Source organism: Macaca fascicularis, chromosome 1 (assembly GCF_037993035.2).
Source record: "Macaca fascicularis isolate 582-1 chromosome 1, T2T-MFA8v1.1".
NCBI classification, from domain to species: Eukaryota; Metazoa; Chordata; class Mammalia; order Primates; family Cercopithecidae; genus Macaca; species Macaca fascicularis.
The window spans coordinates 166,144,102-166,210,282 of NC_088375.1; the positions used below are offsets into that span (position 1 = coordinate 166,144,102).

At 35.5% G+C, this 66,181-nt stretch overlaps 1 protein-coding gene across 5 annotated transcripts; it reads left to right on the plus strand.

Moving 5' to 3' along the window:
* Nucleotides 1–33,410: 33,410 nt before the first annotated feature.
* On the plus strand, nt 33,411–55,831 carry DEPDC1 (DEP domain containing 1). Of its 5 annotated transcripts, none has more exons than XM_005543055.5 (12): nt 33,411–33,541; nt 36,224–36,489; nt 41,259–41,415; nt 41,832–41,950; nt 42,367–42,497; nt 43,888–43,935; nt 46,788–46,928; nt 47,982–48,833; nt 49,267–49,439; nt 51,834–52,010; nt 53,174–53,359; nt 54,078–55,004. In XM_005543055.5, the coding sequence occupies exons 1-12, from the start codon at nt 33,494–33,496 to the stop codon at nt 54,216–54,218; spliced, it is 2,439 nt and encodes an 812-aa protein (XP_005543112.3). In that variant the 5' UTR covers nt 33,411–33,493; the 3' UTR covers nt 54,219–55,004. The 5 variants fall into 5 exon arrangements, with proteins under 5 accessions (XP_005543112.3, XP_045224993.2, XP_073883865.1 ...); XM_045369058.3 differs by having other exon boundaries at nt 33,411–33,697; nt 54,078–54,352; XM_074027764.1 differs by lacking the exon at nt 47,982–48,833 and having other exon boundaries at nt 33,411–33,697; nt 54,078–55,831.
* Nucleotides 55,832–66,181: the final 10,350 nt, after the last annotated feature.

Here is a 66,181-nt window from a genome sequence, read left to right on the forward strand (position 1 = left end):
AAAAACACTTAAAGCAGAGAAGCCAGAAAGATGGGTGGAAAATCAAGAGGGGTTAATTTAGATATTTTGTAAGATGAGGCTAGCATGATGATTACAGAGATATAAAAGGCTTCTTTTTTATCTTAACTATTGCTGAGAGCCCAATTTAGGCTGAAAATAATGAATTTATAATATCACATTCCTTTGCTGGTGGTTCATATGTTTTCACAGGTAAAATGCTTGTTTTCTTTACAAAATAACACTTCATTTAACAGCTCTATTATTTGATAACAGCTGCATAAAGAAAAGTACATAATTGATAATTTCATCAGATGTATATAACTATATGGAAAAGGTACTACATTTTGTAGAACACATTCTCTAAACATGATTATTTTCATGGATTGAAGAACATTCTCTGTTTACAGTTTGATACAGAAACTGAACTAAGACTGTTGTGGTTCATTTTGTAACTAAATATCCAAAGCTATTGTATTCACTATCCCTCTTATTTTATATAGCCACACTTCATTTCACTGACATTGCTTAGGAATAAGATACTCAACATCGATCAATTTTTCAGGTAGCTGAAGCTTATCCACTATATGAGTGAACTGACTTTATTTTAATGAATTTGGTGGAAATCTAAAATATATCATACACTTTCAGTCCTTCTTACAGAAAGTATATTATATAAAATTTATCTTTTTCCTGATAGTCTTGAATCGTTGTTATAAACTTCAGTGTTTGCATTGCGCTACATGTAGCAACGCCCTGAGGGGCAAGTCGTGTGGAGTTGTTACCTTTAGACATAGATCACATCATGATTGGCATAATTATTCTGAATAAAACAAAGCAAAACTAAGAATGCCATGTGCTTTGAATCCAGCCATATGCGGTTTAAAATATTGGGTCGCTCATTTAAGGTCAGGATTACTCTTTAGGTAAGTTAGTAACCACTAATAATTCTTTGTTTTCCTATTAGTAACATGGGTATAGAATTAAAAGATAATATTTAATGTGTACTAATTGTCAGATACTGTACTACAGCATTGACTCCACAATGTTGAGAAATAATATAGTGAGATTAAAACTCAGACTTTGGAGTCAGACCACTTCCTATTTCTTTGTCCATATACAGATTATTTAACTTTCCATTTTCCTCATTGGTAAAAATGAGATCATAAAAATACCTTTCTTATGGAGTTATTGTTAGAGTTGATATATTAGTTAACACTTAGAGGAGTACCAAGATTGCAGTAAGCATTGAGTAAGTGATGATGATGATGATCTCATTTTATCCTCATGGCAGTCCTGAGAGTTCATTAATATTATGACCTCCTTACCTAGAAATAAGGAAACTAAGGCTTAGAGATATTAAGCAACTTTTGAAGATCACAGCACTAGTAACAAAGTACTGATTCCAGACCCAAGGACTCATAGGCCACTAAGAGGACAATCCAAGACGTATTGCTCACACTGTCCGAGATGGCTTTGTTGTTCTTCAGGGTACAACCTGCACGGCTCTGTGAAACAGCCCTGCCACTAAGATTGGCTGCCTCCTTAATTCATGCAACATTTTTTGAAGGCTAACTGAAACAAAGTGTATAGAGGCAGCCAACACAGTTTCTTGTATACAGACTTAATAAATGGCAGGTGCTTTTCACCCTTTCATGCTTCAGTTTTGTTTAACCCTTTTGACTGCATCCAATCTGGTACATTCTTCACCTAACCAGAAATGAGATAATTTGTCAATTCAATAATTAACTATAAGCTACTTTTAGGCCTGAAAAATATACTCTTATCTTCTTTTAGAAAAATTTTAAGGATATTTTGAAAGATGTTTTATTCTGGGTGTCATAGGCAGCTTCCAAAACAGCCCCCACTGATCCTTACCTCCTGTTATTTATTCCCTTGGGTGATGTCTTTTTTTTTTTTTTTTTTTTTTTTTTTTTAGTATAGGCTGAACCTAGTGACTTGCTTCTGACAAATATAATATGGCAAAAGTGATGGATGACACTTCTGAGATTGTTATAAAACTATGACTCCTTGCTTGCTTGCACTATCTCTTGCATACTTTTACTTGCTTACCTGGGTGAAGCCAACTGCCCTGTTGTGGGCTGTCCTACAGAGAGGCACACCTGATAAAAACTGAAGGTGGTCTCCAAACAATAGCGGCAAAAAACTACGGCCTTCAGTCCAAGAACTTGCAAGGAACTGAATCTTGCCAACAACTACCTGAGTGTGCCTGGGAGCAGATGCAACCCAGACAAACCTTGTGATGACTACAGCCTCAAGGTTGATGAAAGCATTGTTAGTCAGAGGACCCAGCTAATCCAGGCCCAAATTCCTGGCCCATAGAAAATGCCAACTAATAAATGGTTTTTTAGGTCACTGAATTCTGGGGTAATTTGTTATGTAGTACTAGAAAAGTAATACATTAGGGCTTTTTCCACTTAGTCTCAAATCTCTGCTTGTCTTTTATATGGTTAACCAGGATCACACTACTAAAAGGAGACATAGTACCAGCAATAATTTCTAACATAACTTTTGCCACACAATATTGTCATTTTCTGATTCCTTTCTTGCCAGTCATGCTAGGCGGTGAGCTCCTCGATGGCTGAAACTGTATGTTTTATCTCTATTTTCTAAAACTATGACACTTGTTATCTACTAATTGAAATATCTGGAGCCAGAGATGAAGTACAAACTCAAAAGAAGCCAAAATGTGGGAGGATATGGGGAGAAAGAAGAAAAGACTATAATTCAAGAAGGGATTTCTAATTTTTAAATCCTAAAGAAAACAAACCAGAAGGAGAATAAAGTGTGAAATGTGACAGTAATTTTGCTTGGCACACAAGCCATTTTTAATTAGCCTGGGAGTAGTACCTTATGATAGGCAATAACCACATGTGGAACAATTAGTGGTGGGCAAAGCTCCCTCCTTGCTTTTGAGAAACATCTAGAGTTAATTGCTAACAACCTAACCCCTCTCTAACACTTCCTGGCCTCAGAAATGAGAGCCCAGGACCAGAGCATCACATCTAGTTCTATTTCCAGACACATCATGGCAAAAGGATGGGGAAAACACCTCGACACATCACTTAGATCTGGCTGCTGGTCAACAAAACAAATTGTCTATATGGAGTCTCATGAGGAGAACTTTAAAAAGCTAATATTGCATTGCCTTAAGAAAAGCCACTTGCAGGCCAGGTGTTGTGGCTCACTTCTGTAATCACAGCACTTTGGGAGGCTGAGACAGGTGGATCACTTGAGGTCAGGGGTTCAAGAACAGACTGGCCAACATGGTGAAATGCCCATCTTTACTAAAAACACAAAAATTAGCCAGGTATGGTGGTTTGCACCTGTGGTCCCAGCTACTCAGGAGGCTGAGGCAGGAGAATCGCTTGAGCCCAGGAAGCCAAGATTGCAGTGAGCCAAGATCATACCACTGTACCACTCCAGCCTGGGCGACAGAGTGAGACTCTGTCTTTAAAAAAAAAAAAAGGCCGGGCGCAGTGGCTCAAGCCTGTAATCCCAGCACTTTGGGAGGCCGAGACGGGCGGATCCCGAGGTCAGGAGATCGAGACCATCCTGGCTAACACGGTGAAACCCCGTCTTTACTAAAAAATACAAAAAAACTAGCCGGTCGAGGTGGCGGGCGCCTGTAGTCCCAGCTACTCGGGAGGCTGAGGCAGGAGAATGGCGTAAACCCGGGAGGCGGAGCTTGCAATGAGCTGAGATCCGGCCACTGCACTCCAGCCGGGGCGACAGAGCGAGATTCCGTCTCAAAAAAAAAAAAAAAAAAAGAATACTTGCTTAGTATACTTTATCTGACCAAGTTGACCTGATCTTTGATAAGAATTTATTTTTCCCTAATTTCTTGGGATTTGGTCATAATTGGGTTTTGTATAATTACTCTAATAGCTTAACTAGTTTGTGCTTTTAAATTAATAGTAAAATTATTAGAATTATCCATATTTTTCTAGTCTATTCCTTGTTACTTATATTATCAGGGACAAAATAGGAAAGAGAAGACATCCCCAACACAGGGGATTTGGCCTCAAGTCCCAGATATCCAGCTAATCAAATGTATCCTTAGATGATATTTAACTTCTTTATGGCTTAGTTTCTTTATTAATCCAATTATTATGGAAACTGCTATAGAAATTTTGTTGGGATAAAGTGAGATGCTCAAGGTGAAAAGCCTTTGACAAGGTTAAATGAGTTGGTCAATACAAATTAAAATATAGATGTCAATCTGTATCTATTACCTCCCTCCAGAAAGAACTAACCTTCTATACGAAATTTTCTTTAATTCTAGCTTCATCAGCAATCTCCTTTCCCTAGAGTTCTTCTGTACTTTTCGCATGTTTTATATTATCATGTGCTTATTTCTAATTATAATAATTTTCATTCAAGATGACAGTACGAAAGTCAAAAATATTGTAAGATAAATATCAAAGTGAACTTCCACTTGCCCATTAGCACCAAACCAAACTAAACATGTGCCCTTGTGTAATTTTTTAACATCTCCAACATCTAGAATATTCCACAACACCTACTTCCACCACCAGCAACAGTTGGCCAATGCCTTCAGAATCACATTTTTCAGGATGCCTTATACTATTATTCTAGGATATACAAAGTATTATTTCCAGGAAGTTGGAGTTTATAGAGAACCAAACCTCCCAGTTTTAGGAAAACCCATGCCTGAGACAAGGCCCCTTAAAATTTTTTTTTTTTTTAATTTTCATTTTGGTCCTAAGAAGCCCAGGTTACTCTCTCCAACTTTACCTGATATCTGATTGGAACCAGGTCGTGGTACACCCTTTCAACATGCAATTCCAGTACTTGTGCCTATAATTCTAGGTAAACATCAAGATAGACACTTTGCTTGCTACCCCCAGGCCAGTGAGGTAAGCCTTGCTGGATTAGAAAGCCCAATACCAGCATGCCTTGTTCTGCTGCTGCTGTAAGAGGAGCTCCTCTCCTCACCATTTCTCCAAAACTCATCTCCCTGGCATCTAGGGAGTTCCTCCACATTTGGCACAGGTAAACTGGTTATACACATGTCATAACATAATTCTTAGTTGATTAATATATCATCTCTATTTTTTCTTAGGTTCTCTACTCTCACTGCTCCATTGTACCAGATTCACTTTTCCTTGTCTTTGGGAGACTGGAGTAATGGGAAGGAAGGTGAAGAGGAGGCGTTCACTGTCTCCACAAGAGAACCTATCTGAGCGTCCTACCTGAACAAGAACATTATAGAGATGCTCAATCACCATGTCACCATGGGGTTGGTTAGCATTGCAGTCCCTCAATTATAATCATGGTGCCCTATTCTGGAGTTATTTCTGTGGCATGAAGGGATCTGCCAATGCCTTCAAAACCACCCAAACTACCAGGGTAAGCATTCTTATTTCCCAGGGTACACCAGTTATTCCTCACCATTATTCTGAATTTTAGAGAGTATATAGTCAAGAGCCCTAAACTGTGCTCTTTTATAAGCAGGAAGCTAGTCCTAGACCAAACATCACTTTCCATCCAGCTAATGTTAAGTTTCCTCTTATGTGCATGCTGTGCATGCCATTATCAAAGCACCAAACACAGCATTGTATTGAAGTTATCCCACTTTTTTGTTAAAGTGTACATTCTTTACAGAAAACCATCAGATCACAGCATTTTTTTTAGAGCTATATGTCTGCATATGTCTTTTGAATTGAATTGCATTAAGTCAGGGATGTGATCCTAGGAAATTCTGAATCTGAGTTCTCTTTGCTATATTTTATATTATCAACATAGAAAATGTTCCTAAAAACCTCATAATAAAAATTTTAAGCAATTTTCAACATGAATTTTCTAGAACATTGAACTTATAATTGTAAAAGTTATTTCTTATTTTTTAGTGTTGCTGTCATTAAATTTTTCAAAAATATATATGTCTCAATATCAATGTATATTCATATTCTAATTCTATGACTTAAGTCAATGTTGCTTTATTCGACTACCACAATAAGATTCTGTCACTATAACAAAAAATCCAATACTTTTCATTTTAAAATAAATATGGTAGTACAAAATAGTGTTATAAAAGATTGTGGATGCTTGGATAAGCAGTGGTTAGGAAGTAGAAAAGCATCATATTTCCTATATTGATCATGATTTAAAGACATAATAAAGTCTTAAAATTAAGCGACTGAGTAATTGAGTAACAGAATAGAAATTGCTTTCAGTGAAAAAGCTAGTCCATCATTTTCAGCTTTAGATCACTAATTATAGAGTATTCTTACTTACTGCTTTCTATTAGTAATAGATGGTTTCATGGTAATAAAGGCAACGTAAATTTAGCTCTTTATGATTCCTTATGACCTCTTGATTTTAAAGTTGACAAATCTCCTTAGATTATAATGTTCTGTAAAATATTCCATGTATATAGGAGTCAAATGCTATCCAATGTATTTATCTCTCCAAAATTGCCCCAAACTACCCACTCCATCACAAATACCACAAAGAACGTATAGGGGTATGATCTTTATTTTCTTTTGTATGATAGTACAATCTCACTCTCTCTAAAGTGGCAGATAATGTTGCCTTTTGTGAAAAAGCACAATATTGCAGTTCATATCATGTTTCTTCACTTATTCTACAGCATTTATTGATAGACACAATATGGCCTTTCATGGAAAATACAGTCCAATGGGCATATATTAACACTCGAGCACATTGTATTCTTGAGACTGTGTCCATTCAAGCACAATCTGGGCAATGTGAGTAGTTCTTCTTTAAGTACTCCATTTAATATAAGCCCACCGACTCATACATTTTGTAGTACCCAGGTTCTCCATCAGAGCATCTAGGACCCCATGTGCTGTCACTCACAGAAGTCTGAAGTTCAACTGCAAATAACCTGAAGTAAATTATCATGATCTGAAATACTCTTGTCCATGATTACAAAAATATTTAGTTATACCACCACCTTTCATTCTTGCTCTTTCTCTCTTGAAGACTTTGGACCCTACAGTCTGGTCTACACTCCATTCATCACCATTGGCCAGCCAAATAAGATTGTTTTTCTCTTACTATGCTATAGAAGAATATTCAGAAATTAACTTGAAGGCATGCACTCAGAAATGTAACTTCCAGTGATGAAAGGAGGAAAAGAAAACAGAAGTTATCTGAGAGCAAGCTATCAGAGGAATTAAAATAATATATTATACACTTCAAAGACATGGTGATTTGTCTGGAAAAGTGAGGATAAAATGGGTAATTAATCTAACAGAAATGGTGTTTATATTTCACAAGGGCAGAATGATCACTGAAGAATAAGAAATGTGGAAGGAACCTGGAAATAAAATGGTAAGACAAGCAAATATGTAAATGGATCTGCTGTCAGACAAGATAACAGCGAAGGTAAGCTGTTAACAGATGCCATCAAGAAGCATTGTAATATGCTTGGCCTAGGAGACAATATACATATAAAATTATTTATTAGTAGTTGACAGTGATGTATGAGAACATTAACGTTTCTTTATGATTGATCACTGTTTTTATTCATTCGTATCTGATCAGAATTGTGTATTAATTAGAACTTCAGCATTATTTAACGTAGAGAAAAAGTGTAAATTTTGCTGGGCACTCACTCTTTAGAAGAGACAAAATAACCTTGAAGTGGGACCATAAAGCATCACGATTTACAGGCTACAAGTCTCAGGCGAGCCTCTTATACAGAGTTTCTCACAAGGCAAAAAGCGTTTCTAACACCTCTTCACTTGGTTGATTCCTACTTGGTGTTGAGTATTATTCTAGGCCTTCTTTGAGCTAAATGTCCCTCCAGTATACCTCCACAAATTGTATACCTCTCTTATCAGAGCAACAATTAAACCTTATTTTATTGGCTTGTATTTCCTGCTAGACTGTAACTTGGAGTGAAACTGTATTTTGCTGACTAATACAGATCCAGATCTAACAAAGTTACCAGAATATAGTAGGCAGTCAACAAATATTTATTGAAGTAATGAAAGAACACTTAGATAGGAGTGATGACTTACAAAAGAGTCAAAAATATCTAGTTTTTACACTAGATTTATTTTAAGAAATTTGTCATTTCTTGATAGGCACTCCTAAAGAATCTTAAAGAGGGTTGATGTTATGGCCCCTAGGAAATGTATGCCTGTTAGAAGCTTAGGCTTCTAAGAAGTAGACATCCAACCTAATTACATTTTCATTATGGTGACAAAGGAAGGCAAATATGCTAGACTCATTTCTATCCAAGCCTGATTCTCAGAGTCTAGCAGTTCATTTTATAGTGTCCATGATACCATGTTTCCTATATTTAGAATTACTTCTAATAACTGAAACCCAATAAGACAAAATTCTGCAGTGAAGATAAAATTACATTGAAAGTTCATGAGCTTTAAAGTGCCAACTGCAATACAACCCCATTGCAATTGCTTGTGACTGTACCATAACCATGTTTTATGAAGAGACAACCTATAAATAAGTTAGCATTTTGATCATTATTTGGTACGTATGAACACTTTATTTTTCCCCTCTATTTTTTAATAGTTAACATATGCCTTGAATGGTAGTTTTTCAGTTATTAATAACTTCTTTTAATATAAAATTTAAAAAGATTTTTAGTCCTTGTATCTGATTATCCAAGAATTTCATTGTGGATAATTTTATTTTAAAATTTATTTTCAAGTTACAAAAATGAACATATTAATTTTAAGGGAAAAGGAAACAAGTATAATAACACACAAAATGTTATATATTACATTTAAATTTTTTAAAGAACAAACACTACTAAAATGGTTGGGATGATTTGATAGGGTATTTTTGTACTGTGGTGATTGTTTTTACTACATAGTGTAACAGTTTGATTATTTCTACAGAAACACTGAAGCTTTTTTAAATTTTGAATTATTCGAACACAAAGATCTACAAATAAGATGTACAAAAATGTAAAAATATTTTAAAAATCAATTACATACTGAGCCTGCAGCAAATACTATGAGAACTAAACAACAATGTGATGAAGATCATTTCTTTCAGGATAACAAAAAACAATTAGTTTAACAACTAGAAAAGGAATTTTACAAGAGAGAAATTCAATTCTCCCTCATAAAAAATATTGGCAAAAAAATTCATTTAAAAATTCTTAATTTGATAAGTTATGATATCCTCTCACTCAATAATCAAGTAACTATTTATTAGTAATTCACTATTGTACCTAATACAGGTGTAAAACCTGAACAGAATGCATCCAGCAGCTGTTTGAGAACTTTGAAAAGTTAAGTGGCAAGGAGACTGGGAAGAAAATCAGAATTCAAAGTACCACTGAAAGGGCAGTGAGCTTTAACTTTTATTTTACTCTAGCATCTCCTGGCCTGGGCTCAATTCAGCAGGAAATCTGGAAATAGAATTTGATTATAAACAGATAAAGTGCCAGGAGAATTCCTCCAGTTCTGGCTTAAGAAGCTCAAGGAGTGGAAAAGCAATCTCCCAACACTCAGAGAATGCAGGAACTCCCTTTTTCTTTCTTGTTCTCCATTCTCTCATGTCCCTGCACCCAAGCAATCCAATAGTGGCTCAAAGACCATGGCTGAGGCAGCAATGGGAGGTACAAGAGCTGAAAACTCTAAGGGAGGAAAACTTTCATTTCCAGTCACAGGAGCTGTAATTAAAGCAAATAAGGTAATTTTTCCCCACCCTCTTTGAAATGGTTTGGCCCTGTGTCCCCACCCAAATTTCATATTGAATTGTAATCCCCACATGTCTAGGGAGGGACCTGTAATGCCACAGGTCAAGGGAGAGAGGTGATTGGATCGTGGGGGTGGTTCCCCCATGCTGTTCTCATGACAGTCAGTGAGTTCACAAGAGATCTGATGATTTTATATGTGTTTGTAAGTTCCTCCTTTGGTCTTCTCTCTCACCTGCCACCCTGTAGGAAACACCTGCCTCCCTTTCCACCAGAATTGTAAGTTTCCTGAGGCCTCCCCAGCCATGCAGAACTGTGAGTCAATTAAACCTCTTTTCTTTATAAATTACCCAGTCTCAGGCAGTTCTTTATAACAGTGAGAACATGGACTAATACACTCTTTTATTATCTTGTTGCTTTGTACCAGATGTGGAGAGAGTCACAAGAAGCATGTGGCAGAGTGGAGTAATAAAGATACAGTAAGACGACTAATGAGGGGAGCCCCAGGAAACAGGAAAGTACAGGAAAGAGTGCAGATACAAAATCTTGAAATCTTGAAATAAAATACAATTGATATTTGAACAACAAAAGATTGAACTGCATGAGTCCACATAGTGGATATTTTTCAATAAATACAGTCAGCCCTCTGTATTGGCAGGTTCCATATCCACAATCAAACATGAACTGAAAGTACAATATTCATGGAATGTGAAACCTGAGTAGTACAAAGGCAACATTTTTGTGTCTGAGTGTCCCACAGGGCTGACTGTGGAACTTGAGTATGCACAGATTTTGGTATCCACAAGGGGGTCTTAACCAATCCTCTGCAGATAGGGAGGAATGATTATAGAAAACATAAAGAAGAACCAGATGGATATTTTAGAACTAAAAGATACAATAACAAATTTTAAAACTTTGGCTCACTAGCAGAATACAGAGGACAAAAAAAAAAACTAATGAATTTGAAGATAGAGCAATAGAAATTATCGTCGTCCCCCCCTTATGCAAGGTTTTGCTTACCCATGGTCAACTGCAATATGAAATATTAAATAGAAATTCCAGAAGAAATAATACACAACTTTTAAAACATGTGTGGTTCTGAGCAGCATGATGAAATCTCACACTATCCCACTTTGTCCCAATCAGGACATGAAATCATCCCTTTATCAAAGCATATCCACACTGTGTATTACATGTGCCCATTAGTCTCTTAGTGGCTATATTTGTTGTCACATCAACTGTTGTGGTATAGCAGAGCTTGTATTCAAGTAACCCTTATTTTACTTACTATTGTCCCCAAGGTACAAGTAGTAATGCTGGCAATTCGGATATGCAAAAGGGAAGCCATCAGGTGCTACTTTTAAGTGAAAATGTTGTTGAAAGACTTCAGTGGAATTAAATTTGAAAGAGTTTAATTGAGCAATGAATGATTTACCAATTGGAAAGCATCCCAAGCCAGGGTATGCTCCCCAAGCCAGGGTATGCTCCCCAAGCCAGGGTATGCTCAGAGACTTCAGCATAGCCATGTGGTGGAAGAAGATTTATGAACAGAAAAAGGAATGTGACCTACCGAAATCAGAAGTAAGGTGCAGAAACACCTGGATCAGTTACTGCTTGGTGTTTACCTTATGTGAACATGGTTTGAATAGCTGGCTGCATTTGATTGGCCAAAACTCGGTGATTGGCACAAGAATAGGCTATGGTCTGTTTACATCTCCACTTGTTATAGTTCACGATGTACAGAGAACCCTTTAGGCTGAACTTAGAATATGGAAGGATGTAGCTTTAGGCTAAACTTGATTTAATAAGGTGAAAGTTTTCGATTTAATAAAGAAATCAAATAAATCATATGTCGAGATTACTAAGATCTACGGTAAGAATGAATGTTCTGTTTGTGAAATTGTAAAGAAGGAAAAGGAAATGTGCACATAGTCTACACAGGGTTTGATACTATCTGCCTTTCAAACATCCACGAGGGGTCTTGGAACATAACCCCTGAGGATAAGGGGGAACTATGGTATATGATCTGAAAAGCAGGGGGAAAATGATTGAGAAAGTTAAACAGAACCTCAGGAACCTGTGGTGTAATCATGAAAGAACTAATATTTGTGTTATTTTAGTCACAGAGACAAGAAAGAATATGTTAACGTTCAAAACTTTGAAGAAATAAGGGCTGAAAATGTGAAGAAAAGGCATTAAGCTACAGATTCAAAAAATTCAGCAAACTCAAACAGAAAAATAACAACAACAATGAAAAATGCCCAGAGCCATCCTATTCCAACTGCTGAAAACTAGAGACAAAGAAAGTATCATGAAAAAAGCCAAAGAAAAATGATGTATTACTTATAGGGAAACATTTATTCTAATGACTGCAGCTGTTTCATTGAGGCCAGAAGGAAGTGAAACGACATTTATAAAGTGCTGAAAGAAAATAATTTTCAACCCAGAATTCCATATTCAGAGAAAATGTCTTTTAGGAATTAAGATAAAGTATTCTCAGATGGATAATAAACTAAAAAATGTGTTGCCAGCAGATCTGTTCTACAAGAATCATTAAAGGAACTTCTTTAGACAGAAGGAAAATAATACCCAAAAGATGCCTGTAGCATCGAGAATGAAGGAAGAACAACAGAAATGTTAAGCATCTCAGTAAATATAATAAAGTCTTCTTGTCTTCTGTAGTTGTTTAAAGTGTGTTTGATCTTTAAAAGCAAAAATTGTAACATTCTCTCATGCATTTTGAATGTACGTACATATAATACATTATGGTAAATACAACTGAAGAGGGAACTATATGGTGAAAAGGTAACTGGCTGTTTTATGCAGGATAAACTATAATAAAACAAAAATAGATGTGGGAGCTACAATTACAATGTGACTGCCTGCCTACAGGAAAGTGATCTTTAAAGTCAGAAGCAAGAATTATCAGGAATAGATTTGAAGTGGTGTAAAGTGAAATTCTTAAAATAGCAAATAAATTCTCAGAATCTGATCCATACTCACCATTACAGCTTCATATCACTCTCTTTTTCCTTGTACTATATATTCTACTTATGCAAATTACCTGCAATTCTCTGTGTATTCTACACTTACATGCCTCTATGACTCTTGTATAAGTTGCTGCTTCTTGTGAGATTGACCTCCTTCCTTTCTTTCTCCACCTGGCTAATTAAATTCATTCATCAAGATTAGCTCAGGTGTTTCCTCCTGACATAACTCCCTCCAAAGTTAGGTTTCATGACGTTCTTAAGCATTCCACATAGTTTATTACAGGGGCCATGGTGCTTAAAAAAATATACTATCTGTTCATTTGCCTTCATATTTAATTAATAAAGAAATCTGTGCCCAATATAAAAATTTCAAACAAGAGAATAAAATGCATCTTACAGAAACAACGAACACAAATTTTACATGGAGTAAACATTTGCTTCATATATCTTTGCCTCCCCCATCTGGGGGAGGCGTGTGTTTACCCAGTTTTTTTTCTTTTTACTTAAATCCTTTCTCTGATGGAGCTTTTCATTCCAGTGGGTGAAAACAGATTATATAAAATGTAAATATAATATGTTGATGCTGATAGTATCTAAGAAGAAAAACTAAACAGGATAATGGGACAAAGAAGGAGTAGGATTTATAATCATTCCAAAACAGTGTCCCTTTTGCCACATTCTGCCTTACATATTATAAATCTTGTAATGTGCAAAAACTGGAATATACTATTTAATTAGAATTTCTCTGATTATTAGTGTATGCAGATATTTCATAGGTTAACTGACCATGCAACTGTCAGTTTACATGATTATTTCATTCAACAGACCATAAGCTCCTTGCAGCCAATAACTGCAAGTTTCATGTCCCTGGATCCTAGCATAGTACCTGGTATAAAGTAGGCTGAATGAATGTAAGAAACATTATAAATGTTTGTGTGCATGGCATGTGCATGTATATGTGTGTGTGTGTGTGTATGTGTACAAAGCAAAAGTTCTCTTAAATCAATGCATCATAAAAACAATTTGAAAATAAATGAATATATTTAAAATAAATTTAGATTAGTTTAAAAATGCATTTAATATGACCTCTAATACTTCTCCTAGTTAGTTGTACCTTAGTACCATTATTAGAATGATCTTAACTAATGTATTAAATTAAATGCCCAAAGGTAAAATTACTTTTATGAATAATGTTTAATGATCCTAAATTAAACATTTAGGATGTTTAATTATTCTAATATCATAGATTTTAGGATAATTTTCAAAACATATTTCTAAAACTTAGTATTTTAAAGTCACTGTTGAATAAGCATGTGTTCTGAAATTTGGTTAATTTATTACAAATTCCTGGAACTGGAAGAATCTTAGACATCTACTTTAACTCCTTCATTTTACAAATGACAAAATTAAGAACCAGGGAAGGGATTTGCCAAGGTCTCATAGCTAATTAATGGCAGGGCCAGGATTAGAATCAATATTCTTTGACTCCTTCCTAAAGCAGTGCTTGTTCTAGCACACTACAAAACCTTTCATAGATGCAGTAAATTCTAAACTTATGAATGGATTGTACTTTAAATATTCATTTATGAATCATTTGTGGCTTGAACTGGGAATTCATTTTACCCTGGAAATAATTCTTAAAATTTTACAGAATTTCTAATATAATACCCACATAAAGGAACTAGTAGTTTTTAATTCAACAGCCTGCACAATGGGGAAGAATTAAAGTTAAAGGGAAGGCTAGTTTTACGTGAAAGTCCTTACACATCATAGATGAAGTTTCATGAACACATGTTACTAATGATTCTTGCAGTTGAAAAATGCAGGATGACTTTCTAACCAGGTATTATTGTGATTCTAGAACACTTTCCCACATTTAATATCCAACTTCATAAGGATTAGATTATTTTTTCCCCTGTACTTAGAATATCTGCCAGATGTCTTATAGTTGCCAGCCATCCTCAGCTGTGTGCCTTCCTGACTCCAGAACTTTTCTATGGGAGCTAGAAAGACTTGCATTAAATATGACAGTTTCAACATACTTTTGGCTTAAGTCCAACACTGACTATCCAGAGGAACTAAATGTTCATATTATCTTAAGTAATGTAGGCCTACCCTAGATACGGGAGCAATGTGACTATCTCCCTAAACTCATAGGAAGTATGTAAGAGGGATGAAAGACCTAAGAAAAATCTGGGTATTATTAGGGAAATGGACGCTGAGTGATCAATCAATAAATGTCCACTACAGCAGGAGAGAATGTTCCTTGTTCTATGAATTTTCTTCTAGACACAGGGTCATTTTCAGATTTCACGGCAGTCTTTCCTCAACACAAAATTCACAAACTACCTCCTCCTCTACAAATCTCCTTCTACCAGTCATTTTCATACCCTGAGTTTATCAGGTTTCCCATGTACACGCTATAGTTACAAAGCAGTCAGCCAAATAATTTTCTGCTTTGTAAATGAACATAAACATAATGCATATATACGTATCTGTGTCTTAGACTTGTATAATTGTATAGCTAAAGACCAACTGATTTTTAATAATCACTTTTATTGAAAAACACACAAAATTACATTAAACAAGGGCAAATCCACACATTTGATGGTTGTATACTAAAATAGCATTTTTCATGTATAGAATTGAAATTCATTAACTGAAATTCATAGCTTATCTCCCTGCAGATAAGCTCTGACTGAGCAAAGTTAAAAGAGAATAAAAAGTTGGCATTAGAGTTCAAAGAAAAGTAGAAGACTATAAAATTACATGTGATATGAAGCCTAGAATTTCTGACAGCTACATCCCTTACTTCCATCTCTCTGCAGAAAAGACAAAAGATATAGAAAGAAAAGCAAAAAGCAGACAGAATGAAGGAAGATATAAGAGGAAACTACTGCATGTGAATGATTATAATGGAAAAACTAAAACTCTGTATTAACCATGGAATATAATTTACAAAATGGCATTACTTTTATTATCATGCACTAAATACACACACACACACAAATAAGAATTATTCAGAGAGAAGAAATTCAAGGGAAGCTAAAAAAAATAATATTCAAGTATAGTAAAACCCAGGCAAAACAAAATTAAGAAGTGCTTAATTAAAAACATTTTCACATAACTTTTAATACACATATTAAGCATTAACAGAACATCAAAGGAAGTGATTTATTTTAGGAGGATTTTCAGCAATTATGTTGAAACCAATAGTATTTTCATTAAACAGAAAATTCTGATAAACTAGTATACCTCATACACACTTAAGTATTATTTTAACCTGAATTTCAAATATATACATATATGATATATAAAAATAGATATATGGATATATAGTTAGGATGCTTAAACAGTTTTTTTACAGAGAATAAACTCTAAAATGCAGTATTTACATTTGGAAAGTCTAAGATATTGGTATTCATCTTTTAAAAACAGTTTGAATTCCCTGTCTCTGAAGACTTCTAAATGGGGTATGAGTTAAAAGTAGTCAAGCTTAAGTGAGTACATTGATGTGCTACTACAGAGAACTCCAAAGACAGTCCACTAAAGATCTAATATGCAAAAAGCTCAGCCTGGTGCTTTGGATTCATTTCTGTCTATTTCTAGTCAGACCCCAACAGCCAAAATGGTGAAGCATATTGAGAACAAGTATGCTTTTCAGGAGGCCTTGGACAATCCAGGAGATAAACCTATAGTAGTTGATTTCTCAGCCATGTGTTGCAAGCTTTACAAAATAATTGAGACTTTCATTCCCTCTCTGCAAAGTATTCCAAGATGGTGCTGCCTGAAGTAGACATGGAGGACTGTCAGGAAGTTGCTTCAGAGTGTCAAGTTAAATGCATGCCAACCTTTGAGTTTTTTTTTAAAGGACAAAACGTGTGTAAATTTTCTAATAAGAAAAAGCTTGAAGTCACTACTAATAAATTAACCTAGTCATGTTTTCTATTTCTTTTTTGTTTATACAGGGTCTCACTCTCACCCAGGCTGAAGTACACTGGTGCAACCATGGCTCACTGCAGCCTCCACCTCCTGGGTTCAGGTGATACTCCCACCTCAGCCTCCCAGGTAACTGGAACTACAGGCATGTGCCACCACACCTGGCTAGTTTTTTGTATTTTTTGGAGCAATGGGGTTTCTCCATGTTGCCCAGACTAGTCTCAAACTCCTGGGCTCAAGCAACCTGCCTGCCTTGGCCTCCTAAAGTGCTGGAATTATTTTGTCATAATACTTTGTGGTGTGAGCCACTGCACCCAACCCTAATCATGTTTTCTGAAAACATAACCAGCCATTTGCTTCTTAAAATTTGTAATGTTTTATTTACAGGAAGTATGAACTATGGAGATCCAGCTGCCTTCTGATTATGAATGAGAATAAAATATTAACTCTACTTCTAAGAAAATAATGTGCAATTATGTGAAAGCATTCATATAAACCAAGGGAGAAAAGTGAAAAGTAATTTTCTGTGTTGTCCCATATGTGAGTGAGGTTTCTTAGACTCATCATTTATCATCATTGCATTGCAGTTTTTATTATCACAGCTATCCTTAACCAGCCCAAATATAAATTTCTGCTTCTCCTTCTAGTTGTCATTAAACATTTCCATGAAGTCTTTCTAGTCTCTCCTGAAAAGGTATGGGTCCTTCTTTTCCCATAGCACTTTGAACACACCTCCATTATCACAGTTAAATAACTGCAGTTCAGTGCTTGTTTGTATGACCATTTCCGAAGTAGGTTTTAATTTCCCAGAGAAAAATATTATCTTGCCAAAGTAACTTCTACTTTGGGGAGTTCAATATATACTTGTCAAATGAATGAATAATTGAAACTTTGTGCCAAAGAGTAATTTCTTCAATAAATTATATAATAGAGGTAGGAGTTAAGACACAAGACAGTTTTTCTGACCCATTTTCCATTCCCACACTCTTTCTATTACAATAGAAAAGGCGTATCACTGTCTCCTTAATACAAAAAAGGAAGTATTTCCTGCTCCTTTAAAGGCCAGTCTCTCCACTTCTACTCTATTCTCAGTTTCTCATAGAGTTTGCATTATCTCTCTGTACATTATCAATTATTCTCTTAAGCTTAATTATTCCCATCTTTAAATAATGACTGTCACAGTTTTCATAAGTAATGTAGGTAAACTATTTTAAAAATTAATTATTAGGTAAATATAATGGAATAAATGCTTATAAGTAAACATGTCAAATAATTTAGAATCTAAAGTTATAGTAAATTAAGTAATAGATATTAATTAAATATCTGGGCTATTTCCCATCTAAAAAATTATAAGAAAATATTTTTCTCAAAAAAAGTGTTCTTAAAGGAAAATGATTTTTGTCTTATTCAAAGTTATGTAAATGTTATTTATAAAACAGGGCAAAAGGTACCAGTAAATAAGAGACATATAAATAAACTTATAAAGAGCTACTTTGGGTAAGAAAAACTGAAGGAGGAATAATTTCATATGAAAAAAAAAATCCTGTATGGTAAACTTTTGTCCTAAAATAAAATGACTAGGATGTTTAGGATAAAATGAAAAACCCAAGCATGTCATAAATGGATTGTGTAAGTCAATAAAATTTATAAAAAGAGGCTTCATGAAAAAAAAACTTTATGTGATCAAGCTGGCTATAATTAAAAGAAAATTATTGATAATGGTCTTTCTAGAGATTGGGCTTTGATATTTAAAATACACTAATACACTAAATAATTGGTTAGAAGTACAAAATTTTCTTAAGGTATTATCTCTTAATAAAATTACAAGAAGGCTGGATGTGGTGGCTCACACCTGTAATCCCAGCACTGTGGGAGGCCAAGATGGGAGATCACTTGAGTCCAGGGGTTCAAGACCAGACTGGGCAACATAGTGAAACCCAATCTCTACAAAAAACAAAAAGAAAAAATTATCCAGTATGGTGGCATGCACCTGCAGTCCCAGCTACTCTGAAGGCTGAGGTGGGAGGATCTCTAGAGCCCAGGAGATCAAGGCTGCAGTGAGCCATGATCACACCACTGCACTACAGCCTGGGCAACAGAGTGAGACCCTATGTCAAACAACAAAACAAAAAATAATTACAAGAAATTTTAATTTATTTTTAACCCAGAAGTTCAACTTTTATTGCATCTTGCTGTTTTGAGCTTTCTTTCCTTTTTGAGAAGGGCTGAGATAATAACTCTCTCTTTCAACTTTTTAATCAGCTCCTATAACGTTTTCCTCAGGTTCTAACTATTGTTGTAGCCTGATGCTAAAAATGTTTTATCCTAAAGGTCTAAAGCAAATGTTTTCTTCCAATATAACATCCTGTGCATTGGCTTTAAATTGTTCTATTAAACTAAAAATTTTCACTTATGACCCAGAATACATTCTTCCTATGTCTAAGTAATTCAAATACCATTTTCATTAGTTTTCGATTTGTAGGTTATCTAAGCGGACTTCCCATAGGGGAAAGGAATCACACTGCAGAAGGTTTTTTTTTGTTGTTGGGGGGGGGGTTCTTTGTTTTTGTTTTTTCACCTTTTGGTACCTGGACTAACAAACAGATTTTACATTTTATCAAAATTATTACTATTTAATTATTATTAAGTTTTGATTTGCTTAGGAAAACTGAGGTTTTTAAAAACTTTTTAAAATTAAGTTTATTACATCCATGTAACTTTCTGTATTCCTTTTATTTTTTACCTTAATTTAAAAATACTTTATTACTAAAAAATGCTAGCAATTATCTGAGCCTTCAGTGAGTCATAGTCTTTTTGCCAATGGAGTGTCTTGCCTGGATGTTGATGACTGCTGACTAATAAAATTTGTGATTGCTGAAGTTTGGGGTGGCTGTGGTAATTTCTTTTTCTTTTAACTTTTGTTTTAGGTTCAGAGGTACATGTGCAAGTTTGGTATAAATTTGTGTCACAGAGGTTTGTTGTACAGTTTATTTCATCACCCGGGTACTAAGCCTTGTACCCAATAGTTATTTTTATAATCCTCTCCCTCCTCCCACCCTTCACCCTCAAGTAGGTCCCAGTGTCTGTTATTCTCTTTCCCTTCTTTGTATCACTGAGTTCTCATCATTTAGCGGCCACTTACAAGGGAGAACATGCAGTATTTCTGTAATTCTTTTAAAGTCCTTATGCTGTTAAGTTACAGGGCTTTGATTCTTGGGTCTAAAAAGCACATCAAGTCCTGCTAAATCTTAAACAAGGGCAGTAGTTAAAGCATCATCTTCAGACTTGGGGGAAGATGATAATCAAAACAAACTGTGTTCATAAGACACAGGGCCAAGAATTAAAAGTATTTCACCCCTCTAGGCCTAGAGACTATTGTGGAAGAGGTGGGCAAGTGAAATTGTAAGGACCAATTTTGAGAGATAAAATTAATTCAGTTTCTTTATAAATTAAATGTTAATGTTAAAGGCAAACTGATGCAAGACCAGCATCAGGGCCTCTGTATCAGATTAACAAGGTTTTCTTGGAGCATTAACCTGCCTTTTTAAAAACTTATAAATGGTTACAAAAATGTTTAATGGACACTATATCTTATGGTCAAGATTATTTAAATTTTATAGATGTTTATAAGATTTGAGAGATAGATTTAATTGGCCTCATGCCGTCTTTGTTAGGGCTTATTGTTTGGGAAATTAAGCCTCCTCTATCAATGAGTAAAAGCTTTTTGCCTTTTTAAAATTTTTGAGTTTTGATTTTTGGTAAATAAATGACTTATAGTGACCTGAAATTCTATTTTGTAATATCAAGTGTTTTAAACTTTGATATTTGACAAACTTTCCATAATCAAATTTTAAATTATGTTTTTTGGACCTAATTAACCCTTTGAGATATTAGGTCCCCCAAAGACCAAAAGAGATATATTCAGCTTATTTGATACACTAAAATCATATAGGAAGCATTGTCATATATAAAATTTTGTTTAACTTTGTTTCTTTAAGCTATAATCATATAAATGTTATTAATATGCATTATAAAATCATATAAAATTTCTACATTCTGATATGTCTCAGTATATATTATCAGTAATAATTACAATTTTTATGTTAAGTTGCTGTATACCACAGAGGCGACCAGATTTTCTTGCCAATTGTATCTTTAACTGTGGCTGTTCTAAGACTTTTGTCATCCACAGACAATTGTTGTCTTGTTTTAATCCTCTTCAAAAGGCAGTTTATATTCAGCTATAGGACTCCTGTACTCTCTGATAACTTTGAAAATTGGGCCACTGAAGTAGAAAAAACAAAACAGACAAAACAATTTCCAGGACTCTCATAGAAAGCTAATATATTCCTAAGGATTCCTGGCATGGACTAAATTAATAAAAGGCTGAAATAATCTTTTAATGTTTTTTTTTTTTTTTTTTTTTTTTTTTTGCTTAAAGTGTTGCTGATCCTTTTCATTTTGTTTTTCAGAGTCAAGAAAACTTTTGTTTTCTTTTGAGCTATTTACAGCTTTTAGCAAGTGAGTAAAGTATACTCCTGTAAGAAAAATTTAGAGCATATTTCTTTCTCTCTACCTGATTTCTCCAGAATTTGGAAACTATTGGTGAATATTCTTAACTTATGGCAATATAGTTATTTGCATAAGTGCAATAAGAGTCTGTTTTCTTTAGCACAGGACCCAATTGAAGACACTGGTTATTTTACCAAGGCTTTGACTGGAATGGTGTATTTTCAAATATAAAGAGACCGCTTTAAATAATCAAAGGTGACTTATAAAGTCAATAAAAGCCCTTTGAGAAAACTGGCCTCATACCTTGCCTACACAGTCCCTGTACAGGGTTCTTGACCTGTGGTAAGCAAAGAATGTCACTTTCTGACAGCCTCAGGAATCCCAAGTTATCTTGTCACCTTGAGAGGAGAGCAATTTACCCAACTCATATAAGTATTTGAAAGCACAGATAAATCTGTGGCTGGGCTCAATGCTTTGAAAAATCTGAGATTCCATATGGAACAAACTTCCATCAAAGCCAATTTAAAAAGAGCCTATGTGGCAAATAATTTATTCTTGCTGTACTTTATTCAAATAATCAGGTCAAGTATAAAACTAAAACTTATTTCACAATAAATTGGTCCTACTATGATTTTGTCTCTAATAAAGTTGGGTAATTAGAAAAAGAAAAATCATGTTTCAAAATAAACTATAGTACACCTGTTGTTAGGTTCTGGCCTTGCCTAATGTTTTTTAATTTTTATTATTTTCTATAAATTGGACAGAATTCTAAAGATTTTCCTGGCTGCAAGTTCCCAGAATAATGTCTTACATTTTTTCTTTCTTTCTTTTCCTTTTTTCATCATTTTTCCTGATTTGAAATCACTAAAAGTTAAACTGAGAAAACTGGAACTAGACAACTTAAACTTCAGAAGAAAATAACAGCAACATATGTATATGTACAAACACACACACTTACATATATGTATGTGTATATATAGATTGTGTGTGTATATATATTACATATATATAAAATATACCATTTCATACCTTCCTACTGATGTATGGACTTTAGAATAATATGGCCTTTATGAGTTTTCCAGGATTGCTCTCCCTTTTTTTGTTCGTTTTTAGTTTTATTTCTCTCTTCCTCCCCCTATTTTTTTTTTCTTTGTAGGAGGCGAAACTGCACAACCTGTTAATAATGAGCTTTTCTAATAACATGAGACCTTTCTAGAAATAAACCATCCTACCCATGAGAGATGAGACAAAACTCAAGACCACAGACTCATTTTCTTCTAAAACATTTTCTCTAAAGATTTTAAAAAGAAAAGGGGAGAGAAATTCGAAAGAAAATTAAAAAAATGTGGGAGCCCAATTCACTATGCCAAAAGGAAAAAAAATTACCTGAAAGCTGAATCATGCAAGAAGCTGCCTTTCCTTTTGTTCCTAAGCAAATATTTACAAATAAAAGGTTAAAAATCTTCACAGGAGGCCGGGTGCGGTGGCTCATGTCTGTAATCCCAACACTTTGGGAAGTGGAGGCGGTCGAATCACCTGAAGTCAGGAGTTCGAGACCAGCCTGGCCAATACAGTGAAACCCCGTCTCCACTAAAAACACAAAAATTAGCCGGGCGTGACGGCAGGCACCTGTAATCCCAGCACTCGGGAGGCTGAGGCAGGAGAATCACTTGAACCCAGGAGGTGTAGGTTGCAGTGAGCTGAGATTGCACCATTGTACTACAGCCTGGGTAACAAGAGCGAGACTTTGTCTCAAAAAAAGAAAGAAAAAATATTCACAGAAAGTTACTATGTTCACCTTATCTTATGTAAAGTGCCAATATACTGAGCCTGAGGTGAATACATAATTAACTATTCCCATACCTGTTCCTTTTCTTTTGCAACATACGAATTCAGTAATGTGACCACATTCTCCCTCTTTCCCCTCCAGCCTGCTTTTCCCCTGAAACCATCAAAATCACCTATGGAGAAAATACAGACCTGTCTCCTGGGCATGTCCTCAACTTTGGCAAAATAAACTTTGAAAGTGATTGAAACCTGTCTCAGCTACTTTTTGGTTTACACCCAAATGATTTTTTTCCTGTAAATCAACCTATTACATACAAATACAGCACAGAATTATATGGGATATGGCAACATGACTACAAGTACCTGTCACTGTCCTACCAGTTTTTCTCAGTAGATGTGGATGGTCCATTTCATACCATAGGCTTTAACAGAATCTTTGGAGAACTTCGGGACTTTCATCTACTTGGTACTAGGTGGGATATCAGTGGTCTCTGAAGGTAAAACTCCTCACAAACACTCAAAGGTCTCAAGAACGCTTAGCTGTCAAACATCTGCATTTCTCAGGAAGAGAGCACTTTATTGTGAGCAATTGTATTAGGCCATTCTTGCATTACCATAAAGAAATACCTGAGACTGGGTAATTTATAAAGAAAAGAGTTTAAATTGGCTCACGATTTTGCAGGCGGTACAGGAAACATGGCACGGGGTATCTTCTTGGCTTCTGATGAAGCCTCAGGAAGTTTACAAGCATGGTGGAAGGCTAATGGGGAAGCAAGCATGTCATATGGCCAGAGCAGGAGCAAGTGAGAGACAGTGGGCAGTTCCATACACTTTTAAATGATGAGATCTCCTGTGAACTCAGAGAGGGGATGAGCCTAAACCATTCATGAGGAATCTGCTCCCATGATCCAAACACATCCCACTAGGACCCACCTCCAGCATTAGGAATTACAATTAAACATGAGATTTGGGCAAGGGCAAATATCCAAACTATATCAGCAATCCTGAAAAATCTCCCAAATACAATTATATAGTTGCTCTGACATCTATATAGAGTGTTGTAACGTACCGGAATGATATAGAACCTTACCTAGGAGCTCAATGGCATCCGGGCCCTTGAGAAAAGTCATTGTCGTTAGCATTCTTGAAAACATGTCTTTTACTGGAGACCTTTGGAGGGTAAATGAGAGAAATCTAAACTGACTTGTTTTAAAAAAAACCTGTTATTCTCTCATTTAATAAAATTTCAGGATTCTAAGCGAACCACAGAAAGACTAAAATTAGCACTCTCTACCTCTCTTTTCTGCTTCTCTTTGGTCATCAGTGCATTTAACCTGACTAGAGAGTCTCCATTCGGGTGTAACTATAACCACATTGGCTCCTGGCTCATAGCCTCTCATCTTAGTCACCAGAAAGAGAAGGCTTTTCCCTCTTAATCCAGTTTTTAAAAATCTTATTGACTCAGCTTGGGTCATGTGACAACCTCATTGGACTGGGTTGAGCAGAACACTGTGACTCAGTTGGAGTAGAACACTGTGACTCAGTTGGAGCAAGTGTTCACTCCTAGATCCCTGAGACAAGAAAGAAAATTCTCTCAGAATACATTTTAGAGCTAGAGAGGGCCAGACGCGGTGGCTCACACCTTTAATCCCAGCACTTTGGGAGGCCATAGGTGGAAGGATTACTTGAGATCAGGAGTTTGAGACCAGCCTGGCCAACATGGTGAAACCCATCCCTACTAAAAATACAAAAATTAGCCAGGCATGGTGCCACACACCTGTAGTCCCAGCTACTCAGGAGGCTGAGACAGCAGATCACTTGAACCTGGGAAGTGGAGTTTGTAGTGAGCCAAGATCGTACCACTGCACTATAGCCTGAATGACAGAGCAAGACTCTGTCTCAAAAAAAAAAAAAAAAAAAAAGCTAGAGAAGTATTTTCCCAAATGAGGCTATTTTTCCAAATGAGGAGGTATACCTTTCCCAAAGGAAATGAGAGCTGATTGCCAGACAAGACAATACATGTCAGTTGTACTTCTAATCCTAAACTACACCAGCTGTCTGAATACTTGAGGATGCAGGATTTGGGGAATGATGGTTGAAAAATAAAAAGTCATTATCTGGGAAATACTTACATGGACATAACTGATCTTTACTGAGGCTTATCTCAGTTACTGATGTTAAATTTTTAAAAAAGTCCTCTATAAGAATACATAAATTTAAATTAAAAGCAATGCAAACAATAAAATAATCAGCGGTTCAAAGAAGAGGGTCATTCTGAGCATTTTACTGTGAGTTAGTTTAAGACAAAAGGGAAAAATAATTAAAGTCTTATACATAATTCGTATTCTCAAGCCTAAATCAAGAGGAGGCAATACAGAAATAAATAATAATGACAGAATAGAAAAGTCTTCCTGGAGATGAATGAAAAACTGGGCATAAAAGAAAATTAAATAGAAGCTCAGCTGGAAGAATTATCTCAGAATTTGAAGAAAAACATAACAAAAGGAAAATTATAGAAGGAAGGACATCAGAAAAATAAGATAGATCTGGAAGATCAAATAATAAATAATAGTTTCAGAAGCAGCGGGGACAAGAGGCAGGAGCAATTTAAAAGAAAAAAATAAAAATTTTCAGACCAGACCAAATATTAGATGAAATTCGTGAAATAAGACTCATAACTAGACATAGTATGGTGCAATGGCTAACTTCAAGGATAAATAAATTTTAAAGACTTTCAGGAATTTTTTTTAAAGGTTACCTAGAAAGGAAAGAAAATTAGATTATATTGTCTTTCCTTTTTATGTTAAGAAAAAATTCATCCATTCACCAAATATTTATTACATTCCTACTATGTGTTATTTAGGGGCTGGAGATAGAGCAGTAATCAAACTGAATAAAGTCTTGGCCATGGAACTTATTTTCTAGTGGTAATATATGAACTCCATGGGCAGAATGAGGAAAGCCTACTAGAATAGATAATTTCTGTCTAGGTGGAAAAATTTTGTCTCACTATATATAATACAGGGTACATGCAATTCATTTCCTTTTTAAAAAATTTTTTTATTTCCATAGGTTATTGGAGAACAGGTGGTGTTTGTACATGAGTAAATTCTTTAGTGGTGATTTGTGAGATTTTGGTGCACTCATCACCCAAAGAGTGTGCACTGCATCCTATTTGTAGTCTTTTATCCCTCACCCCGTTCCCACCCTCTACCCTGAGTCTCCAAAGTCCATTGTGTCATTTTTATGCCTTTGCATCCTCATAGCTTAGCTCCCACTTATGAATGAGAACATACAATGTTTGGTTTTCCATTCTTGAGTTACTTCACTTAGAATAAGTCTCCAATTTCATCCAGGTGGCTCCAAATGCCATTGATTCATTCCTTTTTATGGCTGAGTGGTATTCTATCATATATGTATGCAGTTGTGCTGCTATAAACATGCGAGTGCAAGTATCATTTTCATATAATTACTTGTTTTCCTCTGAGTATATATCCAGTAGTGGGATTACAAAATCAAATGGTAGTTTTTATTTTAGTTGTTTAGGGAATCTCCACACTGTTTTCCATAGTGATTGTACTAGTTTACCTTCCCACCAGCAGTGTAGAAGTGTTCCCTATTCATCGCATCCACACCAACATGTATTATTTTTTTATTTTTTTATTATGGTCATTCTTGCAGGAGTAAAGTAATATCACATTTTGGTTTTGATTTGCATTTTCCTGAACATTAGTGATGTCAAGCATTTTTTCATGTTTGTTGGCCATTTGTATATCTTGTTTTGAGAATTGACTAATCATGTCCTTAGCCCATTTTTCGATGAGATTATTTTTTTCTTGCCAATTTGTTTGAGTCATTGTAGATTCTGGGTATTAGTCCTTTGTCAGATGTATAAATTGTGATGATTTTCTCCTACTCTGTGGGTTGTCTATTTACTCTGCTGACTGTTCCTTTTGCTGTGCAAAAGTTGTTTAGTTTAATTAAGTGCCAGCTATTTATCTTTGTTTTTATTGCATTTGCTTTTGGGTTCTTTGTCATGAAATCCTTGCCTAAGCTAATGTATAGAAAGGTTTTCCAATGTTATCTTTTAAAATGTTTATAGTTTCAGGTCTTAGATTTAAGTCCTTGATCCATCTTGAGTTGATTTTTGTATAAGGTGAGAGATGAGGATCCAGTTTCATTCTCCTACATATGACTTGCCAATTGTCCCAGTACCATTTGTTGAATAGGGCATTGTTTCCCTACTTTATGTGTTTGTTTGCTTTGTCAAAGATCAGTTGGCTGTATTTGGGCTTATTTCTGCATTCTCTATTCTGCTCCATTGGTCTCTGTGACATTTTTATACCAGTACCATGTTGTTTTGGTGACTATGGCTTTGCAGTATAGTTTGAAATCAGGTAATGTGATGCCTTCAGATTTATTCTTTTTGCTTAGTCTTGCTTTGGCTATGTGGAATGTTCTTTGGTTCCATATGAATTTTAGGATTCCTTTTTCTAGTTCTGTGAAGAACAATGGTGGTATTTTTATGGGAATTACCTTGAATTTGTAGATTGCTTTTGGCAGTATGGCCATTTTTACAATATTGATTCTACCCGTCCATGAGCATGGGATGTGTTTCCATTTGTTTGTGTCATCCATGATTTCTTTCAGCCGTGTTTTGTAGTTTTCCTTGTAGAGGTCTTTATTCTCCTTGGTGAGATATATTTCTAAGTTTTTTGTTGTTGTTGTTCGTTTTTATTTTTTGCAGCTACTGTAAAAGGGGTTGAGTTATTCATTTGATGCTCAGCTTGGTCACTGCTGGTGTATAGAAGAGCTACTGATCTGTGAACATTAATTTTGTATCCAGAGACTTTGCTGAATTATTTTTTCAGTTCTAGGAGCTTTCTGGAAGAGTCTTTAGGATTTTCTAGGTAAAAAATCATATCATCAGCAAAAAGTGGCAGTTTGACTTCTTCTTTGCCAATCTGGATGCCCTTTATTTCTTTCTCTTGTCAGATTGCTCTGGCTAGGACTTCCAGTACTATGTTGAAGAGAAGTGGTGAGAGTGGGCATCTTCCTCTTGTTCCAGTTCTCAGAGGAATGCTTTCAACTTTTCCCCATTCAGAATTATGTTGGCTATGAGTTTGTCACAGATGGCTTTTATTATATTGAGGTATGTCTCTTGTATGCCAATTTTGCTGAGAGTTTAATCATAAAGCAATGCTGGATTTTGTCAAATGCTTTTTCTGCATCTATTGAGATGATCCTGTGATTTTCGTTTTTAATTCTATTTATGTGGTGTATCACATTTATTGACTTGTGTATGTTTAAAACATCCCTGTATCCCTGGCATGAAACCCACTTGATCAAGGTGAATCATCTTTTTGATATGCTATTGGATTCGTTAGCTAGCATTTTGTTAAGGATTTTTGCATCTATGTTCGTCAGGGATAGTTTTCTTTTTGGTTACATCCTTTCCTGGTTTTAGTATTAGGGTGACACTGGCTTCATAGAATTTGGGATGATTCCCTCTTCCCCTATCTTGTGCAATGCTGTTGATAGGATTGCTACCAATTCTTCTTTGAATGTCTGGTAGAATTCTGTTGTGAATCCATCTGGTCCTAGATTTTTTTGTTGGTAATTTTTAAATTACCATTTCAATCTCACTGCTTGTTACTGGTCTGTTAAGGGTATCTAATTCTTCCTGATTTAAGCTAGGAGGATTGTATCATTCCAGGAATTTATCCATCTCCTCTATTTGAGGTTATTTGAATTTTCTCTCTTCTTTTCTTGGTTAATCTTGCTAATGGTCTATCAATTTTATTTATCTTTTCAAAGAATAAGCTTTTATTTCATTTATCTTTTTTTTTGCTTGTTTGTTTCAGTTTCATTTAGTTCTGATCTGATCTTGCTTATTTCCTTTCTCTGCTGGGTTTGGGTTTGGTTTGTTCTTGTTTCTGTAGTTCCTTGAGATATGACCTTAGATTATCTGTTTGTGCTCTTTCAGACTTTTTAATATAGGTGTTTAGGAATATAAACTTTCCTCTTAGCACTGCCTTTTCTGTATCTCAGAGGTTTTGATAGGTTGTGTCACTATTATTTTTCAGTTCAAAGAATTTTTAAATTTTCATCTTGATTTCATTGTTGACCCAATAAAGGATGCAGGAGCAGTTTATTTAATTTCCATGTATCTACATGATTTTGAAGGTTCCTTTTGGAGTTTATTTCCTGTTTTACTCCACTGTGGTCTGAGAGAGTGCTGTATATAATGTTAATTTTCTTAAATTTATTAAGGCTCATTTTGTAGCCTATCATATGGTCTCTCTTGGAGAAAGTTCCATATGCTGATGAATAGAATGTATATTCTGTGGTTGTTGGGTAGAATGCGTTTTGTTAAGTCCATTTGTTCCAGGGTATACTTTAAATCCATTCTTTGTTGACTTTCTGTCTTGATGACCTGTCTAGTGCTGTCAGTGGAGTATTGAAGTCCCCCACTATTATTGTGTTGCTGTATATCTCATTTCTTAGGTCTAGCAGTAAGTGTTTTATAAATGTGGGAGCTCCAGTGTTAGGTGCATATATATTTAGAAATGTGACATTTTAATGTTGGACAAGGCCTTTTTATCATCATATAATGTCCCTCTTTGTCTTTTTTAACTGCTGTTGCTTTAAGGTTTGTTTTGTCTGTTGTGAGAATAGCTACTCCTGTTTACTTTTGGTGTCTATTTGCAAGGAATGTCTTTTTCCACCCCTTTACCTTAAGTTTATGTAAGTCCTTATGCGTGAGTCTCTTGAAGCAGCAGATACTTGGTTGGTGAATTTTTATCCATTCTGCAATTCTGTATATTTTAAATGGAGCATTTAGGCCGTTTATATTCGATGTTAGTATTGAGATGTGAGTTTCCATTCCCTTCATCATGCTATTCGTTGCCTGTATATATACCTTACCTTTTTTTTTTTTTCTCAATTGCATTTTTGTTTTATAGGTCCTGTGAGATTTATGTTTTAAACAGGTTCTGTTTTGATGTGTTTCCAGGATTTGTTTCAAGGTTTAGAGGTTTTTTTAACAGCACTATAAGTGCTGGCTTGGTAGTGACAAATTCTGTCAGCATTTGATTGTCTGAAAAAGACTGTATCTTTCTTTCATTTATGAAGCTTAGTTTCACTGGATACAAAGTTCTTAGCTGATAATTGTTTTGTTTGAGGAAGCCAAAGATAGGACCCCAATCCCTTCTAGCTTATAGGGTTTCTGCTGATAAATCTGCTGTTAATCTGATAGGTTTTTCTTTATAGGTTACCTGGTCTTTTGTCTCACAACTCTTAAGATTCTTTCTTTCGTCTTAACTTTAGATAATCTGATGATAATGTGACTAGGTGATGATCTTTTTGTGATGAATTTCCCAGGTGTTCTTTGAGTTTCTTGTATTTGGATATCTAGGTCTCTAGCAAGGTCAGGGAAGTTTCCCTCGATTATTCTATCAAATATGTTTTCCAACCTTTTAGATTTGTCTTCTTCCTCAGGAATGCCAATTATTCTTAGATTTGGCTATTTAACATAATCCCAGACTTCTTGGAGATTTTGTTCATACTTTTTTTTTTTTTTTTTTTTGTCTTAGTTGGATTGGGTTAATTCAAAAACCTTGTCTTTGAGCTCTGAAGTTCTTTCATCTGCTTGTTCAATTATATTGCTGAGACTTTCCAGAGCATTTTGCATTTCTATAAGTGTGTCCATTGTTTCCTGAAGTTTTTATTTTTAATTATGCTATCTATTTCATTGAAAATTTCTCCCCTCATTTCTTGTATCATTTTTTGGATTTCCTTAAATTGTTTTTCGCCTTTCTCTGGACCTCCCTGATTCGCTTAATAACGAACCTTCTGAATTCTTTTTCAGGTAATTCAGGGATTTCTTCTTGTTTTGGATCCATTGCTGGTGAGCTAGGGTGATTTTTGAGGGGTGTTAAAGAACCTTGTTTTGTCATATTACCAGAGTTGGTTTTCTGATTCTCATTTGGGTAGGCTCTGTCATATGGAAGGCCTAGGGCTCAAGGCCATGGTTCAGATTCTTTTGTCCCACGGAGTGTTCCCTTGATGTCGTGCTTTCCCCCTTTTCCTAGGGATGTGGCTTCCTGAGAGCCGAGATGTAATGATTGTTATCTCTTCTGGATCTAACCACCCAGCAAGTCTACCAGGCTCTGGGCTGGTACTGGGGGTTGTCTGAACAGAATCGTGTGATGTGAACTGTCTTTGGGTCTCTCAGTCACGGATACCAGCCAGCACAGTATTTGGGGTGTCTCCCGGGTCCTGCAGGAGCAATCTGCTTCCTTCAGATGGTCTATCAATTCTCTCAGCTTTCCTGATTTATTCCTACAGTCATTCTGGAGCAAAAGTTCACAATGCAAGCCTCCACACTCTGCTCTTTCCATCCAAGTGGGAGCTGCCGTCTAGTCCTGCCTCCCATCCACCATTCTCTCTCCAGCTACCTGAATTAAGTTCTGTGTGGCTGGAGATGCCTCACAATCATGGCAGAAAGTGAAAGGCATATCTCACATGGTGGCAGACAAAAGAAAAGAGCTCATTTTCTTTCGTGATACTCATTGTATCACAATGAGTAGGTTAGGTTAGGTTCAGCTAGAAGAGTAAATTAACAGAGGCTCGTATTTCTTTCATATATAAGTCCACAGCTAGGCAGTTCATGGGCATTACAGCATCTCAGCTGCATAGCCTTCAGAGATCCAGGCTCCTCCAACCCTACACATTTACCCTGTACTTTCCCTCCCATGACACACACACACATACACACACATGCACCCCTGATTAGGATTTGGGGAATCCCAGGAATCAGTATTTTAACAGCTATTGCAGGAAATCCTAAAACATGTAGTTTGTAACCCACTCTGAGAAATTCTGATGTAGAATTAGGAAAAGGGTGATAAAGTGACTCTCACAGAATTGGTAATGAGAGGAAATAAAATTACTTCCAGGATATAAACTATGCAATCAATGAATAATTGTTAAGAGCAGAGGTATGCAACGTTACCTTAAAGAAACTCAGACCACCCAACAAAAACCTGACTTTTGAATATTTTATCATCTAAAGACACTATAAATGTGAAAGTGGATGGTGCAGAGTGAATCCATAGCCACAGTGGATTATTAAGGTACTATTAAGCTGTGGCTACTTATATCAAAGGCTATATGTGAGATGATTTTCAACTTGGGGAACTGGGCAAAAATAAATTTTGGCTTCCACAGTCTCATCTCCGTTTCCTTCTGAAAGGAAAAAGAAAAGAAAAAGGAAAAGCCTGGGACAATGTATCATAAAGCCAGGTAAGAAATGGTTAACATTATTTTGTAACATCAATCATTTTACTTTTCCTTAACATAAGTGGAAAACTGAGTAGATTGTTCCTGGTTACCAAGTGTGTTTTGAAAATTCCTACCCACTGGTTCTCGGCTAGAAAATAGATGTGTTTCTGCCTAAATAACCCAAATTAAGGAAAACTCCACAGACCTACACTACCACTCCCTGAACATTTTCCTTTATCTCTTCTTTTTACTGCATCCTATCCTCTTAAACTGCTATTTAATTTCCAAGTGAATTCTTCCACAGCTTCAAATCACTCAAGCAATCTCCCACTGTACTAAGGGATTCTTAGCATCAAATAGTTTCAGACTGGTGACAGGGTATTTATTAAAATCATGAAGTCTGTGCTCTGCCAAGGAGACCTAAGACTGAGTAAGTCTATTCAACTTTCGGAATGTAGTTTTTGTCATTTGAAAACTGACTTCTATTGAAGATTTATTTTCTAAGATCCCAGTGAAATTTTAAGTGTATAATCATGATCCAAACATAACCAGGATTCTTATACAGTGGTAGATTTTAAGCCAAGCAATTTGGCAAGTTGTACACAACCTTTCCCAAGCCCCACATTGTATGTACTTAAGAAAGTCTACCTATGATTCACTTTATTACCCAGTCGGGGGGGTTCTGAATGATCCATTTTACTGCACAATTAGGGGGTTGTGACCCTGCATTTTAGCACTTCAGAGAATCATGGCTCCTGCTGAGAGAGAGGATAGAGAGAAAAACTGCGATATATATCCATCAGGCTGCTTTGCTTTCTAAGCTAACTGCTGAATATCCTGTGGGGCCAGGCAGAAAAACCGTATTTTCTTGTCTTTTCAAATTTCCTTAAACCAAAGGCTGGACTCCAAATAATTTCGTTTGGAACTAAACAGCTCATCCCTTCTGAGTACGAAAACATGACTCCGCCTCGCCGTAGACCGGAGGAGGAAGAAGCAGCGCCAGGGAAACCCGAACCTGTCTCACCGGGGCGGTCCCAGGCCAGCCCAGCCCACCCCAGCCCGCGCCAGCTACCGGAGCTCCGGAATGCTGCCGAGCCTCCTCCGCCCCAGCCGACTCAGTCCCAAGGCTGGCTGCGGCATCACGTGACCCGCGGCGCGGCCAATCCGCGCAGCCCTCTATGCTATTCAAATCGGCGGCGGGGCCAACGGTTGTGCCGAGACTCGCCACTACCCGGGCCGCTGGGCCTGAGTGTCGCCTTCGCCGCCATGGACGCCACCAGGCGCTGACAGACCTATGGAGAGTCGGGGTGTGCCTCCCGGGCCTTATCGGGCCACCAAGCTGGTAAGACAGCTCGGATAGACGGGACCGGTCAGCGAGCTGACGGCGGTCACCACTGTCCGCAGTTTCACCTGGACCGTTCGCAGTTTTACCTCGGTTGGAGGGATGAGTCCCAGGAGCCCTAGGTTCAGTGAAAACGCTGGCGAGGAGAAGTAACGGGTATGCGACCTTTGCCAGACTCACCGCTCCCTCTGTTTTGAGGATCTGGGTCTCAGGTCCGAAAGGAAGCACCGCGCGTAGACCGCACCAGACTCGCTTTGAGGAGCAAATCTTGTGCCCTGGGGGCGTCTTAGAATATTCCGATTTCGCCGCTCACCCCGTCTGATTTTCTGCCCGCCTCACAATTAGGGAGCAATTGGGAATGAGCGCCAAAGCTTTGTAGGGTTAGGTTGTGGGCAAGCCCGAATGTGACAATTTTGTTTATTGAACCCATAGAATTTAAAGCAGGATGTACCGGCCGAATAGCACTAGGAGAACAGCTGCCTGTTTCAAAACGGTATTTCTGAGTACCCGTCAGTAACCACTGCTGGCGGCTCCTGAATTTGCATGTATAGCACTCCCAACGCGTTTCGTGCCGTTGGGTCTTCGGTTCTATGGGATACTGTGGTACTGGTTATGTGACGTTAGGGGAGTCCCCTACCTTCTGCGAGCCTGTTTCCACACTGGTAAAGGTTACTAATACATGCTCGCCTTAAGGGGTTTCCCAGGAGGATGCTGTTTTTGAAAGTGTGTTGTGATCTGCAGAATAACAAGCATTTTCCTCTTAGGAATGCCCTTCAGGCGAGCATGTATTATTAGCCCTACTTTACCAGTGTGCACACTGAGGCTCACAGACGTTACATGCCTTCTAAAGTCACATCAACAGAAAATGGCAGAGGTAGAATTCAGATCTTCCTGGTATGGCAATCTCACATGGATTCTGCTACTTAGGAAGTTATTGGCCATATTTATCAATATGAAGGGTGGAATTTAGGACAGGAAGGAACCTCAATCAGGTAGTCCTGCCACGTAATTTAAAACCCATTAGATGAAAGTAGTATAAACCCGCTGAAAAAGAAAACATGCACTGAATGCTTACTAGTACTTCACATATATTACATCATGTTATCATTCCAATAAGCCCATTCGTTAGGTCCTTTTGTCCCTGTTTCGTGGTTAAGGAGATTGAGGCATAGAGATTGAAGATAGGCCCAAAATGTCATAAACAGTAGTGGCAGAGCTAGAACTGGGAAACTAACCCTAGTAGTCTTAACTCCAGAGCCTGTTCTTAAAACCACTACCCTGTACTACATCTCAGGAAAGCCATTCTGTAATCTCCCTTAGTACAGAGACCCTTTCTGTCATTTTTATTACTGTATCCTCAGGCCAGTGCAGAGTGAGCAGCTCAATATCAGTTTCTTGGATAAATAAATATATAAAGTGGGAAAGTGTGGAAAGAAAACAATATAATCATCAAGTTTTCAGCCCTTAAATTCTGTCTTGTGGTATGGGGGCCACATAGGTTAGAAAAGCAGTAACATAGCTAATAGTGGCATAATGGGTTGCAAATTAGATTTGACCGCTAACGTAGGATTTTTCTATTAAAAAGTGATGTGTTTATTCTATACCAACATCACCTCCATGCTCCACCGTTAGAGCGGTCATAAATGTAGAGGTCTGGCTGATTTGAGGACAGTTTAAAAAATATCATATCTTTGCAAAATGTACATGTCACAGGGTCATTAAATATGCAATGGACTTTCATCTTACTTAATGTATCCCATCTGTTCTATGTTCATTACAGGAATCTTCACAAAAGAGATGCTATAGTAAATACATAAGCCATTTTTCATGTTAAAGATACTTCACCAGTAAAACTATTGCCTGCCATAAGTTTTGTTTGGCCAGCACAGTAGTTGAGAGTACAGGTTCTAGAGTCAGTCACACCTGGATTTGAATGCCTACGTTCATCACCTAGCTGTGTGACCTTGGTCATTTTATTAATCTCTCTGCTTTATTTTCCTTATGTGAAAAATGAGAAATTAATAGTACCTTTTCATAGAATTGTGATAATTAAAGTGAAATAATGAATGTGAAGCACAGTGCTACCAACATTAATATTAATTGAGGTAAAAAACAAGGATGAATGTTTTCTATATTGATTGTAGTTCTTCCTTATTTCTAGGTTTCTTAAACAAGCTGATAAGCCAATGAAGTGCTTCTAATAAAAAAACTATTACATAAAAATATTACTACAGCACTAGAATTAATAAAAAGAAAGCAGTGTAAGATGTACTTTCTTTTTTTTTTTTTTTTGCTCTTGTTGCCTAGGCTGGAGTGGAATGATGCGATCTCAGCTCACTGCAACCTCCACCTCCCAGGTTCAAGCAATTCTCCTGCCTCAGCCTCCCGAGTAGCTGGAACTTTAGGAATGCGCCACCATTCCCGGCTAATTTTGTATTTTTAGTAGAGATGGGTTTTTACCATGTTGGTCAGGCTGGTCTCGAACTCCCAACTTCTGGTGAGCCACCACGCCCAGCCAGATATAAAATTTTATGTGGCACAAATAAGATGAATGATTCTTCAAGAATTTTTATGATGTAATCAGATGTGAATTAAAGAATTATCTTTACCTAATGTACTTCAAATCAATATGAGATTTAATTTTTCTTCAAATTTTTAAAAATATTTTCCTTCTTTTTACAGTGGAATGAAGTTACCACATCTTTTCGAGCAGGAATGCCTCTAAGAAAACACAGACAGCACTTTAAAAAATATGGTAATTGTTTCACAGCAGGAGAAGCAGTGGATTGGCTTTATGATCTATTAAGAAATAATAGCAATTTTGGTCCTGAAGTTACAAGGCAACAGACTATCCAACTGTTGAGGAAATTTCTTAAGAATCATGTAATTGAAGATATCAAAGGGAGGTGGGGATCAGAAAATGTTGATGATAACAACCAGCTCTTCAGGTAATGAACAGATATGTAACTGTAAAACTGAATTACTGTAGTTTTATCTCTACTTATATTTTTACTATAACAGCAGCTTCTTCAAAGAAGTAATATTTCTTTGGAAAACTATTAATGCTCTCAGTTCAATTAAAATCATTTAGAAAAATTGTAATGTGAAAGTTAATTGCTACAAAATTTAAAGTTTTTAAGTGTTAGCATATATAATAAAGTAGGGAATTGGAAGGGAAATAGTGAGATATTATCACTTCTGCATATTCTGAACACTTTATAACGTTTTAAGGACATATTACTGACCTTAGTTGCATAGTTTCTAGATTTATAAGTTCACAGATCCTTCCCTTCGAACATTTAATTTAAGAATACATGTAATATAGTAATAGCAAATCTTACATAACAAATAGCAGGGCCAGGTGAGGTGGCTTATGCCTGTAATCCCAGCACTTTGGGAGGCTGAGGTGTGGGGATCAACTTGAGGCTAGGAGTTGAGACCAGCCTGGCTAACATGGTGAAACCCCGTCTCTACTAAAAATACAAAAAATGAGTTGGGTGTGGTGGTGCACACCTGCGACTGAGGCACGAGAAGTGCTTGAGCCTGGGAGGTAAGAGGTTGCAGTGAGTTGAGATTGCACCACTGCACTGCAGCTTGGGCAACAGAGCAAGACTCTCAAAAAATAACAATGATAACAGAAGAAGTATACCACAGGTTAAAGAGAATATTTATTAAGCAGTTAAGATATAACAGAAACTCCATTTGATGATTTACATATGTGTTCCTACTTAATTGCTGTAGTAGCCAAGCAGGGTAGATATTAACCCCTTTTAACAGATGGGGAAACTGAGACCATGCTTCAACAAATCTTGTTCTGTCTGCCTGAAATGTTTTTCCACTGTACACATTTGTCAGGCTAGTAAACTTATACATTTATTTTAATCTCAGCTCTTTCATAACCTCTTCTGTGGAGATTTTCTGACTCCCACAGGTCAGCATAATTGCTTTTTCTCTTATGACTTACGGTTCTTTGTTATATAGCCATTAAAGTAGGCCTGTGGAATCTAATGTCCATGCTTTTTTTTTTTCTACATTAGGTACTTTTCAAATGAAATGTCTAAGAATTTATTGTTTCCTATGTACCAAAAATGGTTTATGTCGTACAAGTAAACTACAATAACAATCATGAATAATCCATTTTGTATAGCACTCTACAAATCTTTCCTGTCTTAACTGCTGCTCAGTTATCTTTGTGGGCTCCTTTACTGCTGCTCATCCTTTAACTCGCCCATCTTCCTGCCCTTGTCTTTACTTCATCTTCTCCCTAGGCAATCTCATGCCATGTCTTCACCTACTTTTCTTAAGACTTTCAGGCCTCTCCTGAAATATCTCTCCTGAGCCTTTGGCCCATTTTTTTCAACTGCCTCCTGGAAAGGCACTTCAAATATACCATATAGAAAGATGACTATCACCCCCTAACCTAAATTTTGTCTTCTTAGGTTTCCTATCTGAATAAATGGCATTGCCTTCCCTCTGGTTGCCTTGATTCTTTCCCTTTCTTCTCCTTTAAATATGATTTAGTCTATTGTGCTGCCTAAGTAGTTCTCTGATCTTTGCACATCTCTCTCCAAGATGAATCTTCTTTTTGTTAGGCTATAATTCTTACCTGGATTTCTCTTTATTTGTTTTGTTTTTGTTTTACTTGGATTTCTGCATAAATCCTCAACTAGTCTCTCTGCCCCTAGTCTTTTCTGCCTCCCGGGCTCAAACGATCCTCCCACTTCAGCCTCCCAAGTAGCGGGGACTACAGGCGCACACCACCATGCCCAGCTAAGTTTTGCATTTTTTGTGAACATGGGGTTTCACTGTGTTTCCCAGACTGGTCTCAAACTCCTGACCTCAAGCAATCCACCCACCTTGGCCTTCCAAAGTGCTGGGATTACAGGCATGAGCCACCACGCCTGGCCTCTCCTAGTCTTTTATGATGGTAACAAAACTATAAAGTATGTAAAAATAAAGTTTACCAAAAATGTGTAAGACCTTATTGGAGAAAAGTATTAAATTGTATTAAATAGAATAAATGGAGAAAGATACCCTGTTCATGAATGAAAATACTTAGTATCATGTATATACAAGTCAATTCCTCCCAAAATGAAATAGAAATTCAGTGCATTTTCATTCAAAACTTCAATATAGTTTCTTTGTGGAACTTAATAAGCAGATTCTAAAAGTCATTTGGTAAAAGTCTAAGAGAATTTTGAAGACCAAGGTCATACTTCTGAGGTCTTCAAACTTTTGAGATCACTACAAACTTTTTGAATAAATTTGATGTATGAGGCCAGGCAGGGTGGCTCACACCTGTAATCCCAGCACTTTTGGAGGCCGAGGCAGGAGTGTCACTTGAATCCAGGGATTAGAGACCAGTCTGGACAACATAGGGAGACCCTGTCTCTACAAAAAAAAAAAAATTAGGCATGGTGGCACGTGCCTGGTGCCTGTTGACTCATCTGCTTGGGAGGCTGAGCCTAGGAGATTGAGACTGTAGTCAGCCGTGATCATACTACTGCACTCCATCCTGGGTGACAGAGAAGAAAAAAAAAAAGATGTAAAAGATACAATAAAGTGAAAAAACACCAAATCACATATTGTTTATATACATTTATTAAAAATATAAAAGCATGGAAAAGAAATACAACTATAGGCTTATTTTATGAAACTATAAGTTTATATTTTACTCTCAGGAAGAGGGGGATATGAGTGAGCAAAGAATTTCAGTTTTTTAGAAAAAGGAGTTATTTACACTCCCACCAACAGTGTATAAACATTCCATTTTGTCTGCAACCTTGCCAGCACCTGTTATTTTTTTATTTTTTAATAGTAACCATTCTTACTGGTGTGAGATGGTATCTCATTATGGTTTTGATTTGCATTTCTCCAATAATCAGTAATATTGAACTTTTTTCATATGCTTGTTGGCCACATATATGTCTTCTTTTGAAAAGTGTCAGTTCTTGTCCTTTGCCCCCTTTTCAATGAAGTTGTTTGTAAATTTTTTTAAGTTCCTTGTAAATGCTGGATACTAGAGCTTTGTCAGATTCATAGTTTGCAAAAATTTTCTCCCATTCCATAGGTTGTTTGTTGACTCCATTGATAGTTTCTTTTTCTGTGTAGCTCTTTCATTTAATTACATCCCATCTGTCAGTTTTTGCTTTTGTTGCAGTTGCTTTCGGCATCTTCATCATGAAATCTTTGCCCATTCCAGTGTTTAGAATGAGATTGCCTAGGTTTTCTTCCAGGTTTTTTATAGTTTTGGGTTTTACACTTAAGTCTTTAATCCACCTTGAGTTAATTTTTGTATGTGGTGTAATGAAGGGGTCCCATTTCAATCTTCTGCATGTGACTAACCTGTTATCCCAGCACCATTTGTTAAATAGGAAATTGTTTCCCCCATTGCTTGTTTTTGTCAGCTTTGCTGAAGATCGGATGGTTGTAGGTGCATGGTCTTATTTCCGGGCTCTCTATTGTGTTTCATTAGTCTATGTGTTGGTTTTTATACCAGTACTATTTTGTTTTGCTTACTGCAGCCCTATAGTATGGTTTGAAGTCTGGGAGCATGATGCTTCCAGCTTTGCTCTTTTTCCTTAGGATAGCCTTGGCTATTTGGGCTCTTTTTTTGGTTCCATATGAATTGTGGACAACAGTATAGTGATTCATTAAAATCCTAAAACCAGAACTACCATTTAACCTAGCAATCCCATTACTAGGTATATACCCAAAGGAATATAAATCATTCTGTCATGAAGACACATGTACATGTATGTTCAGTGCAGAACTATTCACAATAGCAAAGACAAAGAGTCAACCTGAATGTCCATCAGTTGTATACTGGATAAAGAAAATGTGTACATATACACCATGGAATACTATGCAGCCATAGAAAAGAATGAGATAATGTACTTTGCAGGAACATAGATGGAGGTGGAGGCAAACTAACTAAGGAACAGAAAACTAAATACCACATGCTCTCACTTACAAGTGGGAGCTAACTGATGAGAACACATGGACACATAGAGGAGAACAATAGACACTGGGGCCTACTGGACGATGGAAGGTATGAGGAGGGATAGGATCAGGAAAAATGACTAATGGGTACTCAACTTAATACTTGGGTGATGAAATAATCTGTATAACAAACCTCCACAACACAAGTTTACCTATGTAAGAAACCTGCACATGTACCCCTGAACTTAAAATAAAAGTTAAAAAAAATAATAAAGGAGAAGTCGCAAAATGTCAACAATTACATTGGTTGCCAGTTACATACATGGGTATTGTTTTATTATATCTTTGAAATATTTTATATTAAAATAAAAGGAGGCCAAAATATTACAATCAAAAGAAGCAACAGAAACTAAGTTCCACAATGTAGGACAAGCACAAACAAAAGGGGGAATATACAAACTGGATAACTCATCAAAGAAATTTAGAAAATGTAGCACTCTAGAGCCATTTTTTGTGTAAGCAATACCCCTCTACCAGAATTGACCCTAGTAATAACCCTGAATTATCCAGAAATAAAGTTAAAATATGCACAATATACTAAAGAAAGAAGAAACCTATTTTTTTAAAGATTTAATGGGAAAATTTATTTGTCTAGAATCTTTATTACTTGGTAGTATTAATAAATCAGGCTCTTTATGTGAATTTTGAAATAAATAGACTCTAAAAGTTTGTTTCTAATCTCACCTTATTTAATTGCTTATTATTTTTAAACCAGATTTCCTGCAACTTCGCCACTTAAAACTCCACCACGAAGGCATCCAGAGTTGCAAAGAAACAACATAGAGAACTTTTCCAAAGATAAAGATAGTATTTTTAAATTACGAAACTTATCTCGTAGAACTCCTAAAAAGCATGGATTACATTTATCTCAGGTAACACATCCTTTTACTAATTACTAGTTTAAATATGATTATGGTATACTCAATAATAGAATCATTAAAAGTAAATGATTCTTTAATATTTAAATCCAGAACTGAAACCTCCTAACCTACATTACGTTCTGAAAATGTATGTATAAAATTGTTTGTGACCCATAGAAAGAATAACAAAAATGGTAGTGAGACATAATTGAAAACAATAGTTATATAATTTAAGTGTGTTTTGGTTTAAATTGATTTGAGGGTGCTAGGGACAACTGCAAAATTAAAAACCCCATTACCGTGTTACATTATTTCTTTGGGAGACACTTTATAGCTCCACAATGGACTGATAGTAATAGAATTATTGTTGCTTTCAGTATTTAAAAATTTGAGCATACCAGATTAAACCAAAATAATCCTTTTTTCAGGAAAAGGCCGAGAAAATAAAGCATAAAATAATCAATGAAGATCAAGAAAATGCAGCTGATAATAGAGAACTAAGCCAGGAAGATGTTGAAGAAGTTTGGAAATATGTTATTCTGATCTAGTAAGATAAAATTAAGCTTTAATGAAGTTCCTGAAGTGTTCTGATTATTATTTTGACATTTACATCAAAATATGCAAATGAATCAGAACAGATTAATTATCAAAGGTTAGAATGCAACCTGTATATGTGTTTTTAAATAAATACTCTTGTTATAGCTTAATAGAGTAGAAATTGAATGCTTTGGTATGATTCACCTTTTCTTTGAATCAACATTGTGGCCATAGTTTGGGATATATATTGTAATCCTTTTAAGATTACTGAGATAAATACATTTGAAAGGGGATACTAAATATAAGTCTTTAGAAGTTAAGAAAAATAAAATATTCTGATGGCTTTGTTTACTAGTCATATTCATTCATATGTATAATCTATCCTATTTACAAAGACAAAAAGTTAATATTCTTTCTTCTATTTAGCCTGCAAACCATTTTAGGTGTGCCATCCCTAGAAGAAGTCATAAATCCAAAACAAGTAATTCCCCAATATATAATGTACAACATGGCTAATACAAGTAAACATGGAGTAGTTATACTACAAAACAAATCAGGTTGGTATTAATAAAATAATTAGAACTTTTAAAAACTTGCCAACAAGGTTGCAAGTAGTGTAAAGAGAGACCCAAATGTTGAAAGTAGAATACTTTCATGGAGCATCAGAGGGGCTATCATAAGTGCTTTAGTAATAACAGTGGAGTAATTTATAAGTGAGTATTATTCATGCTATTATAAGAAATATTTTATCTGCTAAGATAGATTTATGCATGGTATTAAAAAAATGACAAAGTTAAACATCCAAAAGGTATACAAGTATAAGAAAAGTTTTGATTAAGCACATTTTTGTTGAGGGCTTCCAACATGTCAGACATTGTGCTAAAGTTTAATGATAAGATAGAAATGGTCCATACGCTCATGAGGCTTACATGAGTAGTTACGTACAAATTAACAGGAGTCAAACATATATACAAAACTGTAATAACACAACAAAATAAGCTCAGACTTTAAAGATGAGGATTCTAGGATTCCTAAAGATGAGGCTTTTTTGTTTTATATATTTATATAGTTGATTGATTTCAGATTTAGATACAAAAATCAGGGAAATAATTCAAGCTAGATAGATGTATTAGAAAACTTAGATTATGAGAAAGGTATCAATAAATCTCAAAATTGTAGCTAATGTTTTTGTGCTAAGTTTCTGGCTGTGGAATTAACTGACATATATTACTTTGATTTTCTTTTTATGGGCAAGAACTTTGAGTTTTTAATTGTAGGAGCAAAAGGTAAATGTTAAAACTGATGAGTTTGCTATGTGGCTTATGCATGTGGCTGTAGACCAGTCCCTTCTTCCATTATCTAAAATAACATGGTTAACAGTATATGCCCTCGTTTAAGATTTCTATTCTTTGTAACCCTGTGTAAAAAAAGTGCTAGATTTCTATGGAACATATTTTATTCAGTAGCACTTGAAAGATTTTAAGCAAACTTCACTATAAAAGGAGCATAATAACGACATACAGTTCATTTCAATCATAGGTCTCACCCAAATCATTAATATTCAAATAGCATAGCAATAGGCAGAATAGAAACAAGGATGAAGCAAAGGTAGTGATAGTAGATAAAAATGAATGTGGAATTTATATCTAAACACTCCCTCAAAATAATTAATCCTCAATTTGGCAGTATTTAATTGTTATATGTAATATGGATCAAACTCAGAATCTCTATAATTTTTTCAGACTTTTTCTATTTTAAAATATTGACTCGATCCTGTGTCTTATTAAACATATAATACTTTTTAATCCTGGTAATACACACATATACAAATGTAACATGTATGTGTATGTGTATAGATACATTTAATTGCACATAAGCGTGATATTTTGAAATATACTGTCATAAAAATTGTATGGTTTACTTAGTAATATTTTTCTTTTTGTGTAGATGACCTCCCTCACTGGGTATTATCTGCCATGAAGTGCCTAGCAAATTGTAAGTTAAATGTGTGTGTGTGTGTGTGTGTGTATGTGTGTGTGTGTGTTTTATATTGATAGTATTTAACAAGAACCAAGGAAATTTTTAAAATAATTTATTAAAGTCCTGATAAAATTAAAGTATATCATTTATCTTGATATATAAATCAAAGTCTAATGGAATTTATTACATTATGGAGCCCTTAACTTTTTCTGTTTAGAAAGAAGGTGATTTTTTAATTCAAGCATATTATTTATGGTTTAGTTCACATAAATTATAAAGTCATAGCCTAGAGGATCTCAAAGGATTTTTTAAGTGAAATCCACACTAATTGCATGAATAAGGCACAGAGTTCAAATGGCTTGAACTCCATGGGATTTCTATAGTGTAGAAGCATAGAATACTAGATATATTAATGTGACTTTATGTTATGAAAAAAAAGGTTATCTGTTATTCTATTAGTTTGTTCTCGTGCTACTATAAAGAAATGCTTGAGACAGGGTAATTTATAAAGAATAGAGGTTTAATTGGCTCATGGTTCCACAGGCTGTATAGGAAATATGGCTGAGGAGGCCTTAGGAAACTTACAACTTACAGTCATGGCAGAAGGCGGAGGAGAAGCAGGCACGTCTTACATGGCTGGAACAGGAGGAAGGTTGTGTGTGGAGGTGGTACACACTTTTAAGCAACCAGATCTTGTGATAACTCACTCAGTATCACAAGAACAGCACCAAAGGGGAAATATACCCCCATGATTCAATCACCTCCCACCAGGCCCCACCTGCAATACTGGGGATTACCAATTTGGCATAAGATTTGGGTGAGGACAGATCCAAACCTTATCAGTCACTAATCCAGAAATTTTTTTAGCATTTAATTGATCGAGCTTTTTCATCATGATCAGTGATAATTGATTTTTGTAACATAAAACCCTAGTATGAGTACAAAATCCTAATTTTTTTCAAAGTTAATTTTTTAAATGTACAAAGGTATAAGCTAAATCATCAAAAGCTAAATTATGTTTTAGTTACAAATATAATTTTCTAGTTCATATAAAATTAGTGTTTTCTAAAATGCTAATAGGGATTTATTAATGTTGAGGGTAACTTTATATTCCTTTGTTGTCCACTGGCTGTCAATATGATAAAATGACATTGAATAAATAGCAATAAAGTAAATACATTTACAGAAACATTTTATTTGTCAAATTAAGATAAAAATCTTTATTATGAACTTAAGACTTGAATTTGTCTTTCTACTTTCCAAGTATAGTTAAGTATTCTTCTCTTTCATTCCTTTGCTCACGGTTAGGAATTCAGATAGGCATACTGACAGGGATTTCTCTGACATCTGGTCTTTAGGGAGCCTGTCTTCCTTCTCTTTCCAGTCTATGTAATACCTAAATGATACCAATTATATAACTTACTGGATTCCAAATTAGCAACAATGTATTTAGCCAGAGGCACAGTTAAGACTTAACTTTACTTGTTATTGGATCCCCTAGAGTAATTTCTGTGAGATGTAAGAATTAGTAATCAGTATACCATCCCAATTTTTCCAACAGAGAAAACCAAAGCTTAGAGTATCTTCTTTTAGTGCAAAGGAGCTACAGCTCAAACCTAGATTCTCTATAAATTCTATATTTTTAATATTTTAATTCCTGTAAACATGTATTTTCTTAGAGAACTTTCTAATGATTATCAAATCTTTTATTCCACATACTATTTCTTATGTCCTTAAAAAAATATCTATTTTGCTCTATTGTTAAGATTGGGAATTGTTTTCTTTAATTCTTTTTAGTGTGTTCTCACATTTGTATGTCCATACAAAAGTTTGGAAACAGGGAAGTAAGAAATAGTATTTGGACTTGGGAAGAGAAACATTTTAACTTGAAAGATAGTATAATGGCTCTAAAACCTGGATGCACACCACAGTCACCAAAGAGACTCTCCAGAGATTCTGAAGTGGTTGATTTAGTAGGTCAGGAATCTTTAAAAAAAAAAAAAAAAAAAAATGCCCCCAGAAGATTATTATAGTGAAGGTTCTCAGGTTAGTGTTTGGAAACCACTCAGTTAGTGAACTAGAAGCAAACATTTCTAGGTCAGTAAATTTCTGGCCCCACCTTCATGGATTCTGGTCTCCATAGAGGAGTTTGTATTTTTAATAGGTACATTGGATGATTCTGTGATATAATCCATGAACCACACTTTAAGTGTTGTTGGAGCTAAAAGTCCTGGTCCTTGCTCTTATTTTACACTGCTCTAACTTCTAATTCAAACTTTGCTACCAAAGTCTTTTTCATCTTGGGCAAGGTACTCTTAGCCTCAGTTTTCTTATCTATAAAATGAGATCAGATCTTATTTTTGAGGAAAAAACAAATGAGTAAGTATGATTATTTCAATAGTTGTGTAAAGCTTAAGAAACAACAATGTAAAGATATTATTTAAATTCATTAAGGCTATGTTTCATGTCAGACAAAATGTATTCATGAAAATGTAAATTTACACAAAGACAATTTGAAGGAATTATTTGTATTATCCAAATATTCTTTCCTTTACAAAATGAATTACAGTAAAATCTTAGTAAACTAAGCTTCCCTAATGCTTTTAAAATGATATTAAAATTTTACTTTTTGTATGATTTTTCAGGTATACAAATGTTAAAATAAAACAAAATACTAGCAATTGACTGCTTCTAGTGGAAAGATAATGAGGAAGAATGAGATATGCCCTTTAAATTTTTGAACGGTGGCAGAATTTGTTGTTAAACATAACTCCTTCATGAAACACAGATTTTATACTTTTTGTATTTAAAAGTTGTATTTAAATTAAAATATACTTTACCTTTTTCTTTTGCCTTCCACTTCTTAGGGCCAAGAAGCAATGATATGAATAATCCAACTTATGTTGGATTTGAACGAGATGTATTCAGAACAATCGCAGATTATTTTCTAGATCTCCCTGAACCTCTACTTACTTTTGAATATTACGAGTTATTTGTGAACATTTTGGGTATGTATGGATTTTACTGATTTTAGTTCATTTTGTTAAAGTTTTCACATTTCTTATAATTTAGAAGATCTAAAACCATAGGTAAATATGAAGGTGGCAGCCTACAAATTATTTTAAAATTCAGTGAAATAAGGTCCCCAGGTTACTCATACTTCCACCCAGCCAACTACCAATTCGGGACTTCCCTCAACCCCCTACCAGATTCAATAATTCACTATAATGATTCACAGAACTCAGAAAAGCACTTTACCTGTAACTGTTAGTTTATTATAAAAGCTAGATCTCAAGAATAGCCAAATGGAAGAGTTACACAGGACAAGGTATGAGGGTAGGGGTGGCACAGAGTTTCTCTACCCTTTCTAGTCATGTCGTGATCCCAGCACATCCATGTGTTTGACCAAGCTAGAAACTCCCTCAGCCTGCATATTTTAGAGTTTTAATTGAAGTTTAATTACCAAGGCATGACTGACCAAATCGTTGGTCACTTTTGTCAATTGAACTCAATCTCTAGCCCATTTCTCCTCCCACAAGGTTGTAGTTGGTGATGAAAATTCCAACCATGGCCAGCCCTCAGTTACCTTAGCATGAACTCATATATGCTGAAATAGGCTTGTTATGAATAACCAAAGACCTTTATCATTCAGGAAATTCCAAGGATTTTAGGAGCTCCATACCAGGTACTAAGGACAAAGATCAAATATATGTATTTTATAACACCACAATTGTCTTATATTTATGAGGTTTCTAGTACTTGCAGACTGAGAACAGATATTTTTAAACGTATTCTGGCTCAATCCATTTAATTAGGCTCTTGAAATAATTTTTTAAAGTTATATTACAAGTGGGAAAACCACTCATCTGTCTTGCACGTTTGTAACCGAATGTTGCATGTGTCCTATTTAAGTGGCTTCTGAATTAAGCAACTACTATGTATACTATACTAACAACATACACTGTAGTAATGCTTTATTTTTTAACTTTACTATTGTTTTTGTTTTATTTTTGTCCACTGTCATACAGTTGCATCTTAATTTTTGTTTCATTTCCTGGTAGTTGTTTGTGGCTACGTCACAGTTTCAGATAGATCCAGTGGGATTCATAAAATCCAAGATGATCTACAGTCTTCAAAATTCCTTCACTTAAACAATTTGAATTCCTTCAAATCAACTGAGTGCCTTCTTCTCAGTCTGCTTCATAGAGAAAAAAACAAAGAAGAATCAGATTCTACTGAGAGACTACAGATAAGCAATCCAGGATTTCAAGAAAGATGTGCTAAGAAAACGCAGCTAGTTAATTTAAGAAACAGAAGAGTGAGTGCTAATGACATAATGGGAGGAAGTTGTCATAATTTAATAGGGTTAAGCAGTATGCATGATCTAGCCTCTAACAACAAACCAAGGTGCTGTTCTTTGGAAGGAATTGTAGATGTGTCAGGGAATTCAAGTAAAGAGGCATCCAGTGTCTTTCATCAATCTTTTCCGAACATAGAAGGACAAAATAATAAACTGTTTTTAGAGTCTAAGCCTAAACAGGAATTCCTGTTGAATCTTCATTCAGAGGAAAATACTCAAAAGCCATTCAGTGCTGGTTTTAAGAGAACCTCTACTTTGACTGTTCAAGACCAAGAGGAGTTGTGTAATGGGAAATGCAAGTCAAAAGAGCTTTGTAGGTCTCAGAGTTTGCTTTTAAGAAGTAGTACAAGAAGGAATAGTTATATCAATACACCAGTGGCTGAAATTATCATGAAACCAAATGTTGGACAAGGCAGCACAAGTGTGCAAACAGCTATGGAAGGTGAACTTGGAGAGTCTAGTGCCACAATCAATAAAAGACTCTGCAAAAGTACAATAGAACTTTCAGAAAATTCTTTACTTCCAGCTTCTTCTATGTTGACTGGCACACAAAGTAAGGCTGTTGCTCTCAATGCATGCAATATTAACTTTTAGTGTTTACTAACTCTGTGTTTTGCTTACCTGGCTTTTATTCCTTGAAGCTGCTTAATTTTTTTTCCTCCAAGAGGAATTATTATAAAAGACTTTTGTCTATGATGTAACCAAGATTTACTCTATTTACCTAAAGCACTTATTTTCTTGTTTGCAATTTCATTTATTCTGAGTCACTTTATTTGTAATAAGTGAAGAATTTTTATACTTAGAAATAAGTTGTAAAGAAAATGAGAATCTTACCATGCTTTAGAGGAATGTAATTTCTAGAAATAGTTAAAAGAAATGAAATACTAAGATATTATTTTACCTTCTTTCTATAGGTATATATACTGGTAGTATGAAAGCAACTAGTGTCATTGATGATTTTTGGGGGGGATATTTTTGTATTCTAGGTTTGCTGCAACCTCATTTAGAGAGGGTTGCCATCGATGCTCTACAGTTATGTTGTTTGTTACTTCCCCCACCAAATCGTAGAAAGCTGCAACTTTTAATGCGTATGATTTCCCGAATGAGTCAAAATGTTGATATGCCCAAACTTCATGATGCAATGGGTACGAGATCACTGGTAAGTTGATTTCTTACAGAAAGAATAAATCTGATTCATAAACCAAAATAAGAAGACCAAACTATGTAAAAGTACTACTCAAATGATGTCTTAGTCTTAAAGTGCTAGATTCTTAGGTTGGAAAGGCTCTTTACCCTTTCCTAACAGCAGAATTTTAGTGTATTAATCTTTTGTACACACTCATTATACTTTCACATGCTGGTGTTAATCTTGACTGAGGACTTTGCCTGCTCATTCATCCTGAATCACTTCATAGTGATTGACCAGTCAGAACATGTTATGTTGCCTTGTGCCAGTTTTGTTTGGTGGATAAGGAAGAGGAAATGTAGGTACTGTTGAAAGCTTAAGGAGACTGTAACTGTGGAAGTAGAGAACTAATGAACTTAATACAGTAAGTCAGTGTTTCAAAGAATATAGTGATAGGAAAGTAGGTCATTGTGGACAAGAAGTTGGGACGCACTATTGCCAAACAGCCTTAGGCTCCTTGTGAGAATGAGGACAAGGGCATTCATATGTCCTTGACATATGAATTGATAATTGATTGGAAATGAACTCTTGAAATAGTATCTTTAGCCGGGCGCGGTGGCTCAAGCCTGTAATCCCAGCACTTTGGGAGGCCGAGACGGGCGGATCACGAGGTCAGGAGATCGAGACCATCCTGGCTAACACGGTGAAACCCCGTCTCTACTAAAAAATACAAAAAACTAGCCGGGCGCGGTGGCGGGCGCCTGTAGTCCCAACTACTCAGGAGGCTGAGGCAGGAGAATGGCGTGAACCCGGGAGGCGGAGCTTGCAGTGAGCTGAGATCCGGCCATGGCACTCCAGCCTGGGGGGCAGAGCGAGACTCCGTCTCAAAAAAAAAAAAAAAAAATAGTATCTCTAATCTCTCTCTCTTTTTTTTTAAGTCACCACTTCCTCAAAATGCAAATTCAATTGACAAGAGGCTTTTATAGCAAGGAATCTAGAGTTATGCTTTCTTCTACTTGTTATTAAAGATAGTTCTTTAACAATGACAGTCCTAATATAAAGAAGAGGAATTATTCTTGAGAAATTATAGCACTATTAAAAAGCATAGGAAGTTTATAGAGGAAGACGTTTTCAGAGACATGACTGGGAAGGTGATAATTTTGGTTTTGCACTTTTAGGATTTGAAGTCATAGGAACTCTAAGTGAAATTTATCCAGCAGAATGTTGGAATTATGAGCCAGGTGAAGAGAGATCAGGGGAGAAGGCAAATTGTTTTGGTCTTTTACATAGGGATAGTACTTGAAGCTATGAGAGTAGATGATCTCTACAAGGCTGAGAATGTGGAGAAAGAGCAAAAGGCTGAGGTCTAAGCCATGGAAGGAGACAGGAAACCCTGACTGATGTGTAGGAATAAAACTGAAAATCTATCAATTCTGTAAATATGCTAATCCTCTACTATGTATGAAATATTTAAAACAGAATTCTGATTTCTAAGTATTTTAGAATGAGGTGTGTGTGTGTGTGTGTGTTACAGTTAGAGGGTTGCATAGATATAAGTGAGAGTAATGAGAGTAATAAGTGATAGTAATTAATTTTATCCCAGGATTTGAAGATCCCATAAGATGGAATTGAAAAATGTGTGTTTTAAATTGCTGTCTAAAGACTGACAGAATAAGCATTTTTAAAAACTATTTTCCAGCATTTCAAAAGCTAAGTGGCATCAACTTTGCAACCACTTATGAATATAAGTGTTCTATATGTTATACATTCTCCTGTTTTGTGTTTTTTTGTGGGGTTCATTTAATGTAATTAGTTATTGTTCTCTGACCATCTTTAAGCTTAAGCAACATATATATGTGGTATTAATAGAACCTATGGTGTTTACTGATAAAATTGTGACAAAATTGTAGAAAAACCAAAGCCTTTATAATTCTTGAGAATTACATTAAGGATATACTTTTTTTTTTTTTTTTTTCTGGTTACACAGGATCATGCTCTGTTACCCAGGCTGGAGTATAGTGCTGTGATCACAGCTCACTGCAGCCTGGAATTCCTGGGCTCAAGAAACAGGCACGTACCATCATGCCTGGCTAGTTTTTTATTTCTTTGTAGATACAGGGTTTCACTATGTTGCCTAGGCTGGCTTCGAACTCCTTATCTAAAGTGAGCCTCTCACTTCAGCCTCCCAAAGTGCTTAGATTACAGGTATGAGCCACCATGCTCAGCCATGGAAAAACTTTAAAAAGGATTTAAGTATAATCAAATTCTTACATTTCTAACTGTATAAATCATTGTCCTCATTTTTAAACTGAGGGCTGCTTATCACTTTATCCCAATACTTCACATAATGCTACCTGGAAATTACTGATATTCTAGTTTGTATGCAACCTTAGCTTTTTAAATTCACATCTTTTAATATTTTTCTAGATGATACATACCTTTTCTCGATGTGTGTTATGCTGTGCTGAAGAAGTGGATCTTGATGAGCTTCTTGCTGGAAGATTAGTTTCTTTCTTAATGGATCATCATCAGGAAATTCTTCAAGTACCCTCTTACTTACAGACTGCAGTGGAAAAACATCTTGACTACTTAAAAAAGGGACATGTAAGTATTGTGAGTCTTAAAATTCTCTGCAGTAGTCAGTTGCAAGTGGCAAACTCATCTCACAGTAGCTTAATCAAAAAGGGAGACTTTTTCAGCTCCCGTAAACAACCTCTAAAAGTCAGGAATGTAGACAGAATCTGGGACTCAAATAGCTGTATGACTCTTTCCATCCCTCCATCTCTTATTTCTGTGTTGATCCTGTGTTTGACAGTGGCTCCTTCACATGATGAGGAATGTGGCTAGTTGAAGTTCATGAGTTAGAGCCTTACATTTGCAGTTCGAAGGAAAAAGAGTCATTCCTCCATCTCCAATTTTAAAAGCTCTGAATATAAACTCTTAGCCTAGTTGAGGTTAAATATGCATCGTTTAGGTAAGAGTGAGTAGGATGGAGATAGGGCCTTACTCTGATTGGTTCTACACAGATTAAAGGAGAATTTATTCTTCACAAAAGGTGAAGGTAGAGGGGTTAAAATGGAAAGGAATTATTAAGAGAAGGAAAGAAGGAATACTGAGCAGCCAAAATAACAGACATCTACTGTATTGTCTTTGGCTGCCCAATACATGTTTATGTTTTTCCCATACATACCATTCTAATATTGCCCTGGCTTATAATTATAACTATCTCCTAGAATTTCTTTCTCTTATCAGAAGATGTTAGAAGCTCTGCCTATGTCCCTAGGCCTCAAAACAAAAATACATGAAAACTAAAAATATTTCAGTAAATATGCTGATCATCTACTATCTGCACTGTCGGAACATTAAAGTCTTAAGATGAATTAGAATAATACTTAGATTGTTATTTTATAGTTAAAAGAATAAAATCCATAGTTAATGGTAATAATTATAACACCTGTCTTTATTTAATGCTTATAATGTGCTGAGCCCTTTATATACATTTTCTTATGTAATTTCCATTTTAATGATGAAAAAACAGACCAAGAAAAGTTAAATACATTGTTGAATGCTACAGACGAAGTAGATTATGGAGCTGGGTTTAGAACCTACTGACTTACACACCTCTACTGCATAATACATAGTTTTTTTAATGTGCTGAATGTTTGATTGGTGGTAACTTAATAGGTGCTAGATCCCGTCAAAAGAATACTTTATCATATAAGAACATGACCAGAATTAACAGAGTTATATCATTTTGTTCACTACAGATTGAAAATCCTGGAGATGGACTATTTGCTCCTTTGCCAACTTACTCATACTGTAAGCAGATTAGTGCTCAGGAGTTTGATGAGCAAAAAGTTTCTACCTCTCAAGCTGCAATTGCAGAACTTTTAGAAAATATTATTAAAAACAGGAGTTTACCTCTAAAAGAGAAAAGGAAAAAACTAAAACAGGTAAGAGAATGAGCAAATTCTCAATTATGTAAATATTTTCTAATCTGCTATTCCTGGTTGTTAATAACATTTAGAATCTACTTTCTTATTTTAATATTTTAGATTTTAAGTTTGAGGTATATGGACTATATATTATGATTTATTGTATATGTGCATTAACCTAAAACATGTGAGTACCTACCTGATTTTGCTCTTTATCCTGAATTTTGAAATAATACTAACAATAATAATATATACTCTCCTTTTCCACTAGTATTTTGTATAATTATAGCTTGGATTAGCCTGGGAAAACAATTATAAGGTATGGATAGGTATCTTTGAGTGACTTACCACTATGTTTTAGAATTTTTAGCTCTGAAAGCCCAGTAGCCACATGATTTTGGCACGTCCAATTCTAAGTCTGAGACACTCAAAGAAGTATGAATACTAGATGCCTATGCCCTTCATAGGTTTTACCAGTGGGAAAGAAGATCTGAAATTTAGGGGGATAGTTAACATCAGAAGAGAAAGAATCCTATAATGTTAATGTTAATGAGATCTAAGAGATCTTATAGTATTCACATGAGAAGAGAGAGGGAAAGGCAAGGATAAAATGAAAGGATACTAATCTCTATAATACTTCTTTGAGAAAGACACTGAATTCTTATAAAATGTTGAGCACTGCTTCAGCTGGGGAAATAATGTTAAATACCTTCTAATTTCTCACCTCATCTTTAAGTTTCAGAAGGAATATCCCTTGATATATCAGAAAAGATTTCCAACCACGGAGAGTGAAGCAGCACTTTTTGGTGACAAACCTACAATCAAGCAACCAATGCTGATTTTAAGAAAACCAAAGTTCCGTAGTCTAAGATACTAACTGAATTCAAAATTATGTAATACTTGTGGAACTTTGATAAATGAAGCCATATCTGAGAATGTAGCTACTCAAAAGGAAGTCTGTCATTAATAAGGTATTTCTAAATAAACACATTATGTAAGGAAGTGCCAAAATAGTTGTTTATCTATGTGAGACTCCTAGTAAACTAACTAGATCTCAATTGAGAGCACATAGCAATAGGTGATACCAAATACTTTTTGTTTTTAACACAGCTATCCAATAAGGCTATCATGATGTGTGCTAAAATTTTATTTACTTGAATTTTGAAAACTAAGCTGTGTTAGGGATTAAACTATAATTCTGTTTTTAAAAGAAAATTTATCTGCATGCGTGCAAGTTCTGAAATATTAGCTAATGAATTAGTTGTTTGGGGTTACTTCTTTGTTTCTAAGTATAAGAATGTGAAGAATGTTTGAAAACTCAATGAAATAATTCTCAGCTGCCAAATGTTGCACTCTCTTATATATTCTTTTTCTACTTTTGATCTATTTATATATATGTATGTGTTTTTATAATATGTGTATATTTTATCAGATTTGACTTTGCCTTAAATATTATCCCCAACTGCTTCAGTCATTCATTTGTTCAATATATATATATTTTGAATTCTCATTTTCGTAATCTGTTAGAAGATGGAGATATAAAAGATGTATAAGGCAATCATATATTCATTCAAAAGATATTTATTTAGCAACTGCTATGTGCCTTTCATTGTTCCAGATATGCAGAGACAATGATAAATAAAACATATAATCTCTTCCATAAGGTATTTATTTTTTAATCATGAGAGATACACCTATCAGATGCTTAAAATAACAACACTACCCACTGAAATCAGGGTGTATAGAATCATTCAGCTAAAGACTGACTTCTATGATGATGGAACAGGTCTTTAAGCTAGTGGTTTTCAAACTGGTACAGCACATTAGACTCACCTGAGGAGTTTTAAAACAGTCTATATGCCCAGGGCCTAACTTATACTAATTAAATCTGAATTTTGGGGATGTTGTATAGGGATTAGCATTTTTTTTAATCTAGGTGATTCCAATATTCAGCCAACTGTGAGAATCAATGGCCTAAATGCTTTTCATAAACATTTTTATAAGGGTCAAGATAATGGCACATTGATTTTTTTTTTTTCATTGGAAGAAAATGCCTACCAAGTATAAATGACTCTCATCTTAAAACAAGATTATTCAGGTTTCTGCTGATTGACTTGGTACAAAAAAGCAAGTTACCTTCTATTTTTTACTCTAAGATTGTTTCATATGTATTCCTTAAGTGTAAAGAAATATATCATGCCTGGGTTGTAATGAAATCTTAATGTTTAATGACTATTCTTATTTCTCAATGTAAATTCATACTATTTCTCTATAAAACGATAGTGTTCATTTAACATTACTGATTTTTATTAAAAACCTGGACAGAAAATTATAAATTATAAGTATGACTTTATCCTGGCTATAAAATTATTGGACCAAATTGAATTCTTCCTAAGGCATTTATATACTAAAACTTTTATTGTTTACAGATATGTAAAATGTGGATTATGTTGCAAATTGAGATTAAAATTATTTGGGGTTTTGTAACAATATAATTTTGCTTTTGTATTATTAACAAATATATAAATCATAAAGGCAGGAAACTTCCATTTGCATTAATGTGCATGCAATAGAGATTACAAAATACATGGTACAATGCTTTAATAACATCAACTCTGCCAGTCAGGTTTGAATCCACTATGCTATTAACTAGCTGGTAAACTCAGACAAGTTATTTAACTTATCTAAGCCCCCTAAAATGAAGATTATAATAGTACCTCTCTTTAGGATTGTGAGGATTAAGTAGGATAATGCATATAAAGTGTTAGCACAGTGTCTCGCATGGAATAAGCACTCTATAAATATTAGCTTTTACTAGAATCGCCTAGGATTATAGCACTAGAAGAGATCTTAGCAAAAATATGGTCCTTTCTGTTGCTTTGGACAGACATGAACCAAAACAAAATTATGAACAATTGATGAGTCTTAGTTAATAAGTTAATAACTATCTTTTCATTATGAGACAAAGTTTCTGAGTATGCCTACTCATTGAAATTTTTTAATCTAGTCGAGAGGGAAAATTTGATGAGGAAGGAAGGAATGGATATCTTCAGAAGAGCTTCGCCTAAGCTGGAGCATGGATAGATTCCATTCTAACAGAAAGATCTTTAAGTTCAAATATAGATGAGTTGACTGGTAGATTTGGTGGTAGTTGCTTTCTCAGGATATAAGAATCAAAATCAACTGCTACAAGTAAAGAGGGGATGGGGAAGGTGTTGCACATTTAAAGAGAGAAAGTGTGAAGTCTAATTGTGGGAATGCACAGGTTTCACCAGATCAAATGATGTCTGGTTATTCTGTAAATTATAGTTCTTATCCCAGAAATTACTGCCTCTACCATCCATAATATCTTCTAATTGGTATCATGTAATGACCCACTCTTCTCACATTATCCAAAGAGTTATGTGGCATTTAGTAATGGAATGTACATGGAATTTCCCACTGACTTATCTTTCTGTCCTTGGGAAACTTAAACTCTGATTCTTCTCATCTATAAAATGTGAATTAAAGTATCTACCTAACTGAGTTGTGATTGTAGTGAAAGAAAGGCAATATATTTAAATCTTGAATTTAGCAAGCCCATGGTCAATTTTTATATCCTTTCCTCTTGCTTTGTATTGACTTTAAGATCTCTACTGATTAAAAATTTTTATATCCTTTCCTCTTGCTTTGTATTGACTTTAAGATCTCTACTGATTAAAACTCTTTTGCTATCAAGTTTCTTTTCTTATATTTCACAATATATTTTCTACCCTATCAGTGGTAATATTTTTTACCTCGTTTTTGGTGAAATTAAAAATGGTTATGGAATTTTATATCCTGGTAATCTGTACCACCAAGAGATATACCACCCTTTTATTTTGAAAGTGGAGAGAGAGAGAAAATGTGTGTGTGTGCATGCGTGTGTGTGTGTGTGTGTGTGTGTGTGTGGTGTTATTGTTGAAGTATTTCTGGGAAAGAAATGAAGGATAGCTAGTTTTAATATTAAATTGAAAGAAAAATCGTTTCACCAAAATAAATTTAACAGTTCTAAATACAGTAAGTACAGCAACTCAGACTTACGTATTTACTCCAAATTAAGTTTTATAAAGGATTTTTTTGTTTTCTCAGAACTGGGAGAAATATATATGTTAGTTGTTTTTATGTCTTCTGAAAACCTCTCAGAATGTGTACTGAGGAAACAATTTATAAGACAAGTGAAAGTATTGTTGACTTTTGCTCATTATAAAAACTCACAATTTTTCTATCAAAGCCTAGCTTCATGTATATTAGTGGACTTCCAAATTGTCCTTTCTACCATAAGCAACTAGGAAATGAGATAAAATATATGAAACAACGCTTTTCAAACATTGGACTACAGGTGATGCAGGGCTATGATCCCCAAGAGAGGGAAAACAGGTGATGAGCTTTGTGATTTCCCCCAATTATTGCCTGAAGGCAGTTGCCAGCAGAGGAACCAAACTAAAGCCCAGTGGTCTCGCTACAATTGAGAAACCAAAGATGACTGAGTTCAGAATGACTCAGGGAGCTGCAGAGAAAAAGCTCCAGAGATCTGTAGAGTAGTCCTCCCTAGAGGTTTTTGTTGAGTATTAATTAGCATGGAGTAAAGGAAATGAGTTGAGTGGTAATGTAACAAAGCCAAGGAAAGAATGATTGGAAAGCAGTAAATAGTTCCTGGGTCTCACAGGGCTAAGAATAGTTCACATTCCCATCAGCCAAAATGGAGAAAGCTTGTAACACAGGGGACATTGGGTGGCATCGTCAACATGGTTGTGCTTTAGTAGCAGGGCCAAATTAGTGTTAGAATAAAAGTAATTTGCTATGGATTTACTCTAATATTTAAAAGCAAGCCTTAAAATGTTCAAATTAGTCTTCAAGTAGCACTGTGTGCCAAAACAAGGTTTCCCACTCAAGAAACAGAGCAAAATCCAGCATTCAGCAATGTAAAAATCACAATGTTGATCATCCAATCAAAAATTACCAGACATGCAAAGAAACAAAAAAGATGAGAGTCAAGAGAAAAATGAATCAATCAAAACATACCCAGAAATGGTAGAGGTAATGGAATTAACAGGCAAACTTCCAAGGAGTTATTATAAATATAGGATAAAAAGGAAATCAGAAATAAAGTAATAGAAATGGAAGACATAAAAAAGATCCAAATAAAAAATTCAAGAAATGAAAAATGCAATATCCAAATTGAAAAAAATACATGGAATGAGATTAAGAGAAAATTAGATACAGCAGAAGAGACGTTGGTGAATTCAAAAATAGCAATAGAAACTAAAATAATATATACAGAGAAAACAAAACTGAAAAAAAATGAAAGGAGCTTCAGTGAGCTGTGTAAAACTACGAAACATTAACATGTGCAATTGGAGGCTGAGAAGGAGAGAAGAAAGAGGGAGAACACAAAATTATTGGCCAAAAATAATGACTAATTTTTTTCTAGATGTGATGAAAAACTCACAGAAGCTAAAGTAACCTCAAAAAAAAAAACCATAAAACCACACCAAGCAACATATAATCAAGTTGCTGAAAACCAGTGATAAAAAAAAAAAATCTTAAAAGTAGCCAGAGACAAAACATACACAGAGGAACAAAAAGTAAGAATGAAGGTAGATTTCTTGTCAAAAACTGCAATCCAGAAAACAACTGAGTGATATGTTATTGTAGATTTGCTAACTTGGCTGTGAGCTTCTTAGGACTACTCCTGGTTTTGTCTTAGGTCATGTTCCCCACAATACTGAGACAAATGTTTGTGTTTATGAGGTTTACTTGGGAATGACATTTGTAAGAAAGTGATGGAGGTGGGATGGGGCAAAAGAAAAAATTTAACCACAATGCAATTGCAATAAAGGCCTCAGCTGATCCCATGGCAGGATCCGGGAGCTGTGATGACTTTTCGGAATTGTCCTAAATTAATAAATGAGCTGGGTCTTTTACCTTCATATAAACCAGTCAATGGATATGGGCTGATCCTGGGGAAGAGATGTAAGCTTTGTAACATAGTTCCCTTTAGCCAAGCACAGTTCCTAAAGAGGAATGTAGCCAATATTCCCGACAGCTGGAGGAATAAATGACTCAACCCTGAACGGATCTGTGCAGAATACCCCACATTCACTACAAGGGATCCATAGCCTTAAAACTAAAGAAAAAAAAAAAAAACGGTTTGTGTTAATATGTAAAAGACAGACAGAGACAGAAGGAATGAGAACAATGGTTTTGATTATCTTAAAATTTAATATTTATTGATTATATCTTATTTTAAAAATATATATTATAGATGATTTGAAAATGAAAGTTTAAATCACCTATAATCTTATCATCCAGATATGACCGTATGAAAATCTTGGAGTATTCTATTTCCAGAACTTTATATATCTTAACTACTCAAGAAAAAGTATCTTTTTGTCTTCTAAAGCTTATGTGATTAGCTAGGGTTAAGGATTTGCGATAACTTTTCTTAAAAATTCATGAGGCCGGGTGCGGTGGCTCTCACCTGTAATCCCAGCACTTTGGGAGGCCAAGGTGGGCAGATCACCTGAGGTAGGGAGTTCAAGACCAGCCTGACCAACACAGAGAAACCCTGTTTCTACCAAAAATTCAAAATTAGCCGGGTGTGGTGACCCATGCCTGTAATCCCAGCTACTCAGGAGGCTGAGGCAGGAGAATCACTTGAACCCAGGAGGCAGAGGTTGCCGTGAGCCAACATTGCACTATTACACTCCAGCCTGGGCAACAAGAGTGAAACTCCATCTCAAAAAAAAAAAAAAAAAAAAAAAAAAATCATGATAACACTAAAAATACACTGATAAAAGACCTTCCATTTTTGTTTATTACAATTGATGTCTCAGACTTTTGTATTCATGTGTTTTCATTAGCTTTCTAATTTATAACTCAGAAATTCCTGCATTCATCTGTAGATCTTAGCAGTCTCCATCTGTTTTCTGTTTCCTCAGTAATCTGATTTGTCAGGCAGCACCTTATGCCCAAGCAAAGAATCTGAATCTCTTTCTTTTCTCCAACTTAATGGATCTTCATGTGTCCCATCCACAAAGGCTTATATTCTACCTTTTACTGGATAGAAATACTACTAAGCATTACTCTACTTGTTCATTAAATTGAAAATTAAATTTCAACATCAACCATAAACTGGAAGGAATTACACAAATTATAACTTACTCAAATATTGATTGAAATTTAACTTTTGGAATCAGCATTGGATAATTTCTAAAGTAATTCTTTATGCATTTTTTTAAGTGACTCTCAGGCAGCAGTGCCATCTGCAGGCCTCCTCTGATGCAGCTCTTTTTAGTTTGTGAAAATCTCTTCTTAAAAGGGATTTGGCTCCACTAAATACAGCTTTATAATATCAAATACACAGTGATGTTATTCACAAATTTTAAAAGGGTGAATTTACAGGTACAGATCTCTGATAGAAATTTTTTAACCACTAAGCTAATGTCGACTGTCTAGATTTATAATCAAAATATCAAACATAATGTACAGCATCTGGAATATATATGGAATGAGCATGGATTTTTGGGATCACACAGAACTGCATTCTTGGGGCTCTATTATCTACCAGGTGTGTGAAACCTTTAAAATGTTACTTAAACGTTCTGAGATGCTGGCTTTTTGTTTATAGGGGATAATATTTTCTTCACTACATGTTTGAGAGTTGAAATTAAATGACATGTATTAAGTGCCTAGTACAGAATGTGCACACAGTATGCCTTCAATTGATAATAGTGCCCTTTTCCTTGAAATTAAAACAGAAATATCTCTAGACCATTTATTGCTTTTGTGCCCAGAAAATTTTAAAGTTGTGAACATATCATTACTCTTTTAGAGAAAGCAGAGTATGAAGGAACTGTCTTCCTAGAAAACTCATCCACCTGTTTTCATTCTGACTTCCTTTAAAATTTAGCTATAGATGTATATGTTAATATCTGCATAGAATATAACTGTTAGATAGTTATAAGAAATTGATAAATAGTGGTTGCTGAATTTTGGAGCTATAAAAGGGTCTTATTTCTTAATGTGTATATCCTTAGTATTATTTTAATTTAAGTCATGTACAGTATTACTTTTTGAAAATAAAAACACACAAAAATAAACACCTAGAAAACAAAAATATATGAGACTACTCTTACATTAAAAATGGACGATAAGGCCAGGCATGGTGGCTAATGCCTGTAGTACCAGCACTTTGGGAGGCCAAGACAAGCAGATTGCTTGAACCCAGGAGTTCAAGACCAGCCTGTGCAACATGGTGAAACCCCATCTCTACAAAACATACAAAAATTAGCCCAGTGGTGTAGGCCTGAAGTCCCACCTACTTGGGAGGCTGAAATGGGAGGATCACTGAGCCCAGGGATGTTGAGGTTGCAGTGAGCCATGATTGCACCACTGCACTCCAGCCTGGGCAACAGAGTGAGACACTGCCTTAAAAAACAAAAACAAAAACAAAACAAAACAAAAGATAATTATCTCTCCCCATCTAATCTTTGCTTCTAAGTATAACAAGATAGAAAAAAAAAGAAAGTTTAATAGAGCGATTAGATTTTGTATAAACTTCCTTTGAAATCATAAAATATACTATTAAAGGAACCTGTATATAATTTTCCTCAAAATTGATTAGAATAAACTACCTATAATTCTCTCAGGAAGCAGAGGTTGAGGTAGACATATTCAACTGCTGGCTCTTTGTCATGTAGTAGACAATGGCTTCTATTTGCAGACTTTTTAACAAAGCACTCTGCCTTGAAGTGAGCCTACCATCTATGTGGAAAACTAACATAAGTACGGTGACCTTGGTATATGCTACAAGAAGACAAGATTCTTTACCTATCTAACAAAACACTTAAGGCATGTTACATGTATTCCTCATACTATGATGATGCAACAATTCCAAGTTAGGTGAGAAGAGATACAATAAAATCTGTGCTATCTGGATATAGCTATAGATATAGCTATAGATATAGCTAAGATATAGGCTAGAATAATTGGTAATTAATCATCTTACCTGTAGTTTACAAAGACTTCTGAATCAAATTTATTAGACTTTAACATCTACTATGTTATTGCATAGTATCCACAGGAATAGTCACCAACCTCTGCCACCCTTCACCTGACTAAATCAGACTAATTTCTTAGTACTCAGCTGAGGCACCACCCACCCTACTAAGTGGATCTCCTCCTGGGTGTGCTCCCAAAATACCCTGTAATCTATGTCCATTACTGAACTTACCACATTGTGCTAAACTATTTTGTTTATATGCCTGGCTTCTTCCGTCAAACCATGAGTTTCTGGAGATTAGGAACCTTCTTGTTCATTCTTGTTAACTCCAATACCTATCACAGTACCTAGTGAAGTAAATCAAAGTATTTCACTCCAAAATATATTTCCTTGACATATTTTGAGATAGCTGTTTAGAAATCCTGTAAACAGAAGTAGCTCTACTAAGCTGTCTTTTGCGGAGGAGATTTACATCTGTAGAGAATCTGCACTGATGCAGGCAGGCCTTCCCTTGTCCAGATCTAGGAAAGATTAACTGAGAGTCAGAATGCTTTAAAGGTCTGAAAGAAATATTTACCATCTATTCTCTTTGAGGGTTACTACCCGTGAGGTTTCATTTATATAACAAGACTACCATTGCTAGCCAGGTCTCCTCTTCTCTTCTCTCTCCCATAACACGTCTTGCCAATATAACCTGATTTAACCACCATCATGTACTTTGGGCCATGCTCTGAACCCCTATTTTTTTCTGTATCCTCCAGATAGTATATGAGCTTCTGAATTTCATCACTCCGTGACTCTCCCCGTGTGCATGCTAATAGATTTATGTGCCTTTTCTCCAAGCTGGCTTTTGTCATGTGATTTTTCAGTGAACCTTCACAAGGTAAAGACATTTTCCCTTGGTTCCTACATTAACATATACTTAGAAGTTACTCAAATGATGTTAAATGAAATAAATGGAAGGATGGGTTTGTGTCAGGCCTGTGGCACCAAAGTCTGTACATAGAAAGCTTTGAAAATGTTTCTGAAAAGTCCTCTTCTATAGTTTCTTGATTTTGATAAAATCAATCAGATTTTTGACTCCTCAGAAGGAAACAGTCAATCCTCATTATTCATAATTCTATATTTACAAATGCACCTACTTGCTAAAATGTATTTGTAACCCCCAAATCAGTACTTGCAGCACTTTCATGGCTATTCAAAGACTTACCCAGAGTTGTGCAATATTTGAGTCACCCAACATACCCATTTCTCATCAAAGTCAAACAAGGTGATATTCTACCATCTTGTTTCGGCTCTTATACTATAAACAAGTGTCCTTTTTGAGGTGTATTTAGTGCCACATTTTTCTGCTTTTTGTTGCCGATTTCACTGTCTGAAATGGCCACGTAGTCTGGTTCTAAGGTACTGTCTAGCATTCCTGAGGACAAGGCCAATGTGCCTTACTTACAGATAAAACATGTATGTTAGATAAACTTCATTCAGGTCTGAGCTATAGTGCTGTTGGCTATGAGTTTCATGCAGCAATATATATAAAATAATGTGTCTTTATAATAGAAATAAACATAAAATAAGGTAATGTATTGACTGGTTGATAAAAATGTTGGGCTTACAGTAGCCTAATCTTACGTATCTGCTAGGAACAAAAGTTCAGTATTCACTAATTCAGTATTTGCAGTGACTTTATAGAACATAACTTCTACAAATAATGAGAATCAATTGTATTACCATATTTTTACAAAACAGTGGTGGTATCATGGTTGATTTGTTTTTCCTAAATATTTCTATATTTTCCAAATTTATAATCATGAATATGTACTAATTTTGTGACAAGGAATAAAGCTTTTAAAAATAGAGATGCTGTTTGTGATACTGTAGTATGCATAAAAGGTAATTATGTAGCAGTCAGATCTAGGTTTGAGTCACCATGCTGCCACTTACTACCTATGTGGTAAGTGTTACTACCTATGTAACTTCGGAAAAGTTGTTTAACTTTTCATAACCTATTTCTCCATTTGTAAAACCAGGATAACACTATGGGGCCTTATTCGGAGGATTAGAAACAATATAGCTAAGTTATCCAGCTCAATATTTAGCATACAATGGACATGCAATAAAAATGCAGGTATGAATATTATTAACTTTCTCCTAGGATTAAACTACAGGAAATCAAGCCTCAGTGGCTCACACATCTTTGGGAAATCATGACTTTTGTCCTAGTTATTATCCCCATTCTTAAGCACAAATTTTACAGACTCAGTGCCTCAGCTTCTCATCCCTTATGTTCATTCTATCAATTTTTTTTTTCTTTTTTAAGAGAGACAGGGTCTCACACTGTTGCCTAGGCTGCAATGCAGTGGTACAATTATAGCTCATTAGAGCCTCCAATACCTAGGCTTAAGTGACCCTCCTGCCTCAGCCTCCGTAGTCACTGGGACCACAGGTGCACACCACCACACCCGATTAATTATTGTTTTATTTTTCATAGAGATGGGGTCTTGCTATATTGTCCACTCCTGGCCTCAAGTGATCCTACCGCTTCAGCCTCTCAAAGCAATGGGATTACAAACATGAGCCATCACACCCAGCCTATCAACTGTTCTTGAGTGTTCATGATGGGCAGGTACTACACTAATGTTGATTAAAATAGACAAGGGTCTTGCCTTGGTTCTTGCCATGGGTTAAAACATATAATTTATATCTTTGTAGGAGAACTATAGTGATTTTGACTCCCATTTATATACCGCTTTGAATATGGGGATATAGGGTTAAGGTAATTAACCATAAAATATAGCATATTCTAAAAAGTACTTCTTTTTCAAATCAAGTCCCATCAAGTAGTTGCACAAGGACCACCCCAGTTGTTTGTTCTTTAAACTGCTTAATATGTGTGGCATCGGAGTGTTTGATTTTCTTTCAAACAATAATTCTCCAAAGCCTGTTCCACATGTTGCCTTTGAGAGTTCATGACATTCTCCTCTCTCTTTCTGACAACCTGGGCAGATTAACATAGCAATACACTTACACTAGGTTAGTCTGTGATGGTCAACAGGACCTGACTAGTGTACACATTTAACATGTCTAAAATGGAAACTATTTCTAAAAGGGGTTTTTGAGAATAACTGAATTCATATCCCAGTTACATTTAATAAGGTTGATTTAACTTGAACATAATTAGTGACAGAATTTATGCTTCTAAAACTAAACTACACAATACAAGGAAGTTCCCCTTGGCCTCCCATACAAGAAGGGGTAGCAGTGTGTTTCTGTGTTTCTCCTTACTTCTGTGTTTCTCTGCCAGCCATGATCTACCCACCTGTGTTGCCCTGTTCCTTGGTGTAGGGGCATTTGAAGTGTCACTTCCTGTGTTCTCATATTTTGTCCACGAGGCAGAAAAATTCTCTCCACCTATGGCCCAGCGTCCTGTTGCTCCCATGAACAGAGTTTGCTTCTCTTCTCCCGTGGGTTGCAGCCCTTCTGCATTTGGCTGTTTGATCTTATCTCAGCTTTTATGTTGCATTCTGTGTCTCTCTACCTTACATTATGTCCTCTCTCTGCGTGTTCTCTTCTGCTTCAGTGCTCCACCACGTTGGAAAGGCTATTTACCTTTGGGAAATGATTTTATTTTGCCACCAGAAAACCACTCCTTTCCCCTAGTGTTTCTTCTCTCACACACCATGGGTCCTGAGAACAGGACACAATAAGATTTTCTTCATTCCAGAACATCCTGGGCCATAGTTACACAGCAGGGATCAAAGCAGGCACACATCAAAAGCAACCCTGCTGAGAAATGCAGCCCTGAGGCTTCAGCGCCT

Excerpts from the sequence above, each read along its gene's own strand:
- DEPDC1 (XM_005543055.5), top strand. The coding sequence starts at position 33,494 with ATGGAGAGTCGGGGTGTGCCTCCCGGGCCTTATCGGGCCACCAAGCTG. Across the intron at positions 33,542-36,223 it reads CTTATCGGGCCACCAAGCTG|TGGAATGAAGTTACCACATC; the intron begins GTAAGACAGCTC and ends TTCTTTTTACAG. Across the intron at positions 53,360-54,077 it reads AAAGGAAAAAACTAAAACAG|TTTCAGAAGGAATATCCCTT; the intron begins GTAAGAGAATGA and ends CTCATCTTTAAG.